This window comes from Pelobates fuscus, chromosome 12 (assembly GCF_036172605.1).
Source record: "Pelobates fuscus isolate aPelFus1 chromosome 12, aPelFus1.pri, whole genome shotgun sequence".
In the NCBI taxonomy this organism is placed as follows: Eukaryota; Metazoa; Chordata; class Amphibia; order Anura; family Pelobatidae; genus Pelobates; species Pelobates fuscus.
In genome coordinates, this window is record NC_086328.1 from 36,937,557 (window position 1) to 36,997,935 (window position 60,379).

At 41.1% G+C, this 60,379-nt stretch overlaps 1 protein-coding gene across 1 annotated transcript; it reads right to left on the reverse strand.

The window, feature by feature from the left end:
• Nucleotides 1-12,707: 12,707 nt before the first annotated feature.
• Nucleotides 12,708-45,310, reverse strand: LOC134578988 (cytochrome P450 2J4-like). The gene is made up of 9 exons (XM_063438114.1): nucleotides 45,146-45,310; nucleotides 32,317-32,479; nucleotides 31,398-31,550; nucleotides 31,059-31,219; nucleotides 29,618-29,791; nucleotides 19,444-19,588; nucleotides 19,158-19,345; nucleotides 16,277-16,418; nucleotides 12,708-13,817 (listed from the first exon to the last, which is right to left on the reverse strand). Exons 1-9 carry the CDS (start codon nucleotides 45,305-45,307, stop codon nucleotides 13,636-13,638), a joined length of 1,470 nt encoding a protein of 489 aa, XP_063294184.1. The 5' UTR covers nucleotides 45,308-45,310; the 3' UTR covers nucleotides 12,708-13,635.
• Between the last annotated feature and the right edge of the window lie 15,069 nt (nucleotides 45,311-60,379).

Genomic DNA, 60,379 nt, shown 5'->3' on the forward strand with positions numbered 1-60,379 from the left:
ATTGGATGTGAAGACCACTCACTGCCTACGATCAACCTATATATCTTAGACAGGGATTATACCATCCACGTTAACAAAAGAACTCTTAGCAGCTCTGGAAAGTGCGAGTATGTTCTCTTATGCCATTTATATGCACTGTAGTATTGGTTGTATTGCACTATTATTTCCTTTTGTTCATCTTTTTTGAGATTCTTGTGGCTGATATTCAACACTAAACATCCTGTATATATATGTATGTGTTTTAAATCATATGTAATGTACAAAGGGGTCAAGGCCAAGGAAACCTCTTCCAGACCGCAGGCCCTACAGAGAGAACAAAAGACAACAAATACAGGGTGCGCTAAATAAAATAAAGGGAGATGAAAAAGTCTTTATAGGTACAATGTGGACCTTGAGTGAGTGTTCTTATGTTCTTTCTTTGGGATCTCAGTAGTCGAATATGGAATACAAAAGCAGAGAGGGGAGACCAATAGTGCAAAACCGTAATGCGGAAAGGATCACGAACAACACAGACGTGGAGAGTGCCAACTTACAATTTAAAGAGCTAAGCCCAGCTCTAGGTAAAACAGCATACAGTGGTATTTAGTACTCCCCACATGTAGGATATTGCTGGACAATTGGAGGTGTCTTCACGAGATTCTTTACACCATCCCAGACAGACGTCAGCATATAAAATATATAAAAGATGGAAAAACCCAATGGTGCAATAACTTTGGTAATACTGCAACAACAGACAACACTGAGATCCTAAGAGTGCCAACTTACAATTTAAAGAGCTATGACCAGCTCTGAGTAAAACAGCATACAGTGGTATTTTAACTCCCCACGTGTAGGATATTCCTCTAATGATGCTTGCAGTGCCGGTCTTATGAAAATAAAATCACAAGAGAGGGCCCATAGTGTTTTCCATGTATAAAATGACAGTACAGATAATCTAATTCCTATAGTCCTATCTAATACCTATATGCTAGACACAATACCTGGAGAAGCAGTCAGTCAGCTAAAGCTACAAGAGGTAGCTTTAGCTGACTGACTGCTTCTCCAGGTATTGTGTTCCTTTCGTACTAACAAACAGTTCTGAAGATTACAGTCCCCAGGCTTCCCTAGTAGGTGCCAGACTCTTACACTTCAGGAAGGCCTGATTCAGGATGTGTGGGTAAGAGCCATAGTGTCTTCCGGCTACACCCTGGCGTTCGAATACTTTATTCCACCTCTGCGCTTCATAAGGACACGAGTACCTTCCAACCCTCAAAAACAAGAGGCACTATTGCATTACATCTCATCCCTTCAACAGGAAGTTGTACTACCGGTACCAAAAAAGGAAAGATTTCAAGGGTTTTATTCCCCTCTCTTCCTTGTAAAATAAACAATGGAGACCGATTCTGGATTTACACCAGCTCAATCTACTCCTCAGAATCAGGAAATTTCACATGGAGTCTTTGAGATTGATCACACTGGTGATTCATCAGGGAGACTGGATGATTTCGGTAAATTTGAGGGATGCATATTACCATATCCCGATCGCCAGTCCTTATCAGAGATTTCTCAGGTTTTGTATTTACAACCATCACTTCCAGTTTTGGGCCATGCCGTTTGGCATAAGCACTGCTCCCAGCACTTTCTGAAGGTCCTGGTTACAATTATAGACTTGCTAAGAAAACAAAGAGTTACAATCTTCCATTACCTGGACAACATTTTGATAACTGCTAGAGAATACAACCTGTTGATTCAACATCGGCCTTTGGTTCTAGAAACTCTCTCCCAATTCAGCTGGTTAATAAACCAAGAAAAGAGTCAACTACATCCATCCAGGGAGCTGATATTTCTTGGGGCTCATTTCAACACAAAAACTCCTGTTGTATCCTTAGCCCACGAAAGGAAGATGACTTTGTTGCACAGGGTGCGGCAATTTCATCAACAGTCTTTGGCTCCAGCAAGGGGTTTCATGAAGTTACTGGGCACTTTATCGTCAATGTGGGCACAGTGGAATATGCGTCCACTTCAAAAGTACCTGCTAGACCACTTCAACGCCAGTTCTCAGGAATGGGAAACTGCCCTTTTCATTCCACAACATCTAAAGCAGGATCTCCAGTGGTGGCTGTCTTGGAATCACATATCCTGGGGGTTTCCTCTAAAGAACACAGACTGGTAGATCATATCACTGATGTGAGCCAGTTAGGCTTGGGTGCCCATTTCAAAAGACGGTTTATTCAAGCAACGTGGCCTCACCATGCCCGTCCATTACCCTCAAATATCTGGGAACTAAGAGCAGCCTTTCTGGCCCTCCTTCACTTTCAATGCCATCTGAGGAACAGATGGGTGAAAATCCAGATAGACAACAAAGTTGCAGCGGCTTATATCAACCACCAGGGCGGTACCAGGAGCACTTCACTGAGGAAAGAGATTTTACCTCTCATGACTTGGGCTCAGAAGAATTTGGCAGGTCTGTGTGCCCTTTTTTCTCACGGGGAAAGAAAATGTGGTCGCAGATTTCCTGAGCAGACAACAGGTAGAGGAAACGGAGTGGTAACTCTCCAGGAACATATTCCAACAATTGGTCCAATGGTGGGGACTTCCCCAAGTCGACCTTATGGCCACAGCACAGAATGCTATAGTTCCAACCTTCATCTCAAGATGGTTTCATCCCAAGGCCATGGCACAGGATGTTCTCTCAGTGAAATGGAACTTCGATCTGGCTTACATCTTTCCTCTGATTCCTTTGATACAGATGGTCCTCAAGAAAATATCCAAGGAAAACTGCAAGGTGATAGCCATTTTACCATTTTGGCCTTGACGTCCGTGGTTCCCCCTATTGAGGAGACTGATGATAGACAATCCTTGGGAAATACCTCTGTCAGAGGATCTGTTGTTCCAGGGACCTCTTCAACATCCGGAACCACACAAACTCAAGCTTCAGGCCTGGCTCTTGAAAGGCGATCCCTAATCTCTAAAGGTATTCGAGAACAAGTGGTGTCTACTCTGTTGTGTTCCAGGAAAGTTTCTACCTCTTACACGTATCACAGGATTTGGCAAAAATTAGCAGACTGACTGAAGAAGGAAGTTCATTCCTTAGAAGAAGTCACGAATTTGCAAGTATTGGAATTTTTACAAGCCGGACTGGACCAGGGCCTCAGCCTCAATACACTTAATGTTCATTGTTCAGCAATATCTGCCATTTCAGGGATCAGATGGGCTGAAGATCCATTGGTCATTCGTTTTTTTAAGGCGGTCATCAGAATCAGACCTCCGATCCATTCTCTTACAGACTCTGTTTGAACCTTTGGAAGAAATCGCAATCACCATGCTTTCTCACAAGACATTGCTCCTCCTTGCATTAGTCTCAGCTAGGAGAGTTGCTGATGTTAAAGCCCTCTCAGTTGACAAACTTTACATATCCTTCCTTCATGACTGTGTAATTCTTTGTCCAAGACAAGAATTCTTACCTAAGGTGGTAACATCCTTTAATTTGAACCAGTAAATTGTCCTACCTGATTACTTTCCTGATCCAACTTCTCCTATGGAAGAAATGTGTCACAAGCTTAATTTCAAGTGATGTTTATCGTCCTACAACATACTGCTGGTTGGAGGAATTCCAAACAATTGTTTATCATTCCTTGGGGAACACGTAAAGGTGAGGCCGCTTCAACTGCTACTCTCCGTTCTTGGATCATCACAGCTATTACTAGGGCATATAAGTCTCAAGATGTTCCAGTGCCTTAGGGGATCAGGGCACACTCTACGAGGTCAATTTCTACTTCATGGGCTGCAGCGGCTGGTGTTCCAGCGGAGAGCATTTGTAAAGCGGCTAGTTGGTCTTCACTCAGAACCTTTGTACGCCATTATAGATTGGATGTAGCCTCATCGGCTGAATCACAATTTGGTCTATCGGTTCTAAATTCCGTACAGGTTTAATAAATTATTGGCATTACTTCCCTGTAGTTTTTACTGCTTGGGTATTCCCATAGATAAATGCTGTCAGAATTGGCCAGGAATATGGAAAATGTATCCATACTTGCCGTAATTTTCTTTTCCTGACTATTATTCATGGCAGCATTTAACGATCCCTCCCACTGTGGAGGACTTGCTTGTTACTGAGGAACCGGGGTGACAGAGAGCCTGGTATACCTGTCCTCTTGATTGTTTAATTGAAGTTTTTCCTGTCCTATTGGCTAGAGGGAGGAGCTAACCAATAAGTAAATGCTGCCATGAATAATAGCCAGGAAAATAAAATTACGGTAAGTATGGATACATTTTCCTTAAAGGACCACTCTAGTGCCAGGAAAGCATACTCGTTTTCCTGGCACTAGAGTGCCCTGAGGGTGCCCCCACCCTCAGGGACCCACTCCCGCCCGGCTCTGGCAAGGGGAAAGGGGTAAAAACTTACCTTTTTCCAGTGCTGGGCGGAGAGATCTCCTCCTGCTCTCCTCCTCCGATCCGCCTCTTCTCCTCCCCGTCGGCTGAATGCGCACGCGCGGCAAGAGCTGCGCGCGCATTCAGCCGGTCACATAGGAAAGCATTCTCAATGCTTTCCTATGGACGCTGGCGTGCTCTCACTGTGAAAATCACAGTGAGAAGCACGCAAGCGCCTCTAGCGGCTGTCAGTGAGACAGCCACTAGAGGACATAGGGGGAAGGCTTAACCCATTCACAAACATAGCAGTTTCTCTGAAACTGCTATGTTTATGAAAAAATGGGTTAACCCTAGAATGACCTGGCACCCAGACCACCTCATTAAGCTGAAGTGGTCTGGGTGCCTAGAGTGGTCCTTTAATGTTTACTAACAAATTCATCTTTCATTTAAATTTTGGATTTCTAAATCTACTCGCACTTCTCTTAGTAACTATGTTATATTTATTCATTTTTTCCTAAACCAACCCTTCTCACAGTTCTCACATACCTTGGTAAGACTTGGATAAAACATTGATTCCCTATATGTGGTATCATAATGCAGGCAATAGAGAGTTTAACTTAAAGAATAGATTTTACCCTGGTCATCCTTCTTATAGTTACTGTGATGTCAATGGCACTGTCCTTACAGCCTTGTCTTTATTCTAATGATAGTTTAGATATAGCAAAATGACTGCTCCTCACACAAACACTACACAATGAAAATATATTCACATAATGTTAGAGGACTTAATATGCCTCAAAAGCGCCATGCACTATTAAAAGATGCTAGGAGATTGGGAGCAGATGTGCTCTGTCTACAAGAAAGACATTTTAAGAGAGACATGTTCTGTACTGCTTTGGGCCCCTTGTACACTTGCCTTCAGTATGTTTTTACCAGACAGCGCCCCTCTCACCCTTGATTTTTTTAACCCCCTCCCCGTTAAGAACCTAGCTGACGTTTTTTAACCACCCATTTGAAATCTAGTCATAAAACTATTTACATTTGATTTGTTGCTTGTAAAATATATATTATATTTCATTATGATCAATACATTTTGAAACTGAACATTTTGCCTTATATGGTGTCCTCAGTTTGAGTCTACTTTGTGTATTTGTTTATGTGCGTAGGCTGAAGTGCAATCTTCTCTGAGATAATGTCTAATATCAGATTTATTTAAAGTGATAATTCAGGCATCAAAACCACTGAATCTCCATGAAGTGGTTATGGTAACTAGAGCATTGATCTAAAATCATACTTCGCTTTATCTAAATGTGTACTAAATAGACTTCCTGTATACAATATGACAATATATCACTGCTCTTTTTGTGTCTATGTATTTCTGGTAGAGTAAGATATACACACACACAAATATACTCATACATACGTACACACACACTCACATACATACAGAAAATGTGTCAATACCAAGAGAAAAATATTGCAGTCATAGTAAAGATTTAGGATTTCATACACAATAGAGTGCATAAAATATTTGTCTTACTTTTGGACTAGTATCTAGTATATATATGAGGCAAATGTGAGATTATGTTTTGCCAATAAATGGTTTATCAATGATACATATTATATGGATGATTTTCAATCCTATAAGAAAATATTAAAATAAAACAAAACTTAAAACAAAAAAAGTTTAAAATAACACTAGTAAACCAATAGTTACAAAAACTTTAGGAATATAATTTGAAAGAAAAATGTGACAAGACATTTAAAAAAAAAAAAAAAGGATATAAAATATTTTAAAAGTTTGCATGACCGTATCTCGACAAGGATATTGATACTTTAGAGAGAGTTCGGTGAAGGGCTACTAAGCTGGTTCATGGATTGTAGGATAAAACTTACCAGGAAAGGTTAAAGGATCTTAACATGTATAGCTTGGAGGAAAGACGAGACAGGGGGGATATGATAGAAACATTTAAATACATAAAGGGAATCAACACAGTAAAGGAGGAGACTATATTTAAAAGAAGAAAAACTACCACAACCAGAGGACATAGTCTTAAATTAGAGGGACAAAGGTTTAAAAATAATATCAGGAAGTATTACTTTACTGAGAGGGTAGTGGATGCATGGAATAGCCTTCCAGCTGAAGTGGTAGAGGTTAACACCGTAAAGGAGTTTAAGCATGCGTGGGATAGGCATAAGGCTATCCTAACTATAAGATAAGGCCAGGGACTAATGAAAGTATTTAGAAAACTGGGCAGACTAGATGGGCTTAATGGTTCTTATCTGCCGTCACATGTGTTTCTATGTTTCTATTTGGTTAGAAAAAAATGACAATTTATTTCTAAAACTTTTACAATAATGCCACAGGTCAGGGACTGGGGTTTTTTATTTTACAATCCCCTCAACTTATTCCTACATGCTTTTTGGTTGATCAATAAGCCACTCAGTCCCTTCTTAACACTTTGCAGAGAATCCAGGGCTCTCACACTGTCCATCTTCTCACTGGCAAATTGTCTTGCCCTTTAACATTTCAATAACGTGTGATTTCCAATCAAGAAACTCTTTAAATTTTATTCTCAATGCTCATAATTCGTTGAAATGCAGATGTCATTATGAATACAGAACTTGACTTTTGACAAACAAAAATGCATAAACAACTCTCAAACACTAAAACCCTTTTTTTTTTCTAGGACCAATTCTTTCGAGTTAGGTTTTTGAAATACCTATGGTTATTTTTAGTGGTGGGATCTCTGCATTATACACTTACGTTTCATTTCGATTGTATGCTCTTTGTAAGCTACCACTGCTTTTTTGCAAGCTACTTTTTTTTCTTTATGTCTGTCTTATTTTGTGAAATTTGTGAATCCATTGTACAGTGTTGCCAAAAATGTTATCACTTTGTTTTTTTAATTCTTTATTTTTGACTCAGGTCACAGCTTCAGTGTTAAATCGTTACATGAGATAGACATATGTATGACATCAGGCATATTTGACAAGGCATAACTGGCAGGGTGTCGAACATATTTGGGTATTGGGCCATGAGCTGAGAGAATTTGGTTTTGGGTTGTGGGTGCTAGCGCTTAGTCGTAAGCCCAGTATGCCTAGGCGTGTGGCTATATCTCAGGTGGGGTTGAAGGTGTTATAGGCATCAAGGAAAGAGTTACCTTTAAAAGTATAATGGTGCTCAAAAGACAAGTAATCACCATTGGTATAACGCTTGATACGCAAAGTTACGGACTATGCACCCTACCCCCCACCCTTCTCATTTCTGTTCCCCACCCCAATCCCTAAACAAAAACAACAGACATCGACCAAATGTAGAAAATGTTTATTTGCAACCAAAGCAGGTGGAAACCACCAACAGATAAATTATGTACATGCTCGAAATATTTGCCTACTGTTAAACGCACAAGTCTGTTCTGTGAAATTTGTACTACAAACCTTAACCTCCCGTTTTCTTTCCTGTACCCCCACCCCATAAAACAAAAATCTTTCAAAATAAAGAATTTATAAAAAAAAAAAGTATAATGGTGCTGTGAGTTGGTTTTCGGGTCGTGGCCAGGTGGAGAACGTGTTATGGTGCAGTATGGGCATGGGCATTCTTATGTTGCTCTCCTGTATTGTAAGGTTACCCCATAACCCCGGGGGGTGGAGGAAGAGAGGGAGGGCACTACATGTATGTGATATAGATGGTTAGTGGCTCACTTGGGCTAATATTTGGTGGGTTATATATCGTCTGCCATAGTGGGTATCACTTTTTTATATAAGAATATTGCAAATATCCGTGAATTATTCCTGTTCAGTTCTGCAATAGTATTGTGTATAAGTTCACAGTGATATCCTGTGTGCATAAGTGTACTGCATAGGCCTCAATTATTATATATTATTATCAATTATTATATTGTTGGGTAAACTTTTCAAATGATTTAATCGTTTTGGATAAACTTTTTTAATGATTATGATGATTTCAACATACGGAAATATCAAAAGTATATATATATATATATATATATATATATATATATATAAAAATATCGATATAAAAAAATATTTCAAATGTAAAATATTTTTCATATTAACCCCATAATGACCAAGGATTATTGAGATGCAACGCGTTTGTGACCAAACCCTTTTTGGCACTTTGGCCATACATTCTTCATCCCACCCTTTCCATTTAAGTGCACCCATACATATTATATTTTTTAAAGAGAACTAAAGCTTCCTACGTGTATACATAACGCAATATTAAATAGTGCAAATAAAGAAAACTAACTAAAAAAAAAATTCCATTTAGTCCTGATTGTTAAAAAGCCTTATCTGTCTAGGATTTCAATTAATGTTTAGAAGTTATAAAATAAATACTGAAAGGAGTGAATAACTTTTTTATTTTAAAACTATTTATTTATAGTTTCATTTTTAGCAGTTATACAAAAAAATGCACTGTACATTGTAATTAGCATAGCACAGTATGGACATCACCCCCAAAAAATAAACCTTCAATAAAACATAAGCAATGGTATTGATCAGTGGGAAGCTGACCTAGGTGAAACGCTTGAGGGGGTAGAGGGGCAGGAAATCTGGGAAGCGGTTGCAACATCATCCATATGTGTCTCCCTGCAGGAACAGTCCTATAAAACTATGTTTTGATGGTACACCACTCCTGTCAATCTGCATAGAATGAATAAAATTCCCACTGACTTATGTTGGAGAGGGTGTGGAGAGAAGGGGACTTATATTCAAATGTGGTGGTAATGCCCAGAGGTGCAAATGTATTGGAAAAAGCTCAAAGTTCTGCTGAGGGATGTTCTCTGTAGAGACATCAGGTTAGATCATTGGGCGTTTTTGTTAGCTAGACCCATGGATGATTGGAGACAATTGGATCAAAAACTACTTCACAAATTCAGTTTGGCAGCTTGGAGGGCTCTGGCCCAGGCTTGGCTTCAGAGGTAGACCCCTCCACTAGATGCAGTGAATTCAAAAAATTTAAGATACATGCTTCATGGATAAGCTAACTGCCCAGGTACGAGGCACTATGAAGACATTTGAAAACATTTGGGGCCCTTGGATGGCCAGCGATGTGGGAGGCTAGGTGATATGCCGAGTGGGTTCAGTCCCCCATTTTTTCCGTTCCTCCACACTTCCCGCCTCAACAGGTTGCTGGATTCGTCCTTTATCTCCTGCTGGGGGGACTTTAGGGATCCCTCCAGGGGATATTCCCCAGGATAGATCGCTCTTCGGAGTGATCACATTTGGATGCCTCTCTGGCCCCCTTCCCTACCCTCCGCGTACCCCCATGGCCTCCCTCCTCTTAATTTTTTCTCCTTTCTCTTTCCCTGTACTTTCTTCCTGTGGTGCCAACCATCCTTTGGGTGGGGATTAAAATTAGGTGGGTTTGTGGTTTTCTTGTTTGCCTACCAGCAGGATAAAATGCATCGAAGTTGGGGGAGATGAGATTGTATATGCCCTAATCTTTTACACTACTCACCGGTGTTCTTAAGCTAGGCACCAAGTTATACTCTCTCTTCTCTGTCATTAATATATTTGTATATTATATTAAAAAACCCTGACGGATCGTCTTCAGGTCCAGGCCTCATGCACTATGTATAACTATCATAGTGCATTTGAAGAGATGTTGGCATGCTTTTCTGTATTACGACATATATTTTGATTGTATATGTTAATTGTGTATTGTGTCGCCTGATTGTAACCGACATGAATATTAAAAACCGTCATGGAAAAAATAAAAAAATTGAAAAACAAACAATGGGATATAAATACAATATAGTTACAATGTGAATTACAGTTTTAATGCTAAAACGGTGCAAAATTTGTCATACTGAGATTATACTTTTGTGTACCAGTTTTAGATTCTGTTACTACTATTAAAGTAGTGTAGAAAACAAAAAACAACAAATACAGGGTGCGCTGGATAAAATAAACGAAAACGATAACACAAAAAGGAAAGTCTCTATAGGTACAGTGTAGACCTTGAGTAAATGTTCTTCTGTTCTCGCTTTGGAATCGCAGTGGTTGGATATGAAACACAAAAGCAGAGAAGGGGGGGACCAATAGTGAAAAACCGTATGGTAGAGAGGATCACGAACAACACAGACGTAGAGAAATGCCAACTTACAATTTTTAGAGCTAAGCCCAGCTCTAGGTAAAACAGCTTACAGTGGTATTTGATACTCCCCACATGTAGGATATAACTGGGCAATTGGAGTCTCCACACGATTCTTTAAAACTTCTGAGACAGACGTCAGCATATAAAATATATAAAAGAAAAAAACCCAATGGTGCAATAACTTAGGTAGTACTGCAACAACAGACAACACAGAGGTCCTAAGAGTGCCAACTTACAATTTAGAGAGCTATAACCAGCTCTGAGTAAAACAGCATACAGTGGTATTGAACTCCCCACGTGTAGGATATTCCTCTAGTGATGCTTGCAGTGCCGGTCTTATGAAAAATAAAATCACAGTGACACTTGAAAAAGCCTACTGTTTGGCGAAACGCGTTGTGTATTTTTACTCTGTTTTATATTAAAGTATTTTGTTACTACCTTTTACTTTGGGTTAGTTCATTTACTTTATATGCTGCTGTTTTATCCTGGCTGATCTTTTTATCATCATTTTTAACAAGATCCAGTACTGCAAAAGAAATCCCTGGTGGGGATTATTCCACCTACGCTTGGTTCATAGAGCAGTGTGGCTACTCTGAACACTGTAAGTACGTTTCTTTTTATCACTTTGTCATTTTTACATATGGAAAACACTATGGGCCCTCTCTTGTGATTTTATTTTTCATAAGACCGGCACTACAAGCATCACTAGAGGAATATCCTACACGTGGGGAGTTCAATACCACTGTATGCTGTTTTACTCAGAGCTGGTTATAGCTCTCTAAATTGTAAGTTGGCACTCTTAGGACCTCTGTGTTGTCTGTTGTTGCAGTACTACCTAAGTTATTGCACCATTGGGTTTTTTTCTTTTATATATTTTATATGCTGACGTCTGTCTCAGAAGTTTTAAAGAATCGTGTGGAGACTCCAATTGCCCAGTTATATCCTACATGTGGGGAGTATCAAATACCACTGTAAGCTGTTTTACCTAGAGCTGGGCTTAGCTCTAAAAATTGTAAGTTGGCATTTCTCTACGTCTGTGTTGTTCGTGATCCTCTCTACCATACGGTTTTGCACTATTGGTCCCCCCCTTCTCTGCTTTTGTGTTTCATATCCAACCACTGCGATTCCAAAGCGAGAACAGAAGAACATTTACTCAAGGTCTACACTGTACCTATAGAGACTTTCCTTTTTGTGTTATCGTTTTCGTTTATTTTATCCAGCGCACCCTGTATTTGTTGTTTTTTGTTTTCTCCATTTTCTGAAGGGTTCCTTTCAGGTGTGCAGCTTTTTTTCCCCCTTGTGATCAGTACTGTAGCGCTGTTCCCCTCCCACCTTTTCTTATTAAAGTAGTGTATTTTTAGAAAATACATCCCCCAGGCTATGTAACTAAGAGCATTTTCACACTTTTCACTTAACCATTTTATCACAAACCTAGGTCAAATTAGTTTATTTATTTATTTTTTCCTCCACATGTTTTATTTTGGCAAAACTCACAGACCACGCATGTCCTACTTCTGCAAACACCCCATAATTTTCTTCTGCTACTGTTCTCGAGTGCAGTGGTACACCACATGTATGCCTTTTCTTGAGTACAATGATACCCCACATGTATACCTAATCCAACCCTTTTTCCTACCCCTAATCCAATCCATAATAGTACCCATAAACCCACCCTCTAATCCCAGTCCTAATCTCACCCTATATCCCTACCCCCTAATCCCACCTCTGAAGGGATTACCTTGGCTGATGTCAGTACTGACATCTGCAATGGGATAGCCTAGCTCACAGGGTACAGAGGGCAGAGCCCAGCATCGATCCTGCAGCATGGGGACAAGCAGTGACATCTCACCAGGGTGTTTTTAGGGTGTTCCCCCTTTTTCTTTTAACTCTGCAGGCTGGCTGAAATACCTCAGCCACAGTTAGGGCTATGAGCAGTGCTCACTTTAAAAAAAATAAATAAATGGTAGACCATTTTTAGAAAAATTTCATGAATACAAAAAAAATTAGGGACCAAAAATTTATCTTTTCTCTTGACCCCAAGCATTCTGGCTTATCAAACAAGAGGGGCTTTACCATAGATAATAGGTACAGGAGGATTTTGGTCCCAGCCTATATTTAAGATGTGTGCTTAGAGTTCAGTTATATTGATAATGGAAACTTACCATGCAACAGAAGACAGTGAATTTACTCCACTATACAGAAGCACTAGAAAAAAAGACACAACCACCTTAAATAAAAATGTTCCTATTTTTTTTTATTATTTAAAATAAAAGATGAAATGTATTACATTGTGCGTATTTAGTTTGAATGCAAACACAGTGCATACAGTAAATACATCATTTCAATGCATCTCTTGCTCCTTGAGGGCAGCCATTTTAAGTCCTCTCAGGTCAGCAGCACAGCTTGTCTGACCAATAAGTATGCAAGTAATCAAAAGGAACGTGTGTTCATGAATCCTGACATCCTGTAGAAAAAAGGAACGGTCACTTCTCTGGAAGTGCTAAAGCTGATTATTAGGAAACGGGAAGATACCTAATTAAAGATATTAAAGAGAGGCAATTAGTGACTTGTTCCAAAAGGGAAGATTGGAAAGGAAGGGCTAAATCTGAGCTTCATCAGCATATAAATGGTACTGAATTCCAAAGGAGTTAATAAGGTTACCAAGAAAAACAGAATACAGATTGAACAAATGGGGACCAAGGAAGGACAGTCGGTGGGAGACGGCAGAGTACATTTGTAGGGGATGAGGAGTTAAGATGAGCTGATAGGCTTCTATAAAGAAGTGTGTTTTTAGGGATTTTTTTGAAGCACCACAGACAGAAGGAGAGTTGGGTGTCCCACTGGAGGGCATTCCATAAAGAGGGTGCAACCATGGAGAAATCCTTCAGGCGAGAGTCTGGGGTGCGGGTGCAAAAACAGGACAATGACAGGTCATCGGTTGCTAATGAAGGAGATGTAAACAATGACGTGGTTATGGAGAGTTTTGTAAGTAAGCCTAAGAACTTTAAACTGAATACTGAATACTGAATGAAACAGGAAGCCAGTGAAGAGACGGACAAAGGGGTGAGGTGTGAGATTTCCGAGATGGTAAAGGAGTCTGGCAGAGGCATTTGTTATAGACTGTAGAGGGATAATTATAATTGATCTTACGGCGGTTACATTTATTTCCGTGATACCAGACGCATTTTGAAACGTTTTGGGGTCTGGGAGACCCCAAACACTGATGTGAGGTCTGGAGTTGATGTTGGGTCTGGCCATTGGAATTCAAATTGCGTCAGGAGCGTGGTAAAAAAGAGGAATATTTCCATACGAGCAAGATTTTCTCCAAGACAAACTCGTGGCCCTGAGAAAAAAGAAAAAAAAACAGAACAGACAGAGCAGTTATAAAACTCTAAATACGAAACGTCACGTTTTCTATGATTCTATATCCCCTTAAAAGCAACATAAAAGGGCTACTTTAAAGGGAAACTCCAGTGCCAGGAAAACAATCCGTTTTCCTGGCACTGGAGGGTCCCTCTCCCACCCACACACCAATCCTCAGTTACTGAAGGGGTGAAAACCTCTTCAGTCACTTACATGAGGCAGCGGCGATGTCCCTCGCCGCTGTCTACTCCTCCGCGCCGCTCCTCCTACTGGCTCCGTCGGCCGGCGGGCGAGACTGATCCCGCCCACCGGCCGAGGAGACCTAATGCGCATGCGCGGCAATGCCGCGCATGCGCATTAGGTCTCCCCATAGGAAAGCATTGAAAACGAATTTCAATGCTTTCCTATGGGGATTTGAGTGACGCTGGAGGTCCTCACACAGCGTGAGGACGTCCAGCAACGCTCTAGCACAGGTTTCCTGTACTATAGACCAGGAAGAGACCTCTAGTGGCTGTCTAGTAGACAGCCACTAGAGGTGGAGTTAACCCTGCAATGTAATTATTGCAGTTTATAAAAAACTGCAATAATTACACTTACAGGGTTAGGAGTAGTGGGAGTTGGCACCCAGACCACTCCAATGAGCAGAAGTGGTCTGGGTGCCTACAGTGTCCCTTTAAGCAACATGATCACTTCAGTTGTTTGAAGTGGTCATGGTGCTTTGCGTCTGTATGTGCAGTTCCAGTAACTAACTCTGAACATATAATGATTATTAACTTTGCTGCCAGAGGTGTTAGTCTACCTCCAGAAGCGTCAGTGTAATGACATAACTACATTTTCCAATAGGTTGTTTTTATTTTAATTAATAAAAAAAAATATTTTAAATTAAATATTTCGTAAGGAGTGATAACTCTATGTTGACAAACATTTCATTTGTTCTCTCCATTGGTTTTTATGGCAAATACAATACAGTCAGGGAACAATGTATAATGATGGAGATATCGAATGAGAAAATCTATGTGGGTTAGATACATTTCAGTATGCTATTTATAATAGTTCTATGGAAAAGTGCTACGCAGAGCATTCAGAAATATCATCCCAGTTTTCATGGTGACTGCATCACATTTGGTATTTAGACTCAGAAATATATTTTACAATTTTAGTTTCAAATAACTCTCAATATACAACTGAATTGGAGTAAAGTTATAAGGTGATATTTTACTGACTAGTGGCAGTTAACTAACTAACAACTAACTAGCTAACTAATTAACTGACTAACTGACTAACTAACTAAACCATAAAAATGACCAAACCGGCCCTTATGCTCCCACTAAGGAAACTAAGTACATCCTACACCCCCCTTCCCCCCCTTTCCAGGACAGTTTTATGGGACACATAGTTCAGCACTTAATAGAAATTCCTTTTATTGACTGGGAAGGTAGGGTTATGTTAAAATTTTTGGATGGTCAGAACTGATTGGTAATTTGACATCTTCAAATGGCCAAGAGTCTGGAATACTTTGATCTATGTGAATGGATGAGACGGTGGTGTGTAGTTACAGCAAGTGCATGGTGTAACGAAAATATACCCCAACACGCAGGATTCAACTCAACAGAAGACAACACAGAGGGGAGATACGTCTACCGGACCTTAGAATGGACGGACTCGACGTATATGAGAGGAGTACAGAGTCAGGAGCGATCCGAGGTCAAGGGCACAAAGAGACAGCATAAACTACGACTAGCCGGGGTCTGGTACACAGTAAACAGCAAGCCGGCAAACAGAACAGATAAGGATAAAGAGATAACGTAGTCAGAAACAAAGCCAAGGTCAAGTACGAAGGACAACAACTGAAGACAACAAGCGCTAAAGGGAACTGAAACAGAAACCACGATAGGGCAAGGAACTAAGGGAAAAAGGTGAATTTTGACCTTAACATCTATTTTGATTGTCCCCTGTCATATCCACGCCCCCAAAAGGTAAGTGTATGGGGAGTGTGGCATGACAGGGACCAATGGGAGGCCTTAGCCGGTCACTGCCCGCCTTCCTGTCACAGACGGCGGATGAGCCGCGCGCGGCTCGTGCAGCAGCAGGACCGCGCGCGGCTTGAACAGAGGACCCCGGCCGGCCCCTGGAAAGGGTAAGTACCGCTACACATGGGCCCTGGGGAACTCTGGCGAAAAGATTGTTTGGGGTTAAGCTCTTGATAGGATATTGGCCATTTCCGGCTCTAGATTCTGCCAAGACATTGATGTATTTTCACTTGTCACATTATTATTTTCAAGCAGGAATAACAAGTTGAGCAGTTGCATTTGTTTTACTGTTATCCCATCCATGAATAATGTGTGTAAGCTGCATTTTGAGGGGCTATCGTATACGTTAACGCCATGCGCTTAGTGTAAATATGGGTCTTAGCTATTCACAACCCACTGAGCTACTTACCTGCAGAGAAGGGTAAGAAGGCTTCTGCTTTGATCAATTCCCCATCATTGTTCAGGAAGTTCTCTGGATTAAACTCATGTGGATATTTCCAATAAGTCTCATCATAATTAAGAGATGACAGATCTGTGATAATGAGTGTTCCCTGGGAGAAATCAGATGTTAGATCATCTTTAGCAATGGTAATAGCAAAGCATTTCTAGATTTCTGTACACTGACAGACTAAAAAATAAAACTGAAAAATTAAGTAGAACACAATCTTAACCATAACACATTTAAGTGCTGTGACCTTAGCATTGCTGCTTGTTTTTCACCATGTATACCATTTTAAACAACATATCTTAACAGCATCAATCTCCAAGCAAATTTACCTCTTAGAGACAAACTTTGTTTCACCGAGGACATTGCCAACATTGGCCTCCAGTTAATATTTTGGGGTAAGCGTTTCAAATGACCACAGTCTGTTAGAAAAACGATTTAAACGATTCATCTACAAAACTCCCCAAACAGGCTGTGGTTATTTCAAAAGCTTATCCAAATACATTAAATTGGGGCCATTGTGGGAATAACCACATTGAAAAATTCCCTCAAGGAATTTGACACTGCATGTAAACAGTTGTAGTTGTGAGTAATGTACATTACAAATACCAGCAGGAATCATATCATTATAAACACTGTAAAAAAAATACCAGTATCTCCAACCTCACTGCTTCTATTTTATAGAACCTATTAGGTTTTCCAACAAATTCTGCTGCCACTTCTCTTATTTATTATGTAAAAAAATCTTACTTTCACTAAAGTAAGAATTGTTGGGAATTTCAAAATCTAAGGCCAAATCAGTCAAATTGGAAGCATATGGATTTCAAATTAATGTCAAATTTAAGGCCAAAATAGCTATTTTTATTGAAAAACCCTGTACATCTATCTTATGGACTCTATGAGATCCACTACAGCAGGGGTAGGCAACCTACGGCACTAGTGCCATGCACGACACTCAAGGTGTCTTTGCACGGCACTCAAGGCTGCTAGAGCCAAACAGGCTCTGTCCTATCAGGAGTCCCAGTAAAACTTCAGATATCTGCTAATACGAAGAGGTGGTGAAGGACAATCCTCAATTTAAGCATTGCAGCACATAGAGGAAGTGATCTCAGATCACTTCCTCCCAGCACTTGGGAATGGGAATCCACACTGTAGCAGAGCAGCCTGCCGCTGCTGTTGCAGCTCCTATACTTCTGCTATACCTGGCCGGCCTGGTCCCCACTGGAACCTAGGGAAGCCACCCACACTGCTAGATATACACAGACCTGCAGAGTAAGCCTCCCCTCATACAAATAATACGAACAGCCTACACACAAACATATACACAATCCCCACAAACGCAACACCACTAACAATCCACATACATGCACACAACCCCACATGCAGCCTCTCACATGCAATACCCCAAACAGCCCCCACACATACACACACTACCAAACACACAATGTGACATATCCATCCACCCACAATTCCACAAGCAGCCCTCATACACAGCCCACATTCATATGTGTTATACACGATACCATTAACTACAAGGCAATTACAGTAAAAATAACACAAGCAGAATACGGCAGCATACACACCTCAATTTAAAAAAATAGGATTGGCACGCTAAGGGACCTCACAATCCTATATCGGCACAGTGCTGCTAAAAGGTTGCCTACCCCTGCACTACAGACTCTCAATTCTGCACATAATGTTTCTATAAGGTTGCTCCTATCTAATGGAATCTATTCGACCTTCTACAATCTCTCGATGCTAGATTCATAGCTTATATTTAATTGTATGTGTAAGAGTTTTCATCAGGTTACATACTTTCAAGAAGAAAATAAATTAAAAAGAATTAAAAAAAACAACAACAATTTCCCTTCAACAAGCAAGGGAATAAGCTACCCATTTAAGTTTCATCACTACAGCAAATTACCCCTGTCTCACATCAAACAACTCTTCTGTATCTTCTAAATCTACCCTTATTCATATCTCAAGTGTGTATATATAAATAATGGATATAGTTGTGTGTTGATGCACTTGACAGTCTAAAATCCTTTCAAGATACATTAACGAGATTAAGCAACATTATAACATCCATTAATCAGCTGCTGAGTTGGCTAAAATTTGAAAGTGTATAAAAAAGGTGTACCCTTGTACAGAAAAGTGCTTAAAACAATAATAGATTATTATAGAACCCTATTGGACTAGTATAACTATATCCTGGTTGCTTTAACTTGCACACGTGTTTGAACAGGGACCTCCATGTGTCTTACTTATGGGAAGCCTGTGACTGGACCTTTTTTCAGGTTCAGAGCTCAGAGGGTATGTGCCCAATATGGGCTAGCGAGGGGAGGGGGGTTAAAGGGGTAGAGAAATGTAATTTAAAAAAACAACCCCCCACCCCAAAAATGAGCACTAGTAAGGAGATAGGGAGGACGGAGTGCTCCATTCAGTAAGGGGGCCGAGGAAAAGCTATATACTTCCGTTGCCATCGTGTTGTGCGCGCTGTCATTGGACATATTTTGTGTACATAATTGACTAATTAGGCAGCTTGTGCGCATATATTTATTGTATATTTATACACCATTTATATTTTCATAATTTACTTTGTTGCACTAGTGTTTTTTTTCTCTTTTCCTTTTATATGAGAAATTACTACTCCAAGTCCATATAGAGGGTTACATTTTAACATATTTAGATGTTTTAAGGTTGTGGCATATCACCTAAACCTTAAGTTTTTTTTATTTATGTTTGTAAGCCCTGCTAAATTCATATGTAAGCTCTGAATCTAAATAAATATATTCAATAAAATAATATTGCCCTCCAACCTGATTGTGACCATGTCTTATCTCACCTTTGGGATGGTAAAACCATTTAGTTGTTCATCCTGGAGTGATGAATGAGATATTCCTAGAGGCACAACACTTGCAAATCGTTGTACCTCCTGTAGGACAGCCTGCGTGTACGGCATGCTCACTCGATCCTCATAATTAAGCCGCTCTCTGTCTTCCCGAACTTTGTCTATTTCATTTCGACATTTCTCTAAAAAGAAATAACTCACGTGGTCAAAAAAAAAAAAAATCACATTTTTATTATAGAGCACCAGATCTAAATGCTGGAGGTCTGCGGAGAGATTGTACCTTGTACATCTGGAAACGCCATCATGTAAAGCAGACACCACTCTAGGCTAGCAGATGTAGTCTCAGTTCCAGCCACAAACAGATCTGCCATGCTAGTAAAGAGGCTCCGAATATCAAAGGTTTTTTTACCATTATGCTGTTCTTCCTAAATAGACATAAGCCCACTGATCAGGTCAATTCAAGTTCATTTGAAAGAAAACTAAGAGGGAATGGTCTATTTTAAAAATACATATATAAAACCGTGGGCAAAATAAACCTCAGTGAGCATTTGATATAGCAAATACAAATGATGCACACAGATGCATACAGCTGTACACTTGAAGAAGCCCCTTGTTTGGCGAAACGCGTTGTGTGTGTTTTAAAGGAACACTATAGTCACCTAAATTACTTTAGCTAAATAAAGCAGTTTTAGTGTATAGATCATTCCCCTGCAATTTCACTGCTCAATTCACTGTCATTTAGAAGTTAAATCACTTTGTTTCTGTTTATGCAGCCCTAGCCACACCTCCCCTGGCTATGATTGACAGAGCCTGCATGAAAAAAAAAACTGGTTTAACTTTCAAACAGATGAAATTTACCTTAAACAATTGTATCTTTTTCTCTGTAAATTGAACTTTAATCACATACAGGAGGCTCTTGCAGGGTCTAGCAAGCTATTGACATAGCAGGGGATAAGAAAATCTTAATTAAACAGAACTTGCAATAAAGAAAGCCTAAATAGGACTCTCTTTACAGGAAGTGTTTATGGAAGGCTGTGCAAGTCACATGCAGGGAGGTGCGACTAGCGTTCATAAACAAGGGATTTAACTCCTAAATGGCAGAGGATTGAGTGAGGGGCATGTTCTATACACCAAAACTGCTTCATTAAGCTACAGTTTTTCAGGTGACTATAGTGTCCCTTTAATATTGTTTTTAAGCATTAAAGTTTATTTGGCTTTCACCTATTCTATAGTGCAAGACAATTTATTATACTTTTTATGCTTTTTATTTTTATTGTCTTTTATTGTTCCTGGCACATTTAAAACTCTACTCTACAACCAATCCCTGGCAGGGATTGCCTTCAGGAGATTCTACTCAATATTATTTCCCTGGTGGGGCTCAAACCACCCAAGTGCTATCTCTTGAGCGGTGTTACTGCTCTGCTAAATGTAATAAATTACACATATTTTTACCTGGTTTTGGTTTTACTCAGTAAGCACTATTGTTTGCTTTTTATGTTTTACTTTTTCATATATATCTGAATGCTGTGAGATGTACGCCTAAAGAGCTACTTATCCACCAGTGGGGATAGTACCGCTGTACACTGTTTTACTCAGAGCTGGTCTATAGCTCTAACAAATGTGAGTGTGACACATGTCCTTGTTGTGTTTCCTACACTAAGGATTTGACTATCTGCACTATTATTGATTCTTTACTGTTTTGTTATATATACTCCTCACCAACCAAGCCTGAATGATTCCAAGCCAGGATCTTTATAAGAAATGTTTTATTGGACCTAATGTACACAGTATTTAGAGCAACCTGTTTTTTGTGTTATGTATTATCTCAGTGAGCATGTGCTTGTAGGCAACTTAAAACATAGAGATAATATATAATAATGTTTTCAGATCTTGTCATGCATGGTGGGTAATATCAAACTATGCACTAAAACCATAATACACTGTGTGGGATCCCAAATCACAAAGCCAAATATTAGTAGCTGTTAGGTCCCCGCTCCCGTGTTCACCTACCTCGCGCTCCTGCGTTGCGTCTCCCTTTCCCTTCACGGAGATGCCGCGCTGGAGTGCAACACTCTGTGCAGGGCAGTGGGCCCACCCATCACTGCCGGCCACTTGTGTTTATCCAAACAAGCTGCGTCCCGAACGCAGCTGTTCAGAAAGAGGAGCCTTGGGGGAAATGCCTGTCCTGTTTTGCTCCCTGGTATTATGACTCCTGCTTGCCTCCGACTACGATCCTGTGCCACCTGTCCTGACCTCTGGCTTTCCTGATGACTCTCTGCTTGACCCTTTTGTGCTGCGTTCCTGTTTACTCCAGGCCTTTTCTGCATCTCCATCTCCTAAACAGCGTCCTAACAGAATATCTGAGTCATTCAAATTGAGCTTGCAGTAGTAGCCGATATGCTCAACTCCCTAATGAGACAAGGTTACTAACTTGACTCAAGCAGTTCAGGAACTGCAAACCCAGGCTGTACCCACAGTACCACAACAACCGATAACCGCTCATTTGATTCCTCTCCCTGAAGACACAGCTGTGGCGCATGAACCTCAGATTACTATGCTAGATAAGTTTTTTGGTGATAGAACAAAATATCGGTCTTTCATTATGGCCTGCAAATTAATGTTCAACTTGAAACCACGTACATTCTACAAGGATTCCATCAAAGTCCGTACTGTCATCACCCTCCTTTCCGGTCCTCCTCAGGAATGGGGACACGATTTCCTTCGTGCCACTGATCCATGTATCCAACATTGGGATTCCTTCGTGGCCATTATGTCTTCTATAGCTGATGACCCAGATAGACAGGAGACCACTCAAACAGCTCTAGTGCTTTACGACAAGGATGCAGACTTGTTTAGGATTGCATCACTGATTTTAAGAGGTTTGCCACTGAAACCTAATGGAATGAGATCGGACTGATTAACCAATTCCGTTTGGACCTGTCAGAGCCTCTTAAAGATGATTTTGGCAACCCCAAGAAACTAAACGATTTCATGCAACAAGCAATTCAACTAGACAGACCTCTACGTGAGCAACGCCATGAGAAAGCATCTTATCCGTTCCACCAAGACCATCAGTGTTCTCTCCTGGTTTTCAATCCTCCTCTTATGCAGGTAGGACTGGTCCAAGTGTGCTTGCCTCCCACAGAACTACAGCATAGAAAGAAAGAGAACCTCTGTCTATATTGTGATCACCCTCATCATTCCGTGAGGACCTGCCCTGATAAAGCCAGAAACACTAGGGGTAAGTGAGTACGCCTATCACTTCTACTTTTCGCGCTGGTTACCTCTGCACCTCCCTTATCCATATCTCTATCATTGCAGTGAAACATGAACACCTATGAATGCCCAGCCAAGATTTATTCAGGAGCAAGGGGCTGTTTTCTAGACGTAACGTTGGCTACTGCATTGAATATTCCTGTAAATAATAAAAGCACTCCCTTGGAAATACAAGTTTTAGATTTTTTGAAGTCAGACCACTTTTTCAAGCAGACTCAACAGATCCGAATCTCTATCGGAACACAATTAGAATTTATTTCAATTGATCTGGTTCCTTCACCCCTGTTTCCTGTCATCCTTGGCATCCTGTGGTTATGCAGCCATGACCCTGTCATCAACTGGACCACAGGAAGTGTATCTTTCTCGTCTTATCACTGTTCATCCCAATGCCTTCTGGACAGTACTCCAAACGCCTGTATACATTCCATCCTAGACGTCAATATGTGCAGGAGGACAGGAGGTGAACATACCTCCTGGATGTATTTCACAAGAAAGGCATGGACACCCTTCCCCCACACAGACAATATGATTGTCCCATTGACTTACTTCCTGGGGCTTCTATACCTTGTGGTAGGATATACTCCTTAGCAGAAAAAGAGTTAAACATCTTGAAGGAGTACATTCACGAAAACCTGGCTAAAGGGTTTAGCCGACCTTCTACTTCCCCCGCAGGAGCAGGCATCTTCTTTGTGGGGAAAGGGGATGGTGGTCTAAGACCCTGTGTGGACTACATGGAATTTAACCCGATCACTGTAAATAATAAATATCCACTTCCCCTAATCCCTGAATTAATAGAGAGATTTCAGTCTGCAGCTGTTTATACCAAGTTGGACTTGAGAGGTGGCTGTAACCTCCTCCATATCAGACAAGGTGATGAATGAAAAACAGCCTTCCGGTCCTGTTATGGACACTATGAATACACAGTCATGCCATATGGTCTTTGTAACTCATCTGCCTCATTCCAACATTATCTCAACGACATCTTCAAAGATCTCCTTGATCAATAAGTAGTTGTCTATCTGGATGATATCATGGTCTTTTCTCTTGATCTGCGGATGCATCAATACCACATGTTAGGAGTCTTGAAACATCTCCAAAAACAAAAGTTGAATGCAAAAAAGGAAAAGTGCACCTTCAAGACACCTTGTGTTGAGTTCCTTGGATTAATTATTCGACCTGGCAAAGTAGAAATGGATCCACGCAAGGTGGAAGCCATACTACGATGGCGAGAACCCCAGACAAAGAAACAAGTACAGAGATTTGTGGGTTTCGCTAACTTCTATAAACGCTTTATAAAGAATTTGTCCAAGGTCGTTCAACCTCTTACCCATCTTACTAAGAAAGATGTGAAGTGGTACTGGGAGCATCAAGCACAAACAGCGTTTTACAAACTCAAACAGATGTTCACCTCGGCACCCATACTTCATATACCAGAACTACACAAACCTTTCTTCTTGGAGATAGATGCCTCTGAGATAGCAAACGGCACAATCCTGTCACAAAGAGACTATGACAACCAAAACAGTGGGTCTTTTGCAACCATTACACATACCCTGGAGCCACATAACTGTAGGCTTACCCGTTTCCTATGGACACAATACAATCATGGTGGTCATAGACTGACTAAGTAAGATGGCCCATTTCATCCCTGTGAAAAGTCTACCTACTGCAAAAAAGACAGCCACCCTCTTCCTGGACTACATATTCAAGCTACATGGCATCCCTGAATCTATCCTCTCGGACCGAGGTATGCAATTTACGTCCCATTTCTGGAAAGACTTCTGTCAGTCCCTGAACATATCTGTGGATCTCTTGACTGCCTTTTATCCCCATACCAATGGACAAACTGAGAGAATGAATCAGACATTGGAGACCTATCTTCACTGCTACGCTACCCACATACAGTCTGACTGGAAAGAACTACTCACCAGGGCTGAGTTTGCTTACAACTCCGGGATCCATGATTCTACTCATTTTTCTCCTTTTCTTCTCAATTATGGATTTCAACCTACATTCACGACTGTTCCTGATGCTTCTGCTGTTGTGACACATTATTCACAATGTTTTCTCCGTGATCAGAATACATTGAAAGAAAGCCAAGCTCTCTACAAATCATATGCCAATCGTCACAGAAGACCCCCTCCTTCCTATCAGATAGGTCAACAAACTATGCAACAATGTGCAATGTCAATCAGCAGTGGCTAAGACCAGTAATGTATTGTCATGCATGAAAAAGGGTATTCATTCTCAGGATGAGAATATTATTTTGCCTCTTTATAAATCGATGGTAAGACCACATCTTGAATATGCTTTGCAATTTTAGGCACCTGTTCTAAAGAAGGATATTATTGCACTAGAAAGAGTGCAGAGGCGGGCTACAAAATTAGTAGAAGGAATGGAACATTTAAATTTAAACCTCTTTAGTTTTGAAAAACTTTGCCTCAGAGGGGATATGATAACATTATACAAATATATCCTTGGCCAATGCAAACCATTGTGTGGAAAACTTTTCACAAACAGGACTTTACATAGGACACAACGTCATGAGTTTAGACTGGAAGAAAGAAGATTTAGTCTAAGGCAAAGGAAAGGTGTTTTTACTGTAAGAACAATAAGGATATGGAATTCTTGCCTGAAGAAGTGGTTTTATCAGATTTCGTACAGATCTTTAAACAGTCACTAGATGCATACTTGCAAAAACAGAATATTCAAGGATACAATTTGTCAATGTAGGGTAATAGCTTCTTGATCCAAGGATAAAATCTGACTGCCATTATGGGGTTAAGAGGCAATTTTTTTCCTAGTTTGTTGCAAAATTGGAAGTGCTTCAAACTGGGGGATTTTGCCTTCTTTCGGATCAACAGCAAAAACAAATGTGAGGAAGGCTGAACTTGATGGACACATGAATCTTTTCAGCCTATGTAACTAACTAAGGCAACTGTCTAACTTCATAACCAAAATAAGAAATTTTGAAATTTGAAACTCCATTTTTCCCATTCGATACGGAATAGGTTAACACTAACTTTTTGGGGTTTTTTTTAATTCACAATTTAAGTTGTGCAGGTTTAGACAATTGATGAAGATAGGAGCATCCATTAACAGTTTGTACAGAGCTGTGTATTATTCTGCCAGTTATCTAACAATAACCCTTTGTGGTGAAATGTGTTATAAAATACACTGCTCAAAAAAATAAAGGGAACACTTAAACAACACAATGAAACGCCAAGTCAATCACACTTCTGTGAAATCAAACTGTCCACTTAGGAAGCAACACTGAGTGACAATCAATTTCACATGCTGTTGTGCAAATGGGATAGACAACAGGTGGAAATTATAGGCAATTAGCAAGACACCCCCAATAATGCAGTGGTTATGCAGGTGGTGACCACAGACCACTTCTCAGTTCCTATGCTTCCTGGCTGATGTTTTGGTCACTTTTGAATGCTGGTGGTGCTTTCACTCTAGTGGTAGCATGAGACAGAGTCTACAACCCACACAAGTGGCTCAGGTAGTGCAGCTCATCCAGGATGGCACATCAATGCGAGCTGTGGCAAGAAGGTTTGCTGTGTCTGTCAGCGTAGTGTCCAGAGCATGGAGGCGCTACCAGCAGACAGGCCAGTACATCAGGAGACGTGGAGGAGGCCGTAGGAGGGCAACAACCTAGCAGCAGGGCCGCTACCTCCGCCTTTGTGCAAGGAGGAACAGGAGGAGCACTGCTAGAGCCCTGCAAAATGACCTCCAGCAGGCCACAAATGTGCATGTGTCTGCTCAAACGGTCATAAACAGACTCCATGATGGTGTTACGAGGGCCCGACATCCACAGATGGGGGTTGTGCTTACAGCCCAACACCTTGCAGGACGTTTGGCATTTGCCAGAGAACACCAAGATTGGCAAATTCGCCACTGGCGCCCTGTGCTCTTCACAGATGAATGCAGGATCACACTGAGCACATGTGACAGACGTGACAGAGTCTGGAGATGCCGTGGAGAATGTTCTGCTGCCTGCAACATCCTCCAGCATGACCGGTTTGGCAGTGGGTCAGTAATGGTGTAGGGTGGCATTTCTTTAGGGGCCGCACAGCCCTCCACGTGCTCGCCAGAGGTAGCCTGACTGCCATTAGATACCGAGATGAGATCCTCAGACCGCTTGTGAGACCATATGCTGGTGCGGTTGGCCCTGGATTCCTCCTAATGCAAGACAATGCTAGACCTCATGTGGCTGGAGTGTGTCAGCAGTTCCTGCAAGACGAAGGCATTGATGCTATGGACTGGCCCTCTCCCGTTCCCCAGACCTGAATCCAATTGAGCACATCTGGGACATCATGTCTCGCTCCATCCACCAACGTCACGTTGCACCACAGACTGTCCAGGAGTTGGCAGATGCTTTAGTCCAGGTCTGGGAGGAGATCCCTCAGGAAACCATCCGCCACTTCATCAGGAGCATGCACATGCATTGTAGGGAGGTCATACAGGCACGTGGAGGCCACACACACTACTGAACCTCATTTTGACTTGTTTTAAGGACATTACATCAAAGTTGGATCAGCCTGTAGTGTGTTTTTCCACTTTAATTTTGAGGGTGACTCCAAATCCAGACCTCCATGGGTTGAAAAATGTGATTTCCATTTTTTTATTTTTGTGTGATTTTGTTGTCAGCACGTTCAACTATGTAAAGAACAAAGTATTTCAGAAGAATATTTAATTCATTCAGATCTAGGATGTGTTATTTTTGTGTTCCCTTTATTTGAGCAGTGTATACTTCTAAGCTATATCTCTAGGTGTGGGTTTCCACCTTTCTTGAGGTCTAGTAGCACTGGACTACTCTCCCCATTTTATATCTGTATCTATATCATTTTATATCTGTCATAAAATTACAAGCAACTTGAAACACTGCATAGTCATTTAACTGTTTTTTTAAATAAATATTAACAGGGAGTGCAGAATTATTAGGCAAGTTGTATTTTTGAGGATTAATTTTATTATTGAACAACAACCATGTTCTCAATGAACCCAAAAAACTCATTAATATCAAAGCTGAATATTTTTGGAAGTAGTTTTTAGTTTGTTTTTAGTTATAGCTATTTTAGGGGGATATCTTTGTGTGCAGGTGACTATTACTGTGCATAATTATTAGGCAACTTAACAAAAAACAAATATATACCCATTTCAATTATTTATTTTTACCAGTGAAACCAATATAACATCTCAACATTCACAAATATACATTTCTGACATTCAAAAACATAACAAAAACAAATCAGTGACCAATATAGCCACCTTTCTTTGCAAGGACACTCAAAAGCCTGCCATCCATGGATTCTGTCAGTGTTTTGATCTGTTCACCATCAACATTGCGTGCAGCAGCAACCACAGCCTCCCAGACACTGTTCAGAGAGGTGTACTGTTTTCCCTCCTTGTAAATCTCACATTTGATGATGGACCACAGGTTCTCAATGGGGTTCAGATCAGGTGAACAAGGAGGCCATGTCATTCGATTTTCTTCTTTTATACCCTTTCTTGCCAGCCACGCTGTGGAGTACTTGGACGCGTGTGATGGAGCATTGTCCTGCATGAAAATCATGTCTTTCTTGAAGGATGCAGACTTCTTCCTGTACCACTGCTTGAAGAAGGTGTCTTCCAGAAACTGACAGTAGGACTGGGAGTTGAGCTTGACTCCATCCTCAACCCGAAAAGGCCCCACAAGTTCATCTTTGATGATACCAGCCCAAACCAGTACTCCACCTCCACCTTGCTGGCGTCTGAGTCGGACTGGAGCTCTCTGCCCTTTACCAATCCAGCCACGGGCCCATCCATCTGGCCCATCAAGACTCACTCTCATTTCATCAGTCCATAAAACCTTAGAAAAATCAGTCTTGAGATATTTCTTGGCCCAGTCTTGACGTTTCAGCTTGTGTGTCTTGTTCAGTGGTGGTCGTCTTTCAGCCTTTCTTACCTTGGCCATGTCTCTGAGTATTGCACACCTTGTGCTTTTGGGCACTCCAGTGATGTTGCAGCTCTGAAATATGGCCAAACTGGTGGCAAGTGGCATCTTGGCAGCTGCACGCTTGACTTTTCTCAGTTCATGGGCAGTTATTTTGCGCCTTGGTTTCTCCACACGCTTCTTGCGACCCTGTTGACTATTTTGAATGAAATGCTTGATTGTCACGCTTCAGAAGCTTTGCAATTTTAAGAGTGCTGCATCCCTCTGCAAGATATCTCACTATTTTTGACTTTTCTGAGCCTGTCAAGTCCTTCTTTTGACCCATTTTGCCAAAGGAAAGGAAGTTGCCTAATAATTATGCACACCTGATATAGGGTGTTGATGTCATTAGACCACACCCCTTCTCATTACACAGATGCACATCACCTAATATGCTTAATTGGTAGTAGGCTTTCAAGCCTATACAGCTTGGAGTAAGACAACATGCATAAAGAGGATGATGTGGTCAAAATACTAATTTGCCTAATAATTCTGCACTCCCTGTACAGTTGCAAGAAAAAGTATGTGAACCCTTTGGAATGATATGGATTTCTGCACAAATTGGTCATAAAATGTGTCCCGACCACAAATATATATATATATATATATATATATATATATATATATATATACTGATCAGCTACAATATTAAAACCACTGAAAGGTGAAATTAATAACATTGATGATATAAATACAATACACAAAGATAAGTCCTGCACTCAAGGAAGCAAGCTGAATTGTTAGTGTAGGATCCGCCTAAGAGATTTGCCTGACGTGGCAGGTGGGCTTACACCTAATGGCCATTGGAGTGAAAAAATAAACCTCCATAGGGATTTGGGGTGGTAAGCTGGTAACATTAATTATATAGTTACAAGAGCACCTATAACAGCACCTATAAATGAGTGGGATATAAATGAGTGGGATATATATATATATATATATATATATATATATATATATATATATATATATTGGATTTAAATGTTTTTTTATTTTCTTATTGTATTCTCATTCCCAGTATACAGGTATAAAAGAGCAGTCAAGCACAGTAACCAGTGACAATAAGTGCTGTATAAAGCAATTTATAATACATGTGAAATAAGGAAGGAAGGTTAAAAAGTGTATTTTTAATACAATAGTGTTGGTTTCCATTTGCACATGCTCCCTTGACAACATTTGTTACATACACACACTGCACCTTGTCTAGCTCTTCCAGATAACAGTCAATGTAGTCTCGAGGTTCTCCTGGCTGTCTTGATTTCCTGTGCTCCTCTAACACATTCCCAAGGAATCCAAAAACTGTATCCACATTTCTGAAAATCTTCCGGTGTGGCAGAGGGAGATAGTGGATGAATCCAAATGCATTATACAGCTGAAAGGGTCAATGGCATAACATGAGTCACACACATAAATCAATGAAAAACTGTTTATTTGATGTTTGTTGGTTTTAAGTAATTTCTCCCCCATTCATTGCATTAAAAGAAAAGACATCCCCCTATTTATTACCATTATGTGATAAGATAACCAGGAGGGGTCCTTAAGGGCAGTGGCTGAACTAATCTAGAGATGCATGAACTTTTGGGTAGCCCATCCTAGTGCAAGCATGGCCAAAAGGTAGATCCCAATCTGTTGAAAAACTCCCACAAAGCATTGCCACCTGCGGATCGCTCCGGTGCCCATTCTTGCAGAACTGTATTTGCGAGCAGTGTCTGTGTTTGACTGTAAGTGTTTTGTGTGTAGTGTTGGCACATGTTGCTGTTTGAAAGCAGTGGTGTACTTGTATGTGTTTGTATGTAGAGTTGGTGTTTGATTGCTAGGATGTATGCACATTCACTGCCCCACAAATACACACTGACACACACAGACACAGACACATACAGATCACAGTTGACATATTTTTAACCACTCCCTGCTTCTATACCTTGGTGCAAGAGGGTGGCTAGCCTGGGGTTAGGTGACATCTGGCTGAGTCTGATGGGAGTATGTTCTAGGCTCTTCATTCTCTCTGTTCCTGGCTCTCCCTGCTCTCTATTGTTTTCTCTTCTCGCCCTCTCCTCCGCAGCTTGTTGGTAAGCTATAAAGTTACTTGTACTCATTTACTCCCAGCATTATGGCTTCACAAAGAACAAGGGGCATGGTCGTGCTATTAAAGGGCCATGGCACCTGACCAGGCATCTGAACAAAGATGGCCATCAAGTGGTCTAAGTACACAGGCCACCTAATAATCCCCCCTGAGGTTGACGGCTAAGGTGCAGGTGCGTCGGCTGCACCGGCGGTAGTTTTGCTACTTCTTAAGGGAATCCCTAAAGATCCACTAAATGACCTCTTCTAACCATCTTGATGAGATGCACGGGTTGCGTACCCAAATAGATCTCTATGAATTCTTCTCTGTATGCATGCCACTTTGTTATAGATGTGCAAGATATGAAATTATACCGTGCTGCTAAGTCTATAAAACAGTGTTGTTTGCTGCAAGAGTAAAGTAAAGATCTAGTATTGAGGGTGCAGGGTGGCTGAGCCCTTGGTCTTACATTTCTGGTTACACCTGAATCCTCCTCAATTTCTATTGGCATAACAGTGTCAGTAGTATTTTTATGTTTCTGATATGGTTGTATCTACAATAATGCATATATTTTTACCTGTGCCCAAATACTAGTGGCCATCGTCATATTTTCATGGACAAGGTTAAGAACATCTCGGAAAGTGGAGTCATCATAATCATAGCGTCTCCCAAACACAATGGAACAGATATTGTTGGACACAGCATTATCGATGGCAAAATGAGGATCTAGTGGTGTATCTGAAGAACATCAATCAAGGTTATCAAAGAGTAATACCGGGGAAATCATAGTACTTAAGATATCTTTCTGGATGTATAAAAGGGCGAAACAAGTCTGTGCGGTTAAGTCTTTTGCAACAAAAATAGAGAATATGAGAACTCAAAATAATTTGCTCTATTGACAGAATGTGTCAGTTACCCTTGTGCTTTTCAAATTCCTGTATTAAATAGACAATCTCCTCTGCAATCCTCTCCTCCATGGACTTTTTGCCCAGACCAAAATTCCGCAGTGTAGACAGAGTGAAGCGTCGGTGCTCTTTCCACGCCTGGCCATAAGGAGCCATCACCAAACCTGGAGAAGGAACAATAATTAGCACTAGTTACTTGAAGGGCAATAAGGGATTTGATAAACACTGACAGCCCTGAACCTTTCAGTTCTGGAGAGTACCTGCTCAAAACTAGATTTACTGACATTTGAGAGTCTGGAAGGAACAGTCACTTCCCAGGATTTGCCATTAACCTGCATCATAGATACAGAAACCGGAAGACAATACGGTCGTTCATTAATTGGCTGAGAGCATCAGTTGAATTAGTGCCTACACGTAGAATATGCAGAGAATTAAGTCTGGAATTTTCTTTCCAGACTGGCTAATGAAAGCTGTAACATTAAATGTGTTAGTATGTGAAGCATTTCACACTGAAACACTGCAAGCACAGAGTCTTTGCAGCATGACTACTTCAAAACACTGAAGTGGTCATGGTGTTTTAATATGACAGAAATTATCTCTGTGTTACACTTTGTAATCACACACTTTTAACTATAATGTCACATCACTACATGTTTTTATTTATTAAAGTTTTATGGGTAATAAAAAAATGTATGCTTTATCAATAACAGTGATAAATGCACCAAACAAGTACTCCTTACATTTTTTTGAATAGTCTCTTTCAAAAAAGCTGAATGCCTTTTCTTTTTTTGTGGTTACTGTTTGTCAGTTCTAGGATAATGATTTACGGGACAGAAACAAAGATAAGATTAATTGAATAGATGGGTTTGATTAGTAGCTTTGCAGCAAGAAGAAGCTGAATGAGCTGAATAATTTTACTACAATAGTTACCTTTTTTTCCAGAGATGCGGAGTGTGATTCTGTTCTGTGGTCTGTCTGCAAATTCCACACCTCTGGTCATAAGGATCTCTTTGAGAGCTTTGAATCCTCGGACCACAACAACTGGCGTGAATCCCAGGTATATGCTGTACACAGGGCCGTACACCTTGGAGAACTAAAATAAAGCTTAGGTTTAGTACTGTTACAGTTCATAAGGCTCAAGAAATAAAATGTAATTTTTTACTTTATTAAACCAGAAAGGTATTTTCAAGGATTACGAAAGTGACCCGGGTGCACTGCAGTGACCCGAAAGCAGTGGTCCTAAACTTGTAACTGCATTTTTATTTTAAGAAACTGCAATGTTACATTTCGGGGTCCTACTGACAGCCAATAGAGGCGTCTTTGCAGCACTGACAGAGTAAAACTCAGTCATGTGACGCAGAAGCTCGCATAATGTTTCAGCTTGAATCGTGTGTCTCCCCTCCCTTTTAGCTCACCACAGACCTGCCTTCTTACTTAATTTCAGCCTTCCCTGCCTCCTTATATCCTGCAGTAATTTTTTACTCCCTGTCTGCATCCCCACTCCCTATCACCTCCCCTCACTGGCTCAGAGTATATACAGTGCCTTGCAAAAGTATTCACCCCCTTGGTATTTGTCGTGTTTTGTTGCCTCACAACCTGGAATTAACATGGATAGTTTTAGGATTTACAGAATATGCTCACAACTTTGAAGATTTTTATTTTTTTTTATTGTGAAGCAAACGACAAATAGTAGACATGTGCAATTCATTTCGGTCTGAATGTGAATTCGGACGAATTTCGGGCCATTCAGACATTCGGGTACTTCCGAGTGTCCGAATAGCTGAATTGCCGAAGTTCCGAAGCACAGTATTGCCTAAGTGCTAATATACTTACCCAGTGGAAGAATGAAGAATGTTACACTGTATACAATTTTAAATAAAAAGTATACAAACATAGCCAGGATTCAGCTGTAAGCATTTGCAACACTTACAACAATCAAGTTACACACATTCATATAAAATGTAAGTTACTTAGCTAGTCAATGGAATGACAGGAATGAATAAGTAGATAACTCCCTAATTCCCACGGTATTAGGGAGCTATCTACTAAAAGGCTTAAAGACCTGAATTGGTCTTTCAGCCACATTTACTAATACTATGTAAAGATTACTTAGTATTAATAAATTATGCCCATACTCGCTATACCGCGAGTAGGGGCATGTCTAGTAAATAGTGAGCAGCCTGTTGCTGCTCACTGTAAAAAAACAAAAAAAAACTATTGCTCCCCCCCCCCCCCCCGCCCGAACAGCAGGTAAAAGTAAAATAAGTTGGGGGGACCTATTGTCCTCCCCCCGGCCCCCACCCCTGAGCGGTGGGTGGGGGCCCTAAATTAGATTAAGGGGGGACCTAATGTCCTCCCCCTAGCCCCCACCCCTGAGTGGTGGGTGGGGGCCCTAAATTAGAATAAGGGGAGGACCTAATGTCCTTCTCCCTGGCCCCCAACCCTGAGCGGTGGGTGGGGGCCCTAAATTACAATAAGGGGGTGGCCTAATGTCCTCCCCCCTGGCACCCACCCCTGAGCGGTGGGTTGGGGCCCTATATACCAATAAGGGGGGGACCTAATGCCCTCCCCCTGGCCCTCACCCTTGAGCGATGGGTGGGGGCCCTAAATTACAATAAGGGGGGGACCTGATGTCCTCTCAACAGGCCCCCACCCCTGGCCCTAAATTAGAATAAGGGGGGACCTTATGTCCTCCACTCTGGCCCCCACCCCTGAGCAGTGGGTGGGGGCCCTAAATTACAATAAGTGGGGGGGCTAATGTCATCCCCCCGGCCCCCACCCCTGAGCGGTGGGTGGGGGCCCTAAATTACAATAAGGGGTGGCCTAATGTCCTCCCCTCTGGCCCCCACCCCTGAGCGGTGGGTGGGGGCCCTAAACACCAATAAGGGGGGGACCTATTGTCCTCCCCCCTGGCCACCACCCCTGAGCATCACCAAACCCCTAATCACCCCCTTCCCCCAAAAAATGAACCCCTACCTACCCCCCTCACCCTAAAAGTACCTGTAAAAGAAAAAAAAGAAAACTTACCATTTGATGTCTTCTTTTTTCTAAAATCTTATTTTTTTAGCCCCAAAAAAGGCCAAATAAAAATCCATAATGACCGTCGCAATTAGAAAAAAAAAAAAAAACCTGAGCGCAAAAAAAAATAATCCATCTTCACCCATGGAGGGCTCCGCGCAGACTGCAATTAGGCTCAGAGAACTCTGATTGGTGGGTTTAAGCCATCCAGTCAGAGTGCTCTGACAGGTAAATGAAGAGACTGACAGGTAAGTCTCTACATATACCTATCACACCACTCTGATTGGTTAGCTTAACATCCACGAATCAGAGTGCTCTGTGTCATTTTACACAGCGTGGGAAAGTTCTTTTGAAAGTAACCAATCAGAGAGTTATGAGTCAAATTACACAGCGTGGGAAAATTCCAAAAGAACCAATTCAGGTCTTTCAGGCTTTTGGTAGATAGCTCCGTGGGAATTAGGGAGTTATCTACTAAGCGGCTGCAAAAGAACATCCGAAGTCAAGAAATTCCGATGTCCCGAAGTTCCAAAATTCCGAAGTGCCGAAGATCCGAAGTTCCGAAGTTGCCGAAGTACCGAAGTTCCGAACTGAAGTTCCAAAGTGCCGAACTGAAGTTCCAAAGTGCCGAACTGAAGTTCCAAAGTGCCGAACTGAAGTTCCAAAGTGCCGAAGTCCTGAATTTCGGAATGCCTAGCCGAACCAAATTTTTTCCCTATGCACATCCCTAACAAATAGGACAAAATAACAGAACAAGTCAATGTGCATAACTTTTTACCCCCTCCAAAGTCAATACTTTGTAGAGCCACCTTTTTGCCCATTCCTCCTTGCAAAACTGCTCCAACTCCTTCAAGTTGGATGGTTTGCGCTTGTGAACAGCAATCTTTAAGTCTGACCACAGATTTTCTATTGGATTAAGGTCTGGGCTTTGACTAGCCCATTCCAACACATTTACATGTTTCCCCTTAAGCCACTCAAGTGTTGCTTTAGCAGTGCGTTTGGGGTCATGCTGGAAGGCAGGGCCGTCTTTAATATCACTAGGACCCTGGGCAAAACATTTTCTTGGGCCCCACGGGCAAGGCATTTTCTTGGGCCCCATGGGCACCCCCACTCCCTGGCATGCAATTGCACTTTTCACATACATACGTACACAGACATACACATGGACAGACATACTGACACACACACACATATATACTGAGAGGCATGCTGACATCACAGACACAAACACACAACCTGACAGACATCCTAACATACAAACACAAAGACATACACTGACAGACATACTGAGATACAACCTACTGACACACATACACTGTCAGACATACTGAGACACACAGACAGACACACACACATACTGACAGACAGAAACACAGACATACTGACAGATTCACACTTTTAAATCTACTCCCTGTTTCCTACAAACGCCCACCGGGTGGCCCTTACTGCATGGGCAACCCAGTGGGCCTCCTTAATGTGCGTCCCCAAGATCCTGTGGATACTTAAAAGATCACTATAGTGTCAGGAAAACAAAGCGGTTTTCCTGACACTATAGTGCCGTGAGGGTGCCCCCACCCTCAGGATCTCCCTCCCGTGGCGATGAAGGGGTTAAACCCCCTTCAGCCACTTACCTTAATCCAGCGCTGGGCTCCCTCGGCACTGGTGACCTCTCCTTCCGTCCAACGTCAGCTTTCTGGTCCAACGTCACTGGAGCTGAATGCGCACGCATTCAAAGCGTCCATAGGAAAGCATTTCTCAATGCTTTCCTATGGACGCTCTGTGCGATGGAGGCAAAATTTGCCTCCAGCGTTGCAGATGCGCCTTTAGTGGTTGCCTCTAGTGGAGGCAGGCTTAACCCCAAATGTAAACATAGCAGATTCTCTGAAACTACTATGTTTGCTTCTGAAGGGTTAAAACCTGAGGGACCTGGCACCCAGAACACTTCATTGAGCTGAAGTGCTCTGGGTGACTATAGTGTCCCTTTAATATCAAGGAAGCTGCAATCCAAACTGGTTTTGGGATGCTTATGGCTGTGTGAGAGTCCCTTACAGCATGTGGCCCTTTAAGTGCAACATATAGCTCTGCATTTAATACTGGAAATGCTTAGAGAGACATTTTGTAAACCTGAGTTAACCCCTTGAGTGCCAGAGGCATGCCCAACGTATTGCAAAACATGCATAGGGCTAATGTTTAGTTGCCACCAGATTTCCCCTTTGAATTGCAGACTCCCATGCCAAGCCTAGGGGTGGGCAATGTGTTGTTTTGCGGTTTAATCTGCACTTTTTATTATCTGAACTGAAATCACTGCTGCTGTTTTGTAATTTTTTTTTAACCTGTTCAGTGCTGGAAGTCTACCCATTACATACCCTAAAAGTTCCTGCCAGGCAATGTTTCACCAGGCGTTCTCTTAACCACTAAGTGACAAAGAAACATGTTAACTATTTGTGCACTGCTTGTTATTGTGCAGGGAGCACACTGACACTTGAAGGGTTAAAGCCACTATCAGTAAATACTTTGCTTGTATGGAGAAAAGGATATCTACTTTCAAAATGAAAAACATAAAATAAAAATGTATGTAGAACCTTAAAGGAAGAACAAACACATTGTGATCTATATCCTAAGCAGTGAATTAAAAACAGAGAATGATTTAAATTTTTTTAAAGTTTTGGCCCCAAATATAGCATATTCCAATTTACACATAATCCCAGCTTGAATATTTCAGACTGAACATTTGCAAATTAGCTTTTCAGTGAAATTCACTGTTTAGTGAAAATACCCCAAAGTGATTTGTGATGCTTATAGGTTGCAAACACTGCAATAAAATGGCAATATTATTAAAAATAAATAAAGGACTTGCTCTAAGCAATATATATATATATATATATATATATATATATATATATATATATATATATATATATATATATATATATATATATATATATATATATATATATATATGAATGATCATGAGATGCTTGCCAGAACTGGTAGAGAATTTTGCTTCAGTAATAAAATAGCATTTATATTTGTTTTAACTCTTAACTTGAGTGTCAAATGCTTTTCTCAGACACCTGGTACATACAGGGTTAATAGTGACTTGTTTATAAACTGAATATAGGAGGATTATATTAGGAATATTGGTCTTACTGCATGGTACAATAAATACATTTACATGGTCCAAATGTTCTTCCCCCAGCACTACACAATCCTTCTCTTTTCCCCTTTACATAAAATCTTTTTAAATGAAATCCTGATTAAATATGGTGTACATCACTGGGTTCAAAGAGCTGTTACAGTATCCAAACCAGAAGAAAAATTATCAGGGGTGAACAGCTCGTACATATAGCAGAGAGGGTGTATATAAAAAAGAAAGGGAACCAGCAGATGACAAACACCTGAATGACTACAGACAAGAAAAATGTGAACCTCTTCTCACACTTTTAAGTTTACTCCCCGTTTCCTACCTTGAAGGATTGCTTCCCTGGTGGCCAGAGTGGTGGCTGAGGCTGTTGGGGGTTGCAGACTGGCAGTCTGGACCAGCCCTCCTCCTCTCTGCTTCCCTGGTGTGGTCACTCCCGCGCGGCTCTCTCTGGGAGGAAGTGACTCACGCAGTCACTTCCTCTCATGCTGCCGAAAGGAAAAGGGGCCCGGTCGTGCTGTTAAAGGGCCACAGAGTGCGACCGGGCCCCTGCTTACAAACGCCCACCGGGTGGCCCTTACTGCATGGACCACCCGGTGGGCCCCTGTGTGCGTTCCCAAGATCAGCATGCACTGGGGGCCCATGGGTGGAGGGCTGGAGGGAGAAAGTTGTTAAGGGCAGCGGGGCCCACGTGGCAGCTGCCTTGGGCCCCCACAGGTAAAAGGGCCCGGGGCAGCTGCCCCGTTTGCCCCGCGTTAAAGACGGCCCTGCTGGAAGGTGAAGCTCCATCCTAGCCTCAAATCACGCACAGAGTGGTACAGGTTTTGCTCAAGAATATCCCTGTAGTTCGCACCATCCATCTTTCCCTCAAATGTGACCAGTTTCCCAGTCCCGGCTGCTGAAAAACATCCCCACAGCATGATGCAGCCACCACCATGTTTCACTGTGGGGATGGTGTTCTTTGGGTGATGTGATGTGTTGGGTTTGCGCCAGACATAGCGTTTTCTTTGATAGCCGAAAAGTTTAATTTTAGTCTCATCGGACCAGAGCACCTTCGTCCATACATTTTGGGAGTCTCCCACATGCCTTTTCACAAACTCAAAACGAGCCATTTTGTTTTTTGATGAAAGTAATGTCTTTCTTCTGGCCACTCTGCCATAAAGCCCAACTCTATGGAGCGTACGGCTTATTGTCGTCCTATGTACAGATACTCCAGTCTCTGCTGTGGAACTCTGCAGCTCCTCCATGGTTACCTTAGGTCTCTGTGCTGCCTCTCTGATTAATGCTCTCCTTGCCCGGTCCGTGAGTTTTGGTGGGCAGCCGTCTCTTGGCAGGTTTGCTGTTGTGCCATGTTCTTTCCATTTGGTTATGATAGATTTGATGGTGCTCCTGGGGATCATCACAGATTTGGATATTTTTTTTTTTATAACCTAACCCTGTCCCTTACTTGTTTGGAGAGTTCCTTGGTCTTCATGGCAGTGTTTGCTTAGTGGTGCCTCTTGCGTAGGTGTTGCAGCCTCTGGGGCCTTTCAAAAAAGGTGTGTATATGTGCTGACAAATCATGTGACACTTAGATTGCACAAAGGTGGACATCATTTCACTAATTATGTGACTTGTGAAGGTAATTGGTTGCACCAGAGCTTTCTATGGGCTTCATAACAAAGGGGGTGAATACACACGCACATGGCAATTTTCTGTTTTCTATTTCTAAAAAATAGTTTTATGTATATATTTTTCTCATTTCACTTCACCAACTTAGACTATTGTGTTCTGATCCATCACATACAATTCAGAAACATTGAACTTAAGGCTGTAATGTAACAAATTTGTAAAAAGTCAAGGGGGGTGAATACTTTTGCAAGGCACTGTAGTTTTAACCCTGCAATGTAAAATATTGGCATTCAGTAGATATGGCACTGCATACAATGTAGGGTTAAAATGTGTTCCTGACAACCACAAGCTGTGCTTACATTGAGTCAATTTTACAGCTAACCTCCATTTGATTGAAGTAAGGATGCACTGGAAGCACTTTTGTGGCCCTAATTCTCCTCTGTGAGAAACATTGGATTGGATGAGAAGAAGAGAAGGCGTGATATCACGGAAGGCGAATCAAGCAGATACAAGGACTTAATCTCTGCACTGGAAAAAGGGGGGAAAAAGCGTAAAATTATTTCGTTATATTTTTTGTTTAGATTTAGGGGGATGAAGCTGACACTAAATATACAATGCCATATTAACAATAACCCATATACGGTGATCAATGTTTATGGACCTAATGTGAAACGCTTTTCATGAACAATGTTTGTGCACTGTCTCAGATGTATGTAGAGAAGAACTACAGACATATTTTGACATCAAAAATATATCTGTAGCATCAACAGAGAGCATATGGTTGGCACATAAAGCATATATGAGAGGGTCATTAATCAAACACGCTAGCCACGACAAGAAAGACGGAGAAATTGAGTATACCTCCATCATTATTTGCCCAACATATGGCTTTATTATAAAGTAACAATCTTGGCATCGGGGGTTACCCTACACTCACTGAAGGGCACCCTACAATGGGTTTCAGGTGCCTGTGGGTGCGATCTAGCAGTAGTTCTGCCGGTTCCAGGGTAGGTATCAAGCTCTTGCGGTTTTACTGTCTCCGGGACCCCTCGGATTCTGATGTTGTTGTGTCGATCTCTATCTTCATGGTCGGCTATTTTTTCCTCCATTTTTCAGCAATTTGGCCTCTACTGTGATATAGTCGTCCACTAGCGAGTTATGCGCCTCAATGATTTCTTTGGTCCTGTCTTCCAGTCTGGCGGTACGTTCGCCTATGGCATGGATGTCGGCTCTTATATCTGAGAGACACTTTGTGGATGTGAGTGTTTTAGCTCTCTTAGCATAGGTTGGACAAGAGGTCTGTAGCAGGGCTAGCAGGTTGTGTTGCTGTCGGGGCCACGTCCCTCACTTCCGAGTAAGAGGCCGGCGAGTCAGGCCTCTCTACGCCATCGTGAATGGTAGGCCTCGATATTGCTGGGTGTAGCTGCAGCATTTTTTGTTTAAGCTTTTTGGCAGATTTCCTAGCCATTGCAGTCAAGGGGCTGCAATGTTGCGTTCAAATAGTTGTTTTGCCGATATTTTGCTGTGTAGCAGGCTGTAATTGCCGTCAGCCGGGAGAGCTCTCAGCTCACACGTCCACTCTCATGCACTTCTAGGCCACGCCCCCAAAAACTATTTTTTAAAATTGTTTCACAGTTAATTGGGCAGACCTATATAGATATGGACAGGAACACTAAAGTGTTAGGAATGCACATTTTGTACTTTTAAAACAAAAAGTGATAGAGTCCCTTTAAATTTTATAGATTATAAATTCTCTACTCACATGCAGGCAAGCTCTATTACTAATACTTTAATCATAGAATCTTATCAAATAAATCAGATGATGTGCTGATGAAATGAAGTGTAACTACCAAATATGGTATGTGTATACTTTTCTAGCTCAAAGTTCAGATTTTCTGTGTAGAGCACAAAGATCACCAATACTTTGCTACAGTACACATGATTAAAGGACAGGAATTGCAATATGAAACCCTCTGAATTGACCATATTTGGGCACCAACAAAGGCATAATTCAGAAAATCGTTGGACATGTTTCATGACTGCTGATGCATGCTAATTTTGCTGTGGTACGTCAGCTATTTGTACAGCTGGTTAAAACAGATATGTCACTTCTGATAATTTCATGAAGATATACAGGGTTATTCTCTAAAGTGGAAATTCAAAATTAATTTCAAACTTAAAGGGACACTATAGGCACCCAGACCACTTCAGCTTATTAAAGTGGTCTGGGTGCACCGTCCCAGATCCCTTAATCCTGCAAAGGTAATTATTGCAGTTTTTCAGACAGCCACTAGAGCAGGGGTTCTCAACCCAGTTCTCAAGGACCCCTACTAGTCCAGGGTTTAGGGGTAACCCTGTTGTGTCTAAAGTGTTTGTCCCCCCCCCCTAAAAACACATTAGACACAGCAGGGTAATCCCTAAATCCTGGACAGTTCGGGGGTCCTTGAGGACTGGGTTGAGAACCCCTACACTAGAGGGACTTCCGGGCTGTTAGGCGACTTTTGGTCGCCTAACTGATGCAGGACATCCTCACGCTATGCATGAGGACTTCTAGCGTCCGTGTCCCAGGGGGTTAATGATGGGCGCGGTTAAAGACGATGGAGGCGGGGGGAGATATAGTGCCAGAAAACACGTTTGCTTTCCTGGCACTATAGTTTCCCTTTAAGTGCAGAGTAGACAAACTGAACAGCTATTTTTACCTTTGAATTGGATTTATAATTCACTTTAAAATTCCCACTTTAGTGAATAAAAATTATATTCTTTATGCAATGGTCATGCTGACAGCGTTACCAAAAGACAAAGTAGGATCTGCCTTATGGACTTATGGACAAGCCTGATGTTGACAAAAGCCAGAGCTCTGCTGTCAACTTGTGTCCAATCCCAGCAGTTGTGGGAGTGATGGCTGTAGGATTCAGGCATCGTCTTGCTTATCGCGAGACACGATTTATGAAGGCTTCCATAGACCAAAGTGTTGTACATTCGTGCATGTGCAAGAGTGCAGTACTGAAGTGAACCCTGGCAGATGCACCGCTGAAGAAGGTGGTGGCTGCTGCAAGGGACAGCCTTCAAGTAAGTGAATCTACCATTCACTGCACCTCATGGCCAAAGATTCTAACCTGAAGTGCCACCTTCAAAGGAGTGTGGTCTTTGCAAAATATGCAAAGTTACAGATCTGTATTAAAGGGTAATACTAAGCACCATAACCACTAAAGCTTAGTAGGCTACAGGTACCTCCTCTGGTTCTGTGTTGAACAGTTTACAAGCTTTGACCAAAAAAAAATAAATACAAAATAGGTGTCTCCCAGGCATTCATTGCACACCCCAGCACCTGCCATAGTGCTAATACGGAATTCACACTTCCTTATTCGTAATATCAATTTCATCCATATTTAGATGGTAGCGATTGCTTGAGCACAAAAACTGATACAAAATGGGCTATTTAACAAATTTGTTTGATAAGTGGCGATTGTCATTATTTTCATAGTATTCATTAAAGTGATCTAAAAAGTAACAGTTTTCTATACAATAAATTCCACCAGTTTTTGCCGAAATCTTCATTTGAGAAGACCAAAATAAATCTATTGCGTTGGCCAACAATGGTGACGATCTTAAACTTCTAGGGTGCAACACAGAAAAAAGAAATCCTTCTCCCTTCGATGAATATACTACAGAATCTGTACATTTGCTAGCACTGTAAATTACGTTTCATATAATGTTATTTTTTACAAAGTTATGTTTACCATGATATATACACTTTATTTTGAAGTTCAACATTTAAAGAGGTCAAAAATCAGTTGTGGCAAAAGTGACCTCGCCACTGGTTTTTGGAGAGGCCTGCTTGCCAGCCTCTTGCCCTGTGACTATGGTCCCTGTGATCTATTGCCCTTTAAAAAAACTATTTGGGCATATTGGGATTTGGCACAATGCCCCTTTAAACTTTTGAAGTGGTCGAAGTGAAACTTCGAACTACCGAACAGCCGGACCACACACAAGTGGAGTGTGCCGCCAATTTACCTCCCAGGCTGGGAGCTAAACCGCAGCCAAATTGACTAACGGCTGGGTGGTCGCCGTTCGTATAGTGGAACACATGGCGGCGGCCATCTTGTTTAGTTGAACGTGTTTTGTCGTTGAGTTCATGGAACTCAAATCTGACACGCGACGGCATGAACACCGCTAAACTTTACCTTCTCTGGAACTTCGACTCTTCGACGGGAGTCAAATAGCGTTCGACAATTCAAACGGCACTTTGACATTGCCGATGTGCACGAACGGTCCCCGTTCGACTATTCAAACGGAACTTAGACAACGGAAAATAGACCGACTGCACAGCCTAATTCTCTAAGAACTGTTTTGGGCATGAAAATGTGCGTGCGTGCGGTCGGTCAAAAGAGACTTTCAGGAGTTTCCTAAACCCCTGCTCTGATCTTGGTTATTTTTGGATATATTGTTCATCCAGATCAGGGCTATCCAGGGATGTATAATTTATGCGGATATGTTGAAGTTTTGGGGTGTTTCTGTACTTTGGGTAAAAATGTGTGTTTTTTTTTATTGTATCACAGGCGGGGGGGGGGAGGGTTGTGTGCAGTAACTGGGAGTGTTCAAGTGTAAAACTCTGTTTTTATTGGATTGTGAATTTCATGTCCTGTGCCCCACAAGGTCCACCTGGGCGGTAACCTTGTAGGGAAATACTGTATAAAAGAAGCAGCTGTACCATTAAACCTTCTGTTCTACTTCACCCTCAATCTAGAGTCCTGTCTCTTATTGGGGGAATCTGCTACAAGGGATTGCTATGCTCTTCATACTCCCTTGAATAATCACTAAGCTCTTGTAAGAGCTTGTTCCGGTTCCTGCTTCATTCTCTGGGGAAAGAGTGGTTCACCCACTTGAACCTGGAGCCTTGTCGTAGGTCCAGGGTGGGTAGGAGACGGCGAGACCCCAACCAAGCTGCGGCGGTTCGAGGGGTCTGCAGTGCTTATGGTGTCAAGTGGAGTGCTTGGAGCCCTCGGGAAGCACTAGGAGCATCCATCAACGGAGGTGCCCAGTCGGGGTGCCAGGTGATCCATTACATCAGTCATGGATAAACAATGTAACAATGTAGTTTGTGTATTTTCAATACATATACAAGTTAAAGAGACCATAACAGGTTGCTCAATATTTGTGTATTTTCAAGACATATACAAGCTAAAGAGACCTGTACTTCTGCTCAATATTTGAGGCTTCAGTTAGCCTCGGAAGGGACTCCACTCATTGGAAAAAGATTTAAAAAATTTGTACCTCATCACTTTCTTTCTCTCAATGGAGAGGTACTGATACACTATCTAAAATCATCAGCTGACCCGGTTTCTCATTGGGGAGGTACGGATAGGGAGGAAGGAGAGAAAAAAAATATATATATATATATGAGTTTATTGGAAGGTGGGGAGATCTGAAGTCAAGAAGGGAGGGAGGGATGGAGGGTATATCCACATGCAGGCTCTGCCTGCAAGGGAGAAGGACAATGCATCCATTGCCAGTGTGCAGTGTGCGCTAATGACAGATGTAAAATATGCACAGAATTGAAAATCCCTCACTGATATAATGCCTTATTATATACTGACATTACGCTGTCCCTCGCTGATATAGTGCCTTATTATACACTGACACTACAATGTCCGTAACTGATATAGTGCCTTATTATATACTGACACTATGCTGTCCCTCACTGATATAGTGCCTTATTATATACTGACATTACGATGTCCCTCACTGATATAGTGCCTTATTATACACAGACACTACGCTGTCCCTCACTGATATAGTGCCTTATTATACACTGACACTACACTGTCCGTCACTGATATAGTGCCTTATTATATATTGACACTATGCTGTCCCTCACTGATATAGTGCCTTATTATACACAAACATTTCAAACTTCCCTTGCACACTCATGCAGTGATAACACCTAATGCAGGAATCAATCTATCCATATAGTACATAGTACTCACTCACCTCCTTCAGACCCTGAAGGGGATTGTTGAAGTCCATCTGTAATAAGTTCCCTACGATGGGCAGAGCCAGGGGACCTGGAGGGAAGGACTTTGGGCGAGTCACCTTCCACCATAGGTAGCCCAACAGGACCAGAACAAGAGACAGGACTGTGCTGAGCTCCATGGTGGCTGGATTCTTTATGAAGTGATTTCCTGCTGCTGACACAAACACAAAGTACAGCCCACATCCTCCTCCCAGAATGGAGTCTGGTTACTGACATAGTGTCATGCCTTACTAGCAGGCTTTCTCACTGCTGCTACGGAGTTCAAAAACTCTCAGCATTCTCGGCAAGCCTGGTGATGGCTGACTGAGCATGATGGGGGTGGTAGAATACTGCAGATGTAATGGTGCCAGATTCTGCAAAGACACACTCTATCTATGAGGCACTGAATCCATGCTCTTACTGCAGCCATCAATTTATTCTTCAGACCGGGGAGAATTGGCTCATGGTTCCAGTGGTGCATGTCTGTTTCTACTATACTACCAATCAGGGCATGACAATCATAACGGTTGTCATGGGCCCGGCGGTCCTGGGGGGCCCGAGCCCAACATTCATTATGTGCACACACATATATATATATATATATATATATATATAGCGATTTTCGCTATATATATATGTGCACAGAGGGCACCTTGCTACCTGTACATTGCAGAGGGGGGCCCAGCAGCACACTCTGTCCTCCTTTCCAGCTGCTCTCTGTCTAACTTTCTTGCGCCCTGCGGCCGCCAGAGCATTGCCATGGGTTACTATGGCAACGCTCCGCACAGCATGCAGGCCTGTGTTGCGAGAGTTAGTCAGAGAGGAGCTGGAAAGGAAGACAGTGTGTGCTGTTGGGCCCCCTCTTCAATGTACCGCGGCTGGCTCCCTCCACCATGCCACTGGACCAACAGGGAATGTGATCTCCCCCCTCCCTGGCACGGTAAGAACCAGGGAGGGGGGAATAAATATTTATTTTTTTTAAATACTCCCCTCCCCCCTATTTTACACACACACTGAATCCTTACAAGCACACTCTGCACTACACACACACACTACGTTCACTAAACACACTCTGCACTACACACACACTACATTCACTAAACACACTCTGCACTACACACACACACACACTACATTCACTAAACACTCTCTGCACTACACACACACACACTACATTCACTAAACACACTCTGCACTACACACACACTACATTCACTAAACACACTCTGCACTACACACACACACACACTACATTCACTAAACACACTTTGCACTACACACACACACACACACTACATTCACTATACACATGTTTCACTCACTACACACTACAGTTACTAAACATGCTCGGTACTACACACAGACACACACTACATTCACTAAACACACTTTGCACTACACACAAACACACATACACTGCATTCACTATAAACACGTTGCACTCACTACAAACACACTGCATTTACTAAACACACTTTTCACTCAATACAAACACACTACATTCACTACAAACACACTACATGCTTTATACACACTACATTCACTATACACACTACATCCACTACAAAAACACACACTCTGCATTCACTATACACACCTACATTCACTACACACACTCTGCATCTAATGCATGCATACAAACATTACATACATTACACAAAATGTACAATCTGCATCCACTATACACACTGCATCCATGACACACATACTGCATCCACTATACACACTGCATCCATGACACACATACCACATCCACTACACACATTCTACATCCACTATACACACTGCATCCATGACACACATTTTACATCCACTATACACACACACACTTCATCCTTGTGGGCGGACTCGGGGCTGGCCCCGGGGGCCCAGATCTTGATCTGTGTCAGGGGCCCTAAAATTTCTGATGGCAGCCCTGCTACCAAGCATGTTTATGCTCTTTTTAACTACTGTCTTGGATCAAATATCATAACCTAGCAAGGGTTCTAGCATTTTTACCCTAATACCATGCTGTCTAGTTAGACTTACCTTTCCAATAATCTCAGAATCTACCTACCACCTAGACATGCTTTACCTAACTACCTGGCGATCTCTAATAAGCTTGATACTAACCCTGTGCCCTCCTAGCTTTATTCAATATTATATTTTATTTTACAGATGGTTTGTCTCTCAGTTAAGCAAAACCAAAGAAACTTAGGGTTTTGTTTGTGCCTGTCAGCTGTTTGCATTTTTTTTACTTTCTTTTTTCTTTTCTTATTATTTTAATTAAATAGTGCAAGGAATGCTTGATATTGCTGCCGTAGCAATGCAAGTATGTCTCTAACCATATGCACAAAGAAAATAAAGATTGACAATTTTTTTTTTACAATTTTGAAGAGAAGATAACGCCAGTTTCAGGATGTAGTTCAATAAAGCGACCTAGAAAACTGAATAAATGTACTATGACAAATTGTAGACAATCTGACACGTAATTAATAACATATTTTTAATTTGTTTAATTTCTACATACTAATTTTGGGCAAGAAAAAAAAATTAGGATGACTTCAGATTTTTTTTACCTCTTTTTTTGAGAAACTTTACTTGCGCTTCAAAAATATAGACATAGTGACAAGCTATATTACAATCTATTTTCTTGACACAACATAAGTGAAAGTTGTTTTGCTGACAGCCACCAGAAACACTGCCACTGCACTGACACATAACACAGAATCTCATTGGAATGCACCGAATTTAATGAAAGGCATGTCCAACAAAAGTTTTTCTTCATTTACTTTGGTTTGTATACTTGTTTAAAAGTGTTTGCTTGCAGGTTTAAAAATTAACTGTCAAGTGATGCATGCCCCTTTAAAAAAGTGTTTTTAATTACCTTTACTCCGAGATCCCTTTGACTCTGCCAGCTGCTCTGTCTCCTATGTCGCCATTTGGCTCACTAATGAACAGTGAGCACCGCATGCACATCCAAATGCTTCACATAGATAAAAATAAAGAACACAAACTCACTAGCACACACAGAAAAGCTCACTGGCACACACTATCCTACTGCAGACAAGCTCTCTTACACACAGAAGGTGCATACAGACAGACTCCGTGAAGTACACGTAAGCTCTCTGACCAACACAAGCTCACTGAAACAAACACAAAAGCTCACTAAAGACAAGCTTACTGACACACACACACACACAGGCTCACTACAGACAAGCTCACTAACACACACAAGCTCACTATGGACATGCTATCACACACACACACAAACTCGCTACAGACAAGCTCACTGACACAAACACACAAGCTCAACAAAGACATGCTCATTGACACAAAAACACAAGCTTGGGCATCCGCAGGAATTTTTCAAGGGGGAGGAAGGCATAATTGTAATTGACATCCATGTTCGGCCCCATTTTGCAGGGCTGGACTGGGGATACAAAGCAGCCCTGGAAAAAAATGTATGACAGCCTCATAAGTCATTGTGCCATGTAATGTGTATGTATATGTATATGTGTTTGTGTATATCTATATATATATATATATATATATATATAAACACATATATAACTCTAACACTCACACAAGGTTACTACAGACAAACTCATTGGTATACAAACACAGACTTTCTATAGACAAGCTTACTGCCACACACACGCATGCTCACTGACACACACATGCTCACTACAGACAAGTTTACTGTCACACATTCGTGCTCCCTACAGAAAAGCTCACTAACACAAACATGATCACTACAGACAAGCTCACTGTCACACATACAGATGCTTACTATAAACAAGTTCACTGACACATATGCTCACTCCAGAAATGCTCACTGACACACACATGATCACTACAAGCTCACTGACACACACATGCTTACTACAGAAAAGCTCACTGACACACATGCTCACTACAGACAAACTGTCTTGGGTAATTAGTAAGAAATAGAACCAGGGCCAGACTGGCCCACCGGGATACCGGGAAATTTCCCGGTGGGCCGTCGGCACCTGGGGCCGGGCAGACACCTGGGTCTTCTGGCGGCCGCTGGGGGAGGTCTTCTGGCAGCCGCTGGGGGAGCTGTTCTGTCTCTGCTCCCCAGTGTGCAGCTTAATGAGACCAGGGACGGAATATGACGATTCCGGTCCCGGTCTCATTCAGCAGCGCACGAGGGCGGGAGAGCAGAGACAGAACAGTTCTCCCAGCGGCTGCCAGAAGACCTCCCCCAGAGGCCGCCAACAGACCTCCCTCAGCGGCAGCCTTCAGCACAGACAGCCGTCTGCACTTCACAACCCCCTGGCAGGTAGGAGTAATGTGTGTCAGTGTAAGTTTGTCTGTCTGTCATGGTGTGTGTGTCTGTCTGTTTCATGGTGTGTGTCTGTCTGCATGGTGTCTGTCTGTCTGTCTGTCTGTGTCATGGTGTGTGTGTCTGTCTGTCCGTCATGGTGTGTGTGTGTGTCTATGTCATGGTGTGTGTGTGTGTTTGTCTGTCGTGGTGTATGTGTGTCTGTCTGTCTGTCATGGTGTGTGTGTGTGTGTCTGTCTGTCATGGTATGTGTGTGTCTGTCTGTGTCATGGTGTGTGTGTCTGTGTCATGGTGTGTGTCTGTCTGTCTGTGTCATGGTGTGTGTGTCTGTCTGCCTGTCTGTGTCATGGTGTGTGTGTCTGTCTGTCTGTGTCATGGTGTGTGTGTCTGTCTGTGTCATGGTGTCTGTATGTATGGTGTGTGTGTGTGTGTCTGTCTGTGTCATGGTGTCTGTCTGTCTGTCTGTTCACCTGTGTCATGGTGTCTGTCTGTATGGTGTGTGTGTGTGTGGGTGTGTTTGTCTGTAATGGTGTGTGTGTGTATGTCTGCCATGGTGTGTATGTGTGTATGTGTAAAAAAACACAATAATAGGTCGCGCTGTACAGGAAATATTACAATAAATAGATAAAAATATATATTTTACTCACATATGATAAAAAGGACAAACAGAGAATAAAAATAGATATGTGCATAATAGTCCCAATATATAGTAAACTTCTTGTGGGTTCCAATAGGCTAATAGCGACTTGATAGTGTAGTCAATGAGAGGCTGGATCTTCTATAGCTTAGGAAATCTTGACTCAATGACGGACATGTGAATGAAAAAAACAGAAAGACTCCAATAGTGCAAACTGTGTTTGAGTAGATGGAATAAAGTGTATGTTAGGGAGGTATTTCACTCACCTATTCAAGAGCATGTACTTGCTCAAGTGTGATTAGCATTCAGTGGCGTTGTCCACCCACTATCGGGATATAGGTGTAGATAATTCCTCGATATGAAAGAAAAATAGAAACCAAATATAGTGCTCACTGTATTAATAAAAGTAAGTCTGAGAAGTAGAGGGCGTACTCACATTTGAACGAGCAGGATATACTGCTCAATATGATGGCGTGGGTGGTATAATCCCCACCTAGGATTCTTTGGATGATTGTCTGCTCCAAAGTGACGTATGACCAGGTTAAAAAAAAATTATAAATAAATAAATAGGAATAATAAAATGAAATAGAATAAAAGGTATATGGCAAATAAATGGTAAAAAAGCCAATATTCCTTTATTAATACAATAAAAATATATATAAAAATAGCCAAAACGCGTTTCGCCACACAGGGCTTTGTCAACTGGCAATAATAAAATTTGACCTGGTACATAGAAGCTTATATAAACTTAGGGGATACATGATTTTTCAAATGTTGGCGCCAAAATGACGTCATCAATACAGTGAGAATAATACAAGGATATTAAAAAACATAAAAAACATAAATATAACAAGAACATAGTTTAGTAATTAAAAGGGTAACTGAAAGCTTTATAAATAGCTTAAAAACAAGTGTTTTTATTGATGAATGGAAGTAAAATAGATAGTCATGTGATCGCGAGCTGCCGCGATCACATGGTACATCCCAGTGCTTATTGGGAAATGTAGTGTGACGGTGAGCGTTCCGGGAGACCGGAAGGGGGAGAAAAGTGAAGATGTGGTGTGGTATAGGGTTTTTGGGAAATTGAGTATCTGGATAGAGGCCAGCCTCAGAGGGCACGCCTCCGTCCAATGTCGGCCGGTGGGCGTGCGAGACACGTGAGCGCGATCACGCGTGATCACATGTCCTGGCGCAAAGCATCTTGGGAAATGTAGTGCCTAAAAGGGCACGCCCCCATCCGGAAAAAACGGTTGCCTAGTGAAAAATAAAAAGTATATGGGACAAAATGCCAAATAACAGTAAAAGTGAATAAAATAGAGCTAAAAAAAGAAGAAAAAAACCTAAGGGAGACTGTGGAATAAGTGTGTAAATATGTAAGAATACACAATACAATTGTAGAATATGTAAAGTTAAATAGGGGTGTAAAGCAAAAATGGTTAATAGAGATATAGAACAGGAAAGTATGTTAATAAGCAAAGCATCCTATACTAAATTAAAAAAATAAAAATAATAATGTATGGGATATATGTGAAGATATAGCGAAATAGTAAATGATAGACAGTATAAAACATACAAGAGTATCAAAAAATAGAATAACAGTTATAAAAATTTTTATATTATAAAAAATATGAAAAATGATTATAAAAAAATAATTAAAGAAAATATGAAAAATGATTATAAAAAATTAAAAAGATCGAATTCAGCATTAAGTCCTTCTGGAGCAAGAGTTTTCAGTTGGAAAACCCAATACATTTCCCTTTTTCTTAAAATGTTTGTAATGTCTCCACCTCTCCAAGGAAGGGTAACCTGTTCAATCCCAATAACTTTTAAAAGTGTCCGGTCTTTATTGTGACTTATGAAATGTTTGGAAACTGAATGATTATCGTAGCCTTTCTTGATATTACGGCAGTGTTCTGCCAATCTTACTTTAAGGCATCTTTTGGTCATGCCCACGTACTGTAGTCCACATGGGCATTCCAAAAGATATATATATATATATATATATATATATATATTTAGTGTTACATCCAATAAAGTCTTTAATGGGGTAGGAGATTTTGGTTGTGGTGGAAGAAAAATGGGTAGATTTGGAATTTACAGTACCTTTTGTGGTTCTACACACAATACATTTATTGCACTTAAAAAACCCTTTAGGCCTGGATAAAAAGTGTTATTTTTGGTGTACGTTTTGTTTAGTGTAGTTTTTGGTTAGGATTGATCTAAAATTGGGGGCTCCTCTAAATATAACATTAGGTCTGTCTGGAACTTGATCCTTTAAAAGATCGTCTTGTTTCAAAATGTGCCAGTGTTTGTTTATGATTTTTTTTTAAATGTTATTCTTATTATTAAAATCTAAGATAATAGGGAGTTGTGGAGGGTCTACTTTTTTGGCTTTGTATTTTAAAAGCTCCGTTCTTTCCTTCTCTTTTACCACCTCTAAAGCTTTATTTAATTTACCTGCTTCATAGTTTTTTTCTAAAAACATATTTTTTAATGAGGTAGATTGGTCATCAAAATCGGCCGTTGATGAGCAATTTCGGTGGAGGCGGAGAAATTGGCTTTTTGGAATGCCGTCCAACCAAGGTTTATGATGGCAGCTGGTTTGGTCTATTATTGTATTGGTGCAAACCTCTTTAAAAAAAGTTTTGGTTTGAATGCGCCCATCTTGAATAAAAATATTTAAATCTAAAAAGTTAACTGACACATTGCTAAATTCTGATGATAAAACAATACGCCTATCATTGATATTTAAATGATCTAAAAACAATTTAAGAGATGTAGCGGAACCTTGCCAAATAAAAAACAAATCATCAATTTAACGAAAGTATGAGACCAGGTTTGCCCGCCAACCATGATCACCCCAGACGTCCGAAGACTCCCAATCTGCCATGAAGAGGTTAGCATAGCTAGGGGCAAACCTGGTCCCCATAGCTGTACCCTTCTTTTGTATGTAAAATGAATCAAAAAAAACAAAATAGTTGTTGGTGAGTATGATGTTAATACCTTGTATAATAAAATCAATTTGAGAATTTGGAATTGAACTGTTTTGTTTTAAAATCCTTTCGACTGCTTGGCATCCAATATTGTGGGGAATTATGGTGTACAGTGATTGCACATCGCAAGTTACTAGTATATAATCTTGGCACCAATTAAAATCACTTAAAAAGGATAAAAGAGTAAGGGGATCTTTAAGATATGACCTAGTTTCTTTGACAAAGGGTTGTAATAAAATATCAATATATTCGGAGAGATTGGATAAAGCAGAATTAATACCAGATACTATGGGTCTTCCAGGAGGTTCAGTTGCATTTTTATGTATTTTTGGGAGAAAATAAATTACTGGGATTTTAGGATAAAGAATATTAAGATAATCGAATTCGTGTTTGGTTAAAATACCCGTATCTAGTCCTTTTTGTAGGAATTCACTTAAAATCTCTTTAATATTGGAGGTAGGGTCAGAGGATAATTTATTGTATACCTCAGGGTCATTAAGTTGACGATTAGCTTCTTTTATGTACAATGATTTTGATAAAATGACTAAGCCTCCACCCTTATCGGCGGGTTTAATAACAATTTTGTCATCTTTTTGGAGTTCCTTTAGGGCTTTCCATTCCTTCTGGGTGAGGTTCTGTGGGTCATACTTATTGTATTTGATCTTTTCGAAGTCCTTTAAGACCAATTTTTCAAAGACTTCAATGGGCCCTGACTTAAAATTAGAAGGATAAAATTTAGAAGGATTTTTTAAAACAGTATGTGTGGTGGGGCATTCAATAGAGGTGTCTGGATTCTGAATTTGCGGAACTGGGTTTGATACGGTGGGGACATTACTATTTTGAGTAAAAAATCTTTTTATAGTAGCTTTCCTAACAAATTTGTTAATGTCCAGAAATGCTTGAAATGGTTTGAAAGAATTAGTAGGAGCATATTTAAGACCTTTGCTTAAAACTAAAATCTGGGTAGAGGTTAAAACTTTATGAGAAAGGTTAAAAATTCCAAATTTTTTCTCATCTATCGTACTTATTGTCTTTCCTTCCTTTCTCTTTTGTAATCTTCTGCCACCTCTCCCTCCTCTATACTTAAGCTTCTTTTCCTTGCTCTGGGTAGGTTTTTTAAGTGCAATAAATGTATTGTGTGTAGAGCCACAAAAGGTACTGCAAATTCCAAATCTACCCATTTTTCTTCCACCACAACCAAAATCTCCTAACCCATTAAATACTTTATTGGATGTAACACTAAAGGTGTAATATATCTTTTGGAATGCCCATGTGGACTACAGTACGTGGGCATGACCAAAAGATGCCTTAAAGTAAGATTGGCAGAACACTGCCGTAATATCAAGAAAGGCTACGATAATCATTCAGTTTCCAAACATTTCATAAGTCACAATAAAGACCCGACACTTTTAAAAGTTATTGGGATTGAACAGGTTACCCTTCCTTGGAGAGGTGGAGACATTACAAACATTTTAGGAAAAAGGGAAATGTATTGGGTTTTCCAACTGAAAACTCTCGCTCCAGAAGGACTTAATGCTGAATTCGATCTTTTTAATTTTTTATAATCATTTTTCATATTTTCTTTAATTAATTTTTTATAATCATTTTTCATATTTGTTATAATATTCAATTTTTTATAACTGTTATTGTATTTTTTAATACTCTTGTATGTTTTATACTGTCCATCATTTACTATTTCGCTATATCTTCATATATATCCCATACATTATTTTTTTTTTTATTTAGTATAGGATGCTTTGCTTATTAACATACTTTCCTGTTCTATATCTCTATTAACCATTTTTGCTTTACACCCCTATTTAACTTTACATATTCTACAATTGTATTGTGTATTCTTACATATTTACACACTTATTCCACAGTCTCCCTTAGTTTTTTTTCTTCTTTTTTTAGCTATATTTTATTCACTTTTACTGTTATTTGGCATTTTGTCCCATATACTTTTTATTTTTCACTAGGCAACCGTTTTTTCCGGATGGGGGCGTGCCCTTTTAGGCACTACATTTCCCAAGATGCTTTGCGCCAGGACATGTGATCACGCGTGATCGCGCTCACGTGTCTCGCACGTTTTTTGGACATTGGACGGAGGCGTGCCCTCTGAGGCTGGCCTCCATCCAGATTCTCCATTTCCCAAAAACCCTATACCACACCACGTGACCGCGAGCGATCGCGGTCACGTGCTCTTCACTTTTCTCCCCCTTCCGGTCTCCCGGAACGCTCACCGTCACACTACATTTCCCAATAAGCACTGGGATGTACCATGTGATCGCGGCAGCTCGCGATCACATGACTATCTATTTTACTTCCGTTCATCAATGAAAACACTAATTTTTAAGCTATTTATAAAGCTTTCAGTTACCCTTTTAATTACTAAACTATGTTCTTGTTATATTTATGTTTTTTATGTTTTTTAATATCCTTGTATTATTCTCACTGTATTGATGACGTAATTTTGGCGCCAACATTTGAAAAACCATGTATCCCCTAAGTTTATATAAGCTTCTATGTACCAGGTCAAATTTTATTATTGCCAGTTGATAAAGCCCTGTGTGGCGAAACGCGTTTTGGCTATTTTTATATATATTTTTACTGTATTAATAAAGGAATATTGGCTTTTTTTTACCATTTATTTGCCATATACCTTTTATTCTATTTCATTTTATTATTCCTATTTATTTATTTATAATTTTTTTTTAACCTGGTCATACGTCACTTTGGAGCAGACAATCATCCAAAGAATCCTAGGTGGGGATTATACCACCCACGCCATCATATTGAGCAGTATATCCTGCTCATTCAAATGTGAGTACGCCCTCTACTTCTCAGACTTACTTTTATTAATACAGTGAGCACTATATTTGGTTTCTATTTTTCTTTCATATCGAGGAATTATCTACACGTATATCCCGACAGTGGGCGGACAACGCCACTGAATGCTAATCACACTCGAGCAAGTACATGCTCTTGAATAGATGAGTGAAATACCTCCCTAACATACACTTTATTCCATCTACTCAAACACAGTTTGCACTATTGGAGTCTTTCTGTTTTTTTCATTCACATGTCCGCCATTGAGTCAAGATTTCCTAAGCTATAGAAGATCCAGCCTCTCATTGACTACACTATCAAGTCGCTATTAGCCTATTGGAACCCACAAGAAGTTTACTATATATTGGGACTATTATGCACATATCTATTTTTATTCTCTGTTTGTCCTTTTATCATATGTGAGTAAAATATATATTTTTATCTATTTATTGTAATATATCCTGTACAGCGCGACCTATTATTGTGTTTTTTTTGCTATTTCTTTTCTGAGCACGTTGAAGGGAACCTCATACCCATAGGTTACAGCTCTCTACTTGTTTATTTCCCTCTAGATCACTCAGCGCTGATCCTATACCTTTTTATGTGTGTATGTGTGTCTGTCTGTCTGTCATGGTGTGTGTGTGTGTGTCTGTCTGTCTGTGTCATGGTGTGTGTCTGTCTGTCCATCATAGTGTGTGTTTCTGTCTGTCTGTGTCGTGGTGTGTGTGTCTGTGTCATGGTGTGTGTGTCTGTGTCATGGTGTGTGTGTCTGTCTGTGTCATGATGTGTCTGTCTGTATGTGGTGTGTGTGTCATGGTGTGTGTGTGTCATGATGTGTGTATGTCTGTGTCATGGTGTGTTTTTCTGTCCGTCATGATGTGTGTGTGTGTCTGTGTCATGGTGTGTGTGTGTCTATCCGTCATGGTGTGTGTGCGTCTGTCTGTCATGGGGTGTCTGTCATGGTATATGCGTGTGTCTGTCAGTGTCATGGTGTGTGTGTGGGTCTGTCTGTGTCATGGTCTGTCTGTGTCATGGGCTGTCATGATGTGTGTGTGTCTGTCATGGTATATGTGTGTTTCTGTGTCTGTCATGGTGTATATGTGTGTTTAAAAATAGTGTTTTTGCTCACCTTTTTTTCCCACACGCAGCGTGCTGGTCTCCCCTCGACTGGCCCTGCCTCTATGGCTGAGATCATCAAGCTTGATGATCTCAGCCAATCCAATGCTTTGCCATAGGATTGGCTGCAAAACGCTACACCAATCAGCATCTCCTCATAGAGATGCATTGAATCAATGTATCTCTATGGGGAACGTTCACCACCTACAGAGTGTGGAGGCCCTGAATGTAGGTGCACTGACACAGGAAGCACCTATAGTGACCTTCATAGTGACTGTCACTAACAGTTTCACTTTGAAGCAATTTAAACACTGCCTTTTCTCTGAAAAGCCTGTAGGGACATGCTATAGACACCAGTACCACTACATTAAGCTGTGTGTGTGCGTCTGCTAGTGAGTGAGCTTGCTTGCATGTGTGTGCCTGCTAGTGAGTGAGTTGTGTTTTTATGTAAATTAGCTAATGTATATCAATGAGATTGTTTGTCTATGAGGCTGTGTATCAATGAGCTTGTGTGTGTCATTGAGATGTCAGTGAGATTGTCTGTGTCTGCATGTGAGTATGCTTACTGTATATTTAAACGTTTTACTCTGAAAGGACCAATATTTTATATAAGAAAAAGCAAAATATATATATTTTTTGCTTTTTCTTATATAAAATATTGGTCCTTTCAGAGTAAAACGTTTAAATATACAGTTATATACATATATATAGTAATATTATTCAATCATCTGTCATGGCAAGACATAGCCTTACACATGCGACAATATATGGCCCTGAATAGAACACAACTGCAGAAAATGAAAATAATGAAACTTTCCTTTTCCTGACTTAACCTATCCAGAATCTTTCTTGATTATGAGACAAATGTTTGATGAAAAAACACAAATAATCCAGACTTTAGTTAGGATAGTTGGCAAAAAAAAAAACAGTACAGCAAGCATAAATTATTAAGCAGATATAGCTTTAAGAAAGTGATCCAGCAAAACAGATATTGGCTTTTACTGAGTAAATTTGTTTCAAGCAAGTCTTTGTATAGGAGAAGTGAAATATAGACACAAAAAAACAGCACGTTTTAAGTAACAAGGTTAGAATAGATCCAGCACAGGATAAAGCAGGTAAAGCTGAATAAATTGCAGAACATATAATTTGTGTCAATATTTAAGGTTAAGTGGTGAAGATTCCAGCAGAGAGAGATTGGTCATTAAACAAACTGGTTCTTGGGGCAGGAGAGGTCACAGAAAAGGCAAACAGTCCGGGTCTTTGGGTTGGGAGAAGACGGCAGTAACAATTTGACAGTCCGGTTTAGTGCGCATTAGAAGGCAGCAAAATCCCAGAAATGACCAGAGTTTGGTACACAAGTAATTCAATCAGAAGAAAGCTCAGACAGCACCATGCAACATAAGGTTACAAATTAACTAAGCATCATTCACCTGATGCAGCTTCCCTTTAAGGCAGAGATAATACATTGTCATAGATGTGGGAGGAGCAAAGTGAAGGTAAGACCTGACACAAACACTCCCTACCGAAAAGCTCACCGACAAACAAGCTCACTGACACATATACACATGCTCACTACAGACATGCTCACTGACACACTTATCCTTACTACAGAAAAGCTAGCTGACACACACAAGCTTGCTTACACATAAGCTTACTGACACACACATGCTACCAAGAGAAAATCTCACTGACACACACACACATGCTCACTGTAGAAAAGTTCACTGACACACATGCTCACTACAGACAAACTCACAGACACACAAGCTCACTACAGACAAGCTTACTGACACACACACACACACACACACACTCATTGACACACATACACATGCTCACTACAAACAAGCTCACTGACACACACATGCTCGCTACAGACAAATTTACTGCCACACACATGCTCACTACAGACAAACACACTGACATACACCAAGCTCACAACAGACAGCTCACTAAAGACAAGCTCGCTGACACACACATGCTTACTACATACAAGCTCACTGATACACACACATGCTCACTACAAACTCACTGACACACACACAGACATGCACACAAGTTCACTACAGACAAGCTAATTGTCACACACATGCTCACTACAGAAAAGCTCACTGGCACAAACAAGCTCACTTACAGACAAGGTCAATGACACACATACACATGCTCAATATAGACATGCTCACTGACACACACATGCTCACTACAGAAAAGCTAGCTAACACACACAAGCTTGCTTACACATAAGCTCACTGACACACACTCACAAGCTCACTGACACACTTACCCATGCTCACTGCAAACAAGCTCGCTGACACACACATACTTACTACAAACTCAAATGCTCACGTACAGACAAGCTCACTGTCACATACACATGCTCACTTACAGACAAGCTCACTGACACACTTGCTCACTACAGAAACACTCACTGACACACACACACACACAAGCTCTCTACAGACACACTCACTGACACACACACACAAGCTCACTACAGACAAGCTAACTGACACGCATATGCTCACTACAAACTCACTGACACACACACACACACATAAAAGCTCACTCACTATCAGACACACACACACACAATCACTGTCATGGGCTGAAGCCTACCTGTCACAGAAGGCTGTGGGAGACTGGGAGCACTGCGACATGAAGTCTTCCTTCTGGCAAGGTCAGCAGCATACATGCGGGGGCGGAGCATGTGGGGGTGGGGCTTGCATGCGGGAGATGGGGCCTGAATGTGGGGGCGAGCATAGCAGCATCAAATTGCTAGGGATTCCAAAGGGAGCCTCACAGTGTTCCTTCCAGCCCTCTGTCACCCTAAATGCGGCCACTAGCACCTCCCTCCTTCTTTTATTTTTAGGTATCCTGATACCTGTGGGAAGGGAAGATGATAAAAAAATCCAGGGGCCTTGGCCCCTCCTGTGGACGCCCATGTACACAAGCTCACTACAGAAAAGCTAACTCACACAAACATGCACTCTCTACAGAAAAGCTCACTGACACACACACAAGCTCACTACAGATAATCTAACAAAAGACAGGGGGTGACCTGGAGGGTATATGTTACAGCACTGTAGCACCCATGGATTGTCTTGCTCGAGGGGCTTCAGGTAAGTAACAATATAACAGCTCACAAAGCACATAAATATTATGTTCAATCACTATAATAAATCATATATTTAGTGCATTGTGGGTGATATTTAAGATCTTAATTGAGGATGATAGGCACCCTATCGTCAGGAACCACATATTAGTCCATTAATGCCTAGACATAACTAGGTGAGAAGCCTGGAGAATACACTCAACATTATCCCTGTTTACCAGCAAATCCACCACCCTT

What these genes read in the sequence shown, in the direction of transcription:
- LOC134578988 (XM_063438114.1), bottom strand. Translation starts at nt 45,307, where the DNA reads ATGGAGCTCAGCACAGTCCTGTCTCTTGTTCTGGTCCTGTTGGGCTAC. An exon ending in CCCTTCAGGGTCTGAAGGAG is followed by an intron (nt 32,480 to 45,145) that starts GTGAGTGAGTAC and finishes GCTTTATTTTAG; the next exon opens with TTCTCCAAGGTGTACGGCCC. An exon ending in ATGGTTTTACCATCCCAAAG is followed by an intron (nt 16,419 to 19,157) that starts GTGAGATAAGAC and finishes GATTTCTCCCAG; the next exon opens with GGAACACTCATTATCACAGA.